At 40.6% G+C, this 72,089-nt stretch overlaps 3 protein-coding genes and 2 long non-coding RNA genes across 5 annotated transcripts; 2 read left to right on the top strand and 3 right to left on the bottom strand.

Moving 5' to 3' along the window:
• Positions 1–7,835: 7,835 nt before the first annotated feature.
• LOC145457478 (putative aminopeptidase NPEPL1) lies at positions 7,836–9,832 on the bottom strand. The gene has a single exon (XM_080335695.1). The coding sequence runs from the start codon at positions 9,803–9,805 to the stop codon at positions 8,144–8,146; it is 1,662 nt and encodes a 553-aa protein (XP_080191821.1). The 5' UTR covers positions 9,806–9,832; the 3' UTR covers positions 7,836–8,143.
• Positions 9,833–14,232: 4,400 nt separating this feature from the next.
• Positions 14,233–15,411, top strand: LOC145457551 (uncharacterized). The gene is made up of 3 exons (XM_080335770.1): positions 14,233–14,693; positions 14,967–15,139; positions 15,199–15,411. Exons 1-3 carry the CDS (start codon positions 14,363–14,365, stop codon positions 15,325–15,327), a joined length of 633 nt encoding a protein of 210 aa, XP_080191896.1. The 5' UTR covers positions 14,233–14,362; the 3' UTR covers positions 15,328–15,411.
• A 6,351-nt stretch (positions 15,412–21,762) lies between these two features.
• Positions 21,763–23,364, bottom strand: LOC145456783 (uncharacterized). The gene is made up of 2 exons (XR_013920705.1): positions 23,223–23,364; positions 21,763–22,053 (listed from the first exon to the last, which is right to left on the bottom strand). It is a non-coding gene; the product is annotated as an uncharacterized LOC145456783 (long non-coding RNA).
• A 6,952-nt stretch (positions 23,365–30,316) lies between these two features.
• On the bottom strand, positions 30,317–35,869 carry LOC145456782 (pyrroline-5-carboxylate reductase 1, mitochondrial-like). Its single transcript, XM_080334893.1, has 8 exons — positions 35,691–35,869; positions 35,552–35,622; positions 35,301–35,480; positions 33,408–33,492; positions 33,216–33,343; positions 32,653–32,745; positions 32,427–32,590; positions 30,317–31,058 (listed from the first exon to the last, which is right to left on the bottom strand). The coding sequence occupies exons 1-8, from the start codon at positions 35,791–35,793 to the stop codon at positions 30,941–30,943; spliced, it is 942 nt and encodes a 313-aa protein (XP_080191019.1). The 5' UTR covers positions 35,794–35,869; the 3' UTR covers positions 30,317–30,940.
• Positions 35,870–70,613: 34,744 nt separating this feature from the next.
• LOC145457282 (uncharacterized) lies at positions 70,614–71,441 on the top strand. Its single transcript, XR_013920829.1, has 2 exons — positions 70,614–71,043; positions 71,104–71,441. It is a non-coding gene; the product is annotated as an uncharacterized LOC145457282 (long non-coding RNA).
• Positions 71,442–72,089: the final 648 nt, after the last annotated feature.

Here is a 72,089-nt window from a genome sequence, read left to right on the forward strand (position 1 = left end):
CACGTTTTACAATGGTCTTATATAAATATTCCTATGTTAGCTTAGCATTTTATTATCCTTTATAAGATTCTTTTGCCCAATGCTACTGAGTGTTGATACGATGTATTCCACTAACAGGGGTATGTAATTGTACCTGCGGTACGCAGTGAAACATTTTTTCGGCCTGTGAGGTACAGCAGTGTTCATTTTGAAAGATGTAGCCTAATGTCCTCGAAATAGGTTTCGAATTATGTCTGGTCTGGCATATTTGAGCTAAATTCAGGAGGGATAACGGAAGGGCAAAACAGTTAAATCAATATAATATAATATATATATGCTGACCTTGAGCATAAATATTATTGACAGAATCTATCCAATATAGCTTTTAAAAAATCATTGAAGCGATACACGAACACGATTGTTGTGTAGGCCGATATCGAATTTTATTGAAAAGACTCGCCATCACCATGGTAAAACGAAGAACGATATTAGTAATTAATAACAATACTGTAGTGTAGTGAAATTACACTGAACAGAATAAATAAACTCTTGCTGTTCTAAAATGAAAGTTGAAAAACAATGAGAAATAAATGCAAAGCGGTTTTTATTTGATTTTTGATTGCCATGAATCGACTATTGCCGATTCGATTTTAATTTTCAGGTGACGGCAATATATATTGGCAGCATATTAGCGGCCCCTGTTTGGTATAAATCACTCACTACACAGTACACATAGTAGGCTTACGCCTATGATATCACTAGAGTCTGCATCGTTGCATGTTATCCCTGTTTTTGTACCCGGAGCCATCTTCTACTTCAGTAAGAACTGGCGAGTGAGCCGATGACGCAAAACGACGTTACGTAATTAAATATACATTCGGTGATATTGACACCTTATCGATTTGGATATACTTTTACTATGTTCCCTACAGACATTTTAATCATGCTACGCCGGAAAGATTTGATTTGATTTCGCATAAAGCAACGATCAAAAACCGCATCCACCGGAACCGTGGCGACCCAACATTGCGAAAATAAATTAGTATCGAAGCTTTCGCAACAATCTCACTCAATACGCGACGCGAAGCAGTACACAACTACACATATCTAGTTATCTACACCACTTTTATCGTCATTATTGTATACGTAAATACGTGCTCTGGCTAGGTGCTGTCAAGTGTAGCACAAGTTTTAATATCTTGGTTAGATGTCGTTAACGGCACATCTCATGTCGTGTTTTGATTGAAAACGCTTTTGATATTTCGTATTTTTACCAGCGGGGGCTGGGAATCCCTATCACGCATATTAGGTTGTTTGCAAAAGGCATCGAGGAATTCGAATCCGATGCTGCAATTGTCGCCTTTTCCTGCAGCATAACAACCTCCAAGGCAGCCAGACTATGTTGACGGTTGATAAATTGGGATAGAAACATATACCATCGGCATCATGGCCCCATTAAAATTGGCAACGATCGACAGACCACTAACAACGACAACCTCAACCAGATATGCCACCCCTGGGGTTTTCCACCCAGATCTGTTTTTTTTACCATCACCAGGGTTTCTGGGGTTTTGTCCTTTAAATCTGTTTTTTCTTTCAACATCATATTCGTCAGGTCAGCTTTACGTCCGAAAATTAATTATTAGGTCAGTAAGATCATAACATTGTAAAATGCACGGACTTTATTTCGTCATTGTCGACGCATTTCGCTACCGACATAGTCTGGAGAGACTGTTTCACTACTAAAATGAGAGGCCTCGGCGTAATGTGACGGAGTTTCAATGCATAGTAACTGGCGGGTCGCAGAAAGTCATGTTCATAGGGAAACTCAAACGTCGTCTTACAATTTAAAACGATTCATGACTTGAATGCTATGGTATCACTCCAACAAATTCGTCGTGTATCGATCAATAACATGTAACTTTATGATATGCACATGACATGGGTAGACCAGGCGATGATTGTCATCTGATTTTATTTAGTTCACACAGGGACACCCTAGAAGCTATTCAGTGGCTGCGTTGGTTATCAGCACATTCGAATAGGCCTACACCCCGCATTTCATGATTTGGCAGTTGTTTGTGGTATTCATGGTGTTTGTCGACTGCTATGGTCATTTACACCAGGCCGATATTTTTGATTTTTTATTCCGTAACTCCCGACTTATAGCACGGCCCACTTCTCGGCTTTTTGTAAGACACCGCTTACGCGGATGAGGTGGCGAGGAAGAGCCTAAAATGATTTGGCAGTTATTTTTTCGACTAAACATGGGTATGTGCCATTATCCTAGATAAAAGTGATTGACCCGGGATTAATCAATTGTAAGCTACTTTCAATCTGGCCAGGTCACTGAAAATATACGAAAATCACCCTCAGCAGTGGTGGCTTTTGGGTAGGGCGAGGTGAGCGGTGGCCCGCCCCCCCTGGTCGAAGGCACCCTCTCTTTGGTCAATCATCTAATATCTGCAGTTGTTAGAAAAGTCCCATATCCCAATAATCATCAAGTCTCTGCATGCGGTAGAGGTAGTTAGTTTTGATGTACTCTATCCTTGGAACCATGCGATAATAGATACGACCTAATCCAGCGCGCACCTGGCTCAAACCTTGACGTGGTGTGCTGGCTCATTACTAATGTCAGCCGATAGCTTTCCAGATTAGTGTGGGTCTATTTAGTCTGCAGCAGTTGTATCGCTGATCTATTATTTGACGCTACATGCCATACATCTTCAACATGAAGGCCTGGGCTATATAGTTAACTGGTTCACTTCTTTTATAATTTGACAATGCATGATGAAAGAAGGCTCAGGAGCTAGAGTAATTCAACCTCCCGACCTGCTTCAAAGCCGTGTTATAGTGTGATATACACATCACGTAATCCCGTTCCATATGGCGCACAAATATTAGGTTGGTAACAATAGATGCGAAAGGGGGGTCTGGAAGGCGGAGCCCCCCAGAAGCCGAGGGTATATTCTTATAGGGGGTCTGCGGAAGTCTCGCCCAGCACCCACCCCCCCCCATCCAATCGTAGGGCCACCACTGACCCTCAGAAATAGGCAATGGATGACATTCTTACGAACTTAGTGAGTGCAATGATATAAGTATTGAAGCCGCACACTAGTCGAGAGGAAAGCAGCTTATTTTTGTGGGATTTTCAGTGTTAACCGAGCAAAATGTACAGCATGAACTGTTGGAAATTCAATATCAAAGGCTCCTATGACTATGTATGACTGTCAGGTCCCAATTTCACGGCTATCTTATATAGATTTGAGTGAAATATAGGATCTGGGTTTTTATGGGTTTATTTGGGCTCCACATCTAGGTTTTTCCAAAATATCCCAGTGCCATCCCCAACCTCAACCTCTTGTCAAACGCTATAGGTATCTGTGCGTCTTAGTGTTAGCAATAGCATACTTCATCAGCAGACCTAGACCAAGGTGGGCGTCTGATTCCGTAGACTACCCCAAGTCGCTTCGACATCTTCCTATCTTTTCATTGTATCTTATTTTTGTGGTGTATTGAACTGATAAAAATTGCTAATAAACCAATGATGATGATGATGAGGTTAAGAAGCACATGGTCTATAAGGCGATGTAAAGAGGACGCATGCTGCACACTGAATGAAAAGTAAAAGAAGGTATAGTATAGAAAAAGCAAGCGACAAAAATGGGGTGGCATGTCATGGAAGGCGAGATCGATAGGTCTGGTCGTGGTACGGTAATCTTGAAGCCGGCCTAGTATTCATTTAGTAGAAACTGCTTGAATTTCGGCTTGTGGACATGCTCTTCGACTGTCGGATGGCCGGCGGGATACTGTTCCACTAGTCAGATCCAGCATATTTGATAGAGCGATGATCTTTTCGGTCGATCATATGATATTTGGACGACGTGGACGCGCGTGTGTTGTACTTGTGCGCTTTTGATTCCGAGGTAAAGAAGTCATCGAAATATTCGGGGCAATGACGCATATCTTCAATGTTTAGGACACCGAATCTCTTCAGCAGCGACTTGTTGGATGAACAACCAGGCATCGTTGGGGCCCTATAGCTATGATACAGAGTGGCTGGGTGTGTGTCTTATCCTCCAAGGAACCCCAGGGTATGAATTTGAATATTTCTTGACGCGACTAGGCAACACAAACATACTATCACACCATAGGGTAGAGTAGGGCAACGCGCCTACCCTATGCGGGAAACGTCATAATATCCACCAAACTAGTCAAAACGAATTGAATTTCGGAATTCGCACGCGATATATCGTCCCCACTCTACCACAATCGTCTGGCAAATCCAAGCATCAATTATCATATGTAAAATCATCATTCATCAATGTTCATTGTTCATCAATTTGACATTTTGCTACATGGGTGGGGTAAAACGCCTCCATTGGCGTTTCACCCCGTTATACCCTACTAAATACCGCATGGCACTCAGTAACCGATGAATATTTAATCCATGTACGGACCTATACAAGCTTCTCCGCCTCATCATTGTAGGGTTTTGGCTCATGGCGTACCGGTTCTTTTGAAAACAAATTCCATCCAGAAATACCAACCGATTATGATAAGTCAAAAAACAAAGTCGGAATTTCTTGAAATATCTTGTTTAGTCAGAGGGATAGGATAGCCTATATTCGCCAGCCGAATAGCATTTTCAATAGAAATGGCGTTCTCCGAGAAGGTATCCTTGAGGAACCCATAAACGGCAACTCAATCCATATTTACTGGACTTTGGGGGGTGGGGCGTTTTACCCCGGGGGGGGGGGGGGGGGGGGGGGTAGGCGTTTTAGCCTCGAGGTTGCCATTGTTTGCCGATCAGCTACCAGGTGGTTATTTTGTGAATTCGCCTCCCGACCGTGGCTTAAATCCAACTCCGCGCTGGTAAATCATAAATAGGACCGGAAAACTATCTGCAGCATCCGTTAAATATGAAATTTCACTTGGTTGTAAGATGCTCTCTTTTGGTAAGAATATGTGTAAAAGTCATAAATTCTCATAAAACGTTACAAATCTTCATTAGGGCGTGGAAATCAAAGTGCCAGTTTCGTCTGACCAGCACCGTAACTGCCGCACCCCAAACCCCCCAATTGGGGGGGGGCCGAGCTCGAAGGGGGCCCAAAATTATTTCGTGAATTAGCATAAATCATGCAGTATATTTTGAAAATTTATGCAATTATTTCAAAATTTTTCCGCGCTGCGCGCGAATTCAAGTGGTCATTTATCTTTATTATTGGCTATTGGGCCATTACCGCGCCACGGCCCACCAAGAAATACAATCAAGTTTTAGGCTATATAACATGCGACAGTGTTGGGATCAAGTCACTACCTTCGAGTCACGAGTCATCTCGAGTCATTGCAGATTTTGACTCGAGTTAAGTCAAGTCACTCCATTTTCTCGTGACTCGAGTCAAGTCAAGTCACCCGATTTTTGGAGGTGACTCGAGTCAAGTCGAGTCAAGTCAAGTCAAGTCACGAGTCAAGTCACTAGTCGAGTCAAGTTGAATTTTCAAAGTACGATATATGATTCAAGGTCATTGCATTTTGCTAACTGTTTTGAATACAGATGGAGTCCCCATTTATTCTGAATCAAGGAACGAATAAAGAGTTGATTTTACACGCAAGATGGCGCTCTATCGCTCATGCGTACGTAGATCTGCCAAACAGCGCAAGTACAGGGGTATAGCCTCAGTCTATAAAAAGGGCGAGAAGACTGCGACTCGCGAGCCGCATGCTGCTATTTGAGTCTTTGATTGCGGCTCTACAATGAGTGTGCAATGTGCATTTAGTGATAATGAACGTAAGCCACTGTGCGGTGCCCTTTCCGTCAAGATTCGCCCAATAATCACAAAGCTAGAATTGAAACGTCATTACGAAACCAAACACCAAAACCATAATAGTCAAGATTTACCCAAAGTATTATGATTACCGAGCTCCGCACTATCAGTCCGATTTCAAACACCTTGAATCCTAGATGGAGAGTGGAGACGCATCGTCTTATACCACACAATAATAAACTTCATTCGATACCCTACATTTCCTTATGACGAATTAAATTAGTATATATAAATTTTTGTGTTGATACTCGTTTAAGGCAACGATCTTTGATATGCGGCTGGTGCGTGAAGCAGCTCTGCCCAGTGCCCACCCCTGATCTATAATTATCAGCCGAAATATAGGATAGCATATTATGAAGTATCAGAAAATTCAATAAAACGATATGGAGCAATACCCTACCCACATTTATATTCATGATATACAATTACAAACGTATGAATGATATTCGTTCGATTTAAAGCACGCAAGAGGGCTGGTTGAGGTGAGCAAGTTTACGACAACGTAAGCTAGAAGCTCCAATATCTGCGTCAACGATCAATTCATTAGTGATGTAACAATGGAGACTAGGTAAACTCGCACAATCATTGAGTGATCGGTTAACAATCCGAACTTATACAAGATATGGCGATTTAGTCGACATCGATTACTTGATGACATGAAATTGACTCGTAAATTTTGCTTCGAGTCACGAGTCAATCTGCATTTTTGAAGCGTCGAGTCAAGTCAAGTCAAGTCATTTTTACAAAGTGTCTCGAGTCAAGTCAAGTCATACGAAAAAAGTGACTCGAGTCTGACTCGAGTCAAGTCATGACTCGAGTCATCCCAACACTGCTCCAAGAAGTGTGCCAGAACGATCGGCAGCGAGAAAACCTTGACCGAAAAGGTCTATGCCCTTATGCTGACCGAAGACTTCGTTATATATACAAAATACATATAGGTTTAATTGTCCATAGGCGCCTAAATGACTGGCGCCGAATGTTCCTGTCTTTGCAATCTGAACCTCACAAGACAAATACCATCCCGCTGGGAAAAATTTTATGCCAGTGAAGAAATACCAATCTGAAATCGCGTGCGTCTCTTAGTTTAGAAGCCTACGTTTGGGCGATTCTATATTTTTTGATATAGCAGACTGGAAGTCACGAAATAACATCATGTAACGAAGTCATATCAACGGGTCCGCCCGCCCGAATATGTTTAATTATTATTTACGGGCCCTCCCGTTTTCAAGACACTTCACTCAGCTCTACCGGTAAATCTAGTTACGTGAGTAGAGAGGACATTAAATTGATAGCATAATATATATGCAATCGCCGATCTGATTGACCAATTTTATCATAAATTATCGAAAATTTTCGCGCTTCGCGAGTACAGATGATTTCGTGACAAACGCGAACAACGTGATGGGGGGGGGGGTCGTTTTATCACCCTATGGGAGCCCACGTTTTTTGGGGCCTGACGAGGTACTGTTTCGTTCCTGCCAACGGGTATACGCCCGAAGATGTTTAATTATTATTGCGTGGTCGTACCTTTTCAAACACACCTCTACCGGCAAATCTGATAACGTGAGAAGATAAAAATTGATAACGATATATATGCAATTCCCGATCATACTGACCGATGCAATCATGAATTCCAGAAATTTTCCGCGCTTCGCGTGCTGCTATCCTGCTCAACAGCGCTACACTTACAGATATGCACTATTTCGATGGATGATGCAGAGTTGCATAGGATATGCATTGAATGAAACCTAGCAGATTGTAAAGATACATTTACGATGCATTTAATTTTACTTCCCGAAAATAGCAGTAATATTGCCCTTAGCTCTCAATTTCAAACTGCATGCGCTTCAAACAAAACTCAAATTGCTGAAAAAATCATACGATGTAGTTGGGATTCCAGTCATTATATTCCTTGCAAAGAACTCGCATGGTTCACCAACAGTGGCATTCTGACAACTAATCTACAGGACAAAATGTCTCCGATCCTGAACAATTCACAAACGCGGCCAACCAACATCAGCAGAAGTGTGAAATGAAATACAATTTTTATTAGGATCGTTGTGAATAACAAAGACTATATTGGAATGCACACCATACTGGTACAAATGGAAATTTCAAATCAAAGCTGGTGTTGGATACAGGTGAACAAACAAACATAGACATGAAAATCACTGAGTAGCAGCAAAATCTGTAATAAAGACTACAGCAGCAAGCCAAAAATGTGGATATGCATCACATTACCATGATTAGCGATTAACCTATGCATTGGGTCTAGATTTATCAGCATAAGTTCAGAGTAGCAATTCGAATCCTTTTGTGGATTTAATAAGCCTAACTCATATCAAACGTCTACGTTTAGAACTGTGCTCTTGCTCTGCAATGGAATCTTTGGCAGCATCACAATCTAGCCCTAGTGACGACACTTGCTGCAACATCACGTCGTTAGACGCTTGACCAAACAAACTCAACAGTAAGGCCACGCCATACCCTGTTGCTCTCTCACCGGCATGAACAGGTGATGCCATATCTATGTGGATCCATTGACCTTTGAACTGAAACCCATCCTGCAAATGACTGCCGATAAAAAGACCAGCACACGAACTTTGTGCATTTGATCTATCCGCTACAGAGTTCTTCATATCAGCCACGGAGGATGTGAATTCGGAGAAATGTAATTCAGGACAATATACTAACGGAAATGCCAAATCTCCACTATTGCGTCCTGCTTGAACAGTTGCTTTCTCCCATTCTTCACTATTTGATAACACAGCGGCATGATATTTACCAGTTGACACACCTTGAGCACCAGTTAGAGTTGCCATATCGAGAATTATGTCAGCTTTCAAGTCTTTCGAAGCGTAAGCCACGCCATCACCCAAAACAAGCCTGCCTTCTGCATCAGTATTATTGATTTCCACCGTGCGTCCGGAGTATAAAGTGTGGATATCGTCAGGACGTGTCGCAATTTGACCGACAGCGTTTTCAGCCAAACAAAATACAGCGTGCAGATTCTCTTTGAACCCACGCTTGACTGCAGCTTGGAATGCTCCTAAAATTGCCGCAGCACCTCCACAATCACGTTTCATGCCAGGCATCGTAGTCTTACCTTTAATACTCAAACCGCCAGTATCATATACGATTCCTTTACCACACCAAGCAATGGTTTGTGTAGCACCTTCAGGAGTGTGGCTCAACACAGCTAGTGCTGGTAAATGTACAGCAGCTTTTCCTACACCGTATATCCCACCGAATCCCCGTTTGTCAAGTTCTTCCCCTTGTATTATCATGGGCGAAATATTCAACTGTTTTCCCACGTCTCTGATGAGGTCTAAAAATCCATCAGTATGCATTATATTGCACGGCGTATCAACAATCCGCGCAGCCAGACGGATGGCGTTAGCAGCATCATTCAGACAATCGGCCATCTTTTGCGACAAGGATTGGTTTTCCTGACCAGACCCGACGATGACAAATTCTATGTCAATATTACGTGAGGAAACAGAGCTTGTCCCTGTGCGCATGCTGAAGGTAGGGAACAATCTGGCGACTGCACACCCACAGGCAAACACATCGCTTTCTTCACATACAATAGAGATCACTTCATTTTCGAACTTTCCATTTAGAGTACTTCTTACAAGTTTGGGTATGTGGAAAGTTCCAGACGGTGAATTGTGGCGGCTTACCAAATGGGAAAACGCACCGACGTACACATTGCTATTCCAAAGAGAGAACGTTTCCGTAGGATTTGGACGAGCGGCGGCCAATGCCGCATTCCATCCATTGGCAGTTACCCTTTGATCAATTCGCGGGGCGATAGAGGACCATTTCGCTTGTTTGAGATTCCTAAGCTGTCCAAGGATCAATACTGGAACTTTGCATGGATCGGAACGTCCACGTCCTGGCAAGTACCTGAGATTCGCAACTACCATTTCTGTTCCACTCGCGCAAAACCAAGAAATGTAACGAGCTCGCCCTCCGTAATATGATTTGTGTAGCATTGAACATGTTCGTGCCACAAGGGTGTCAACACATCGTGTGGTCGCAAACGTGTCATATATATCACCATAACATCAAGTATCTATGATTTTTTGTTGGTGTTTTTATCAGTTGAAAATACCAAAGGGCATCGACACCACGATAGGATAGCAAGTGACTGAAAAGTGACAGAGTTTTGGTCAACAAAAGGAGTTTGTGTATCACCTAAAAATAGTTCATTGAACGCTCTCTCATTCACGAAATTTCATGCTGGTGACGTCATATTTTGTGATACGATTGTTGATATACAACATGGAAAACTGAATTCAGTTTTCCATGTATACAATGTTCTTTCTACTAGTTGCTGTATAGATAACTAACCTACGGATAGATACGCAACACCCGTCGTCACGCTTGCTTGCCCGGAGGAAATCACTGCTGAGCAATCTGAACGCAACATGATTGCTAATCCCACAGGTGACGACTCGAGCGTTCAAATTAAATAAAGTTGATCTTATTTGAAAGCTACTGTCGCACTGATTTCAAAAATTTACATTAAAACCTGATCAGGCCAACGGAACCCCCTCGAAATACACCTCAAGGTCTGAAAATCGGCATTGTTCTGAACAATCACAAGCACGTAAGGGCCATCGTTATGTTCATTGTGCTGCGTCGCTGCAATTGTTTGAAACAATGCCGATTTTCAGATTTTGGAGGCTATTTCGGCGTGGTTCCATTGCCTTGATGAAATTTTAATGAATATTTTCAGAATGAGCGCGACAGTAGCTTTCAAATAAGATCAACTTTACATAATTTAAGCGCTCGGGTCGTCAGCTATGAGATTAGCAATTGCGTTGCGTTCAGATTGCTCAGCAGTGATTAACTCCGGACAGGACCGTAACTGCCGCACCCCAAACCTCCCAATTGGGGGGGGGGGGGGCGAGCTCGAAGGGGGCCAAAAATTATTTCGTGAATTAGTATAAATTATAGAGTATTTTTGAAAATTTATGCAACTTTTTCAAAAAAATTTCGCGCCGCGCGCGATTTCAAGTTGCCGAATATCTTGATTTGGTATACTCTTCCCCCAAGAACAAACACGCAAGATTTATAGAAATCGACATATCGGAGTTGGCCATTACGCATATATATAACGATTTAGGACATATTACATGCGACTCCAAGAAGTGTGCCAGAACGATCGGCAGCGCGAAAACCTTGGCCGAAAAGGACTGCCGTTACGCTGACCGAAAACTTTGTTATACACAAAATACATAGGTTTAATTGTCCATAGGCGCCTAAATGACTGGCGCCATATGTTTCTGTCTTGGCAATCAGAACCTCAGAAGACAAATAGGCTACAATCCCGCAAGAAAAAAATATATGCCAGTGAAGAAATACCAATTTGAAATCGTGTGCGTCTTTTAGTTTAGTACTTTCGGGCGATTCTATATTTTTGATATAGCAGACAGAAGGTCACGAAATAACATCATGTAACGAAGTCATACGAACGGTTCCGCCTGCCCGAAGATGTTTAATTATTATTTACGGACCCTACAGTTTCCGGTAAATCTGATAACGTGAGCAGAGAGGACAAGAGATTGATAGCAATATATATGCAATTCCCGATCTTCTTGACCGATTTTACCATGAATTATCGAAAATTTTCGCGCTGCGCGCTGGCTCACTGAACGTTGCAGCTAATTTCGTGGAAAAAGAGATAAGGGGGTCGGTTTATCACCCTATGGCAGCCCAAGACCCAAGTTTTTTTCGGGGTGGTGAGGGGGCTGACGAAGTGCTGTTTCGTTCCTGACGACGGGTAGGCTATACGCCCGAAGATGTTTAATTATTATTGGGTGTCCTGCGTTTTTAAACACACCTCACTCAGCTCTACCTGCAAATCTGATTACGTGAGCAGAGAGGAGATAAAAATTGATAGCAATAAATATGCACTTCCAGATCATATTGAACGATTCAATCATGAATTATTGAATTTTTTCGCGCTTCTCGCGTCTATGCGAGAATAGGTAACTCACTAAGCAATAAACATACACCCAATGCAGATGACAAACAGCGACAAAGAGCGGATATCCAAAGGGGGTCTGGGGTGCGAAGCCCCCCAGAAGTTAGGTTTATCACCCTATGGGGGGGCCAAGGCCAATGTTTTTTTTTTTTTTGGGGGGGGGGGCTGACGAAGTGCTGTTACGGCCCTGACTCCGGGCAAGCAAGCGTGACGACGGGTGTTGCGTATCTATCCGTAGGTTAGTTATCTATAATTGCTGACGATTACCCCTGACGAGTGTCAGCCGAAAATATTCGGGTTCATTTCAATAGGAATATACTATTCAATCGTATATTGAAGTTCTGTACCTCCAAAGAACCTCTTTAAGCACGAAATGTGAAAAAATCTACCATTTTTTCAGGATTTTACTCAACTATTCTAATTCTGAAAATTTTGAAAAAGTGTCCTCATTTCCCGATTCCAAAATATGGTAACCCTAGATAAACATGTTTCAAAGACGGATCTAACTATGTTCGAAACTACGTAGTGTATGGATTAGAGATGAACGGATCATGTTTATCTGGGATCCGGATCCAATCCTGTTCCTTAAAATCACTGAGCTATATAAACATGGAAAAATGGAGTCGATTTTCAATCCGGATCCTGTTTCCACCTTCAAATGTTAACATGAATGGTAACGATTAACGAACGACCGATTTTGTAGCTTCGTTCCTCTTCACTGAGGCTGGTTTCTGGATCTTATCGGGATCTGATTCTATCCGTCTGGTGATAATTTTTCATTTCGCTCCATCGAATATGCCGGACCTGATGTGTGGAACAGCATTCCGCCGGCCATCCGGCAGTCGACGAGCATGTCCACATTCAATCGAAATACAAGCTACTAAATCAATACAGTCCATCCTCAAGATTACCGGACCACAACTAACCTGTCGATCTTGCTTCCCATGACATGCCGCCCTATTTCTTGTCGCTTTCTTTTTCTATACTATCTTCTTTACTTTCATTCAGTGCGCATGCCTCTTCTTTACATCGCCTAGGCCAAGGTGGGTGTCTGATTCCATAGAATACTCCTAGTCGCTTCGACATCTTCCTGTCTTTTCATTGTATCGCATTTTTTGTGGTGTATTGAACTGATAAAATTTCTAATAAACCAATGATGATGATGTCAGCAAAAAAATCCGGCTATAATCCGAACGCCAATGCAAATTTAAAATTCGGATCCAGTCCGGCTATGTTGAAAATCCATGAAATCCTGCTCCGGCTCCTGAACCGGACTGTGGCCATCTCTGATCTAATCATCGCGTACTCAAATTTACTGAATCTGGTCCTAATCAAAATATACTGTCACGCTTATTCTGAAAATATCAATTAAAATATGTCCATGCAGTTAATTCTGCGCCCTGAAAGACAGCTTTTGGATTGCCAGAAATCCTAGTTGCTGCTGAATACAGACTCGGCGAAGCGGAACTAAGTTACGAAATCAGTCGTTGTCATTCCATGCCTACATTCGACAGTATTATTGCAACTATTGAAGTATAGTATATCGAAGTTCTGTACCTCCAAGAAGCTCTTTACATTCGATAGTGTACCCGTAGATGTGAAGTTATTGCAGCTGAAAGTTTTGGATTTGCAAAATAGCATAGACGGTGAAAATTCCCAGAACTATGAATGAAGAACGCAAATAACTTCGCTTCTACGGGTTTGGATTGCGCAAAATGTGTTTTGCATCGTTTTTGTGAACAGAGGACAGCAAACAATTTATGGGGTTGACAGTAAGACTTTTTCAACTTCTTTTATGATAAATTCGAAAATTTCAATTGGCTCTGCGTGTACTGGTTGGAATTAAGCCAAATTTGGTGAGCAACGTTTTTAGGCAACCTAACAATTTACTCAGTGAATCCTCCTGACCCGGATAAAAATTATTTTTGAACAACCCTAATACCAGTATGGAATCGGTGTCCTGTGCTCACACAATTCTCAAGTTTTTATTAAATTACTCGAACTTGCAAAACGTAATGAGATTCCAGGAGGGCCGTAATGTAAACACGAAAGAAAAGTTTCAGCATATGAATTTTGGGGTGAAACTTCTCACCTCCACCGTCAATATAAAAGGAGTGTGAATCTGTTGAAATGTTGTATTGAACATAAAATTTGCCATAAAAGCACTCTATTAATGCATATCGTTCATAAACAACAGCTCAAACTACTTATACGTTGATATCTTATTCGATGCTTGCAATAAAAACGAGTATTGGTTTTTGACCAAAGTCACCCTGTGTTACTGTACCATATTGACATATTTGTAATCACAAGGAACCCTGATTGGTGATTTGATGGTCATGTTTTTGTGGATAAGAACGTAGCCCTATTCTAAACCCCATATGAATATTGCATAATACAATTAGTTGAGCACCGGCGCTGCGAACGACAGTATAAAAGTATATCTTACCAGAAGAATTACAATGGATTGTGGTAATTTGGCTGCTGAAAGCTTTGCAAACTTATACTTGCAGGACAAGAAGTGCAGTAGGCTATTATAGCAATTGATTAGTGCACCATAATGGCAGTGTTTGCAAGTAGACGTCTAATAGGTACACTGTTTCGAGCTTTGCATCCCTGCTGCAATGCGCCTTTTCACGCTTTTCATCCCAGTAGGTTGCTCTCGAATGACACGAGATCATTTGACCCGTATAAGGTTCTGGAACTAGAACCGGGTGTTTCGTTGGAGGAGATCAGATCACAATATGTCAAGTTATCAAAGAAATACCATCCAGATTACAATCCAGGGGATGAAGTCTCAGAAGAAAAGTTTATATCTCTGACAAAAGCCTACCGCTCGCTCGTGGAAAAGGTCAGAAAAGAAAATCCAAGTAAAGGCGAAAGGAGTCAAGGTGTGAATTAAATGAAGATAAATGGACATAATAGCAAAAACAATGTTTTCTTTGTAATGCTAGTGTTATGCATTTTAATAGACATTATTTTTTCAAGTTTTCATTTTCATTCACCTCCATCTTAAGCCATATGGTAATCTTTGAAACTTGATCAACAGAAATTTTACAAAAAGTTGAATTTCTCGAAAATTAGCATAAACAACCATGATTCCACTTGGACAATATATAGGAATATCCACGCAACACTAATTTGACTGCTAAATTCTTTTGTAGGTGACAATTTGTCATATGAATTCACCGTTGAACCATTGGGCATTGAGACCGAAGCTAAAGACCCAGTATCAATAACCAGATTTCTAGCGAAGGTGTTTCTTTTATCAATCGGACTCTTCTTTCTTGCGGGCGTGTTCACGAATGCTGCCACAATAGCCATCGATGATCTACGGGTTAGTGAAATCAATCAAATTATGGCCGTCCTGGATACGTTGTAGCTCTTTATGTTCAGGAATGGTCTTATAACAAAAATGTCAGAGATCAAGAGAAGCGAGTCGTTGAAGAAACGCGGCAAGCCATCATTGATTACCACAGACAACAAAAGAAAATGAAGGAGTTATATGAAAAAGCGTCTAAATGACGCTTGAATTTTCATTCACTTTTGTACTTTTACTTGATACACTGTGCCTAAAATGAATTGGAACACAAATCCTTCAAACTCTGAGAGGCGTCACATGATTTATTCACCACTAATGCAGCAACAAACCGAGAATAATAGTAGAAGCACATTCCACATGATTCACAGTTACGGATTGGAAATAGACAAGTCAGCACCTAAGGCAGAGTACAGCCGGCGAGTGTATGGATCTCCATCACAGAGAGACTGTGACGGTACAGTAGTTACAGAGCGTAATGCTAAAAACCCCGGATCGTAAACACGCATATTGAAAACTCTTGATATACAATGTTGTTTTCCAATTCACTACTAGTTGCTGACGATGACAAGTGTCAGTCTAATATACCCGTGACTACAATCTTCAATTGTATATTGAAGTTCTTCAAATATACGAGTAAGAACAAGCAAATCAAATAACTATATATGGATTGGGGTCTCCGTATAAGTGTCAGTTAGTCCAGTTGACCCCATCAACTTGACATATTCCCTAGTCCAGTAGTTCTCAACCGGGGATTCGCGAAGAATTTTTAGGAATTTGTTAGTGGTTGATAATGATAACCTAATTTGCATTTTGTTTTAAATTAGGCCAATCACGACGCATTTCCGCTTCATAACTGCTAAAACTTCAGGACTCACATAAACAAAATGGCCGAACTCATTAATTGCCAAACTGCCAACAACCTACTGCTACAAACATATCAATGTTTGAAGAATTTCCAGGTGAGCTGCTAGATTTACTAACTAGTAGGCTGGACGTTAGATTGGTGCCATATCTGTAGCGAACATACCCAAAGGCATCGTCGGAAGCGTTGCGTGTATTCACCACCACCTACGTTTCTGCAAATGGATTTTCGGCATTCTGTCATATCAAATCGAGTGTGCGGATTTTCAAGATGCGGCTACAGAATTAGATTTTTATTGAAGGGCAATTCCCTGCACAGACAACCGATGTTCCCACCACTACCTCTTCAAATCTCTTGAAATTTGGTACACGCACAGATGAGCTAATTCCAAACAGGATGAACTTTATTTCATGAAAAATGGACTTTGGGGTCAAAAGTTATGTCACTTTGAAAATTGACAATTTTCTGCTCATTTCGGGTCTGCACTTTCAGGTTTTATCAATGCAATATTCAAGAAGGTGTAGCTAGATGTTAGACGACAGTTGAGATACGGCACTTGGATTTATTTGAAGCTTGTCTGATCGTCTATATTTCCAAGTGAAATTCAATGCCCTGTAGGTTAGGGTCAAAGGTTAAATTGAGGATGAATTTGGTCAATGGTCTAAAATCAGTCAGGCGTTACACGATTTAGACTGCGGATTGCTCAAAAACATATTAAAATATTTTGGAAAATAGGATCTTAAATGAAAGTTTGCTTCAAGGTGACTTCATTCATAGCTGTTTGATTTTGGTTTTTAGACCGTAAAGTGATGAAATTGCAGTTGCAAGAGCACACTTCATTTTCACATGGAAATGCAGTAGTAGTAGGGTGTTTTCGGACATCTATTCTGGGGTGCGTGTGGACATCATGTCTGGGGTGTGTTCCGACATAATGTCTTGAGTCTGTTAGGACTGTGTTGCCATTCGAACATCGTGTCTTGGGTGAGTTCGGACTGTTTAGTCCCTCGGACATCGTGTATGAGGGGGGTGTTCAGACACCATGCCTGGCGTGTTTTAGGACTGTGTTGTCACTCTGACATAGTATATGGGATATGTTTGTGTTGCGCCAGGCATGACTCAGACCTGATATCTGTGCACTAATTTTATCCGGACATGCTCCGGAGCTGATACCTGCCCACTAAATACCCCCAGTCATGGTCCGAACCGGATATATGCGCGCCTAATGGACACACATATGCGTCAGACGTGATACCCGCGTCCTAAACGACGCGTTTTTGCTGATATCTGCGATAGCTGGGTATATCCACAGTAGTGGTAGCTGAGTATATCCAAAGCTATCACTACTGTGGTTATACTCAGCTATCACTGCTGTAGATGTACCCAGCTATCGCAGATATCAGCAAAAACCGCAAATATAGAGGTCACATATAGACCAAATGTCGTTTAGGACGTGGGTATCACGTCTGACGCATGTATGTGTCCATTAAGACCGCAGATATCAGGTCCGGACTATGCCTGGGGGTATTTGGTGCGCAGGTATCAGCTACGACACATGTCCAGATTAAAATAGTTAGCAGGTATCAGGTCTGAGGCATGTTTGGCGTATCACAAACATATCCCAGACACGATGTCCGAGTAGCAAACACAGTCCGGACACACCCCAGGCAAGATGTCCGAGCACCTTCCAGACACGATGTCCGAATGACAACACAGTCCGAGCTCACCCCAGATACGATGTCCGCGTTGCAAAACAGTCAGAACACACCCGAGACATAATATCTGGGGTGAGCTCGGACTGTGTTGTCATTCGGACATCGTGTCTGGAAGGTGTTCGGACATCATGCTTGGGGTGTGTCCGGACTGTGTTTGCTACTCGGACATCGTGTCTGGGATATGTTTGTGATACGCCAAACATGCCTCAGACCTGATATCTGCCCACTATTTTAATCTCGACATGTGTCGTAGCTGATACCTGCGCACCAAATACCCCCAGGCATAGTCCGGACCTGATATCTGCGATCTTAATGGACACATACATGCGTCAGACGTGATACCCACGTCCTAAACGACATTTGGCCTATATATGACCTCTATATTTGCGGTTTTTGCTGATATCTGCGATAGCTGGGTATATCTACAGCAGTGATAGCTGAGTATAACCACAGTAGTGATAGCTTTGGATGTACTCAGCTATCTCTACTGTGAATGTGGATATATACTCAGCTACCACTACTGTGGATATACCCAGCTATCGCAGATATCAGCAAAACGCGTCGTTTAGGACGCGGGTATCACGTCTGACGCATATCTGTGTCCATTGAGCGCGCATATATCCGGTTCGGAACATGCCTAGGGGTATTTAGTGGGCAGGTATCAGCTTCGGAGCATGTCCGGATAAAATTAGTGCACAGATATCAGGTCTGAGTCATGTCTGGCGCAACTCAAACATATCCCAGATACTATGTCAGAGTGACAAGACAGTCATAACACACGCCATGCATGGTGTCTGAACACCCCCCTCATACACGATGTCCGAGGGACAAAACAGTCCGAACTCACCCCAGACACGATGTTCGAATGGCAACACAGTCCCAACAGACCCAAGACATGATGTCGGAACACACCCCAGACATGATGTCCACGCGCACCCCAGAATAGATGTCCGAAAACACCCTACTACTACTGCATTTCCATGTGAAAATGAAGTGTGCTCTTGAAACTGCAATTTCATCACTTTACGGTCTGAAAACCAAAATCAAACAGCTATGAATGAAGTCTCCTTGAAGCAAACTTTCATTTAAGATCCTATTTTCCAAAATATTTTAATATGTTTTTGAGCAATCCGCAGTCTAAATCGTGTAACGCCTGACTGATTTTAGACCATTGACCAAATTCCCCCTCAATTTAACCTTTGACCCTAACCTACAGGGCATTGAATTTCACTTGGAAATATAGACGATCAGACAAGCTTCAAATAAATCCAAGTGCCGTATCTCAACTGTCGTCTATCATCTAGCTACACCTTCTTGGATATTGCATTGATAAAACCTGAAAGTGCAGACCCGAAATGAGCATAAAATTGTCAATTTTCAAAGTGACGTAACTTTTGACCCCAAAGTCCAATTTTCATCAAATAAAGTTCATCCTGTTTGAAATTAGCTCATCTGTGCGTGTACCAAATTTCAGGAGATTTGAAGAGGTAGTGGTGGGAACATCGGTTGTCTGTGCAGGGAATTGCCCTGAAGTGTTTCACAAGCCTACAGTTAATATTTGCACAAGACAGTGGTTGGTACTCGAACTCTAGCCGTGATGACTCGACTCGAGACACTGTGTATTTACCAGACTTATACTAGGGTAACTGTCAATGGGTCAAGTCCAGTGACTAAAGAAATTCGATACGACTTTGTTCAACTTTTTATATATTTTGATAGCCTTTTTCGGGTGTAGGGTCTTCTCCTAACCTTTTTTGAATTAAGATGTTAACAGTGGGAAAATGAGTATATTATGCGAGTATAGAAAGTGACTATGGAACGGAAACTCCCGTTTTCCCATTGTTAGGTCACGCCTGACTGAATCTAGCGGATTTGGACAACCGAACAATCGTAACGAATGTAGGAGATGTGATGTTCTCCAGTTTCGAGACAATTTCGGTTAGATGAGAGCGGTAGCCGCGGCATTTAGGCGCAGAAAGCCAACTGCAACACATCGAGTCGTTGTTAATTCATGCCTTGTGAATAGGGTCAGTGGTTTTGCAACCAATACTTATGGACAGAGGACAGTATTCGTCGGAAATCTGGAGTTTCTAAACGATGAAGAGAGGCAGTTTGTGTTATTGTGTGATAAAATCTGGCCACAATGTGCAATCTATTTGCAATTGGCAATTTACATGTACCATTTACTGGATTTTTTCGCAGGAACAGCGATATAGTATCATTCGTTTAGCCTGTAAAGTCTTACTTGTTATAGAAATCACTGTGTGGCCGCCCGGGTTGGAATCCCGGTACGTTTAGCGTAATATCTTTGGTGTGCCAAGACGGTTCTCAGCGTCACACCTGTGTGTAGTCAGTTGAATCTTTGGTGTGCACGAGACACCGATTCCATATTGGGTGGCCGCAAGAACTGCAATACGAAGTATCGTACCAGTACTCCATATCACCATCACAAGACCCGTCGTCGCTCGCTCCCAAAGAAAAGAATGTTGGTCACCATGTATATGCCACATTTCGGTCTTCTGGAAGGTTCAAAATGACTCGTTTAAACGATTCGCAAGCAATATTCACCTGGGATTGATGTCATATCACGACGGCAACTCTGATCTCACACACCTAAATGCAGAGGAAAAACCAATATCCTAATCAGGCCTGTGAAGAGTGGCAGCTGACTAGTGATATCAGACTTTAAATTCGCCCACCTTACGCTAATGCTGTTATATTACTTGATTTGATCATTCAATTTTCAAATCACATCGTCTTGACTTTGCTCTTCTAAGTAACATTATTATCATTTTGTATTTCAAAGATTAGATTTTGCAAACATGGCTCCATCAAATTGTTGTGTTCCTGAGTGCAACTTTCGAAAGCCATCTAAAAATCGAATTGGTCTTTTTACTGTGCTTCGCCCTGAATTTGCAGCCAGTGAGGAAGAAAAACACCACAGAGAAATGCTGCACAAGTTTGTGTACTCAGTTAGGGGTGAGACAAAGAAAATCATTGCAGACAAGCTTTGTAGAGAAATGTGAGTCTGATAGCATGGTTACCAGAAGGGGTTATTGTTCAGTAGTTGTTTTCCTTCATGTAGGATGGCAATCTGCGAGCAACATTTCAGTCAAAGTGACATTATAATCAAAAAGTCCAGGAAAATGCTCAGGATCGGAGCGCTGCCAACTGAAAATCTCCCGAAAAATTTGACTAGTGTGTTCAGGAGTCCACATCGCAACCCCCCTAGCAAGAGGAAACAATTACCTCCAAAACAGGTTTACAGAACCTTTGAAAAACTTCACAAGGCAGCAATGAAGATACAAGTACAGTCAGGTGGTGTCCGTAGGATATACATATAATGTGCAAGTGAATGGCTAACATTTGATCATTTAGAATATTGGGTGTTTTACCAAAAAAAGGGCAGGTTGATTGGACAGTATGAAGATGATGAAGACTCTGGTCTGGCACCAAGATTGAGGTGAATTTGTTAGTCATTGGTGTAATAGTCCGTCAGGTAGCGAAAAAATTAATAAGTGTCCGTGTAAGTAGCCTGAAATAGATTGAAAAATTACTGCAATTATGAAGTATTATTTGTTCAGGATAAGCATTGACCTGCAATCAGGGAACAACCAACTTCACTGCTTTGGCTGGGCAGTGGATTTGAAACAATTTTTTGAGATGGATATATGTTACATAGAACTACATGATGTCATCAGTAGGTTGCGAAAATTCACTGAAGTAACTGAGATAACGATGTTGAAATACGACATATTTAGAGCAATTGGAGAAACTAAATGTATGTTCTGGAGTCGGATCAGAATTTCAGGACACCAAATCTCACCCTGTAGTCGGAAGAATGGGTAGTCACGAACTAAAAGTGTCTGTGATTCATCGCTGCGCGACATGCCGTATTTTAGGTACAAATCTGCGTTGGACAGGTCAGTGTAACTGAGCTCTGTGACCTTGATTACCCACATTCTAGTTGATTCGCTGGAGATTTGTGATGGTTGCTCAGCATACATCAAGGCGAATAACCAAAATAGCTTGGACGAAACGGTAGAGGTGGATGAGCAGGTACATTTGACGGTTCAGGTATTTATTGCAGACCACACACATAACTGGCAGCAACATGCAACTAATAAGGTTAATTTATAGGCGATGGTTGATACTGAAAAAGGCAACATGAATGAGTTCTTGCATCAATTATTTCTTGATGACATGATCAATTCCCAGAGGTCAGGTAATGGTCGCCGCTATCATCCTGACATTCTGAGATGGTGCATTGAGTTGTACTCGAGATCCCCAGCAGCCTATGCACACATTAGAAGCAGCAATGTTCTCCAATTGCCGAGCAACCGCACCATTCGCTCCTACAGGTAGATAAAAAAGCAGATCATCATATTATATAGAGAATTGCATACTTCTATTGTTCACAGAAACTGTATCCCACCTAGTCCAGGCATAAATAAATTAGCACTGGAGCAAATTGCAGTCAGAAAAGAAGAGGGGGAAAACATGACCGGCTTTATATGTTTGGACGAGATGAAAAGTAAAGCTTAGTAACTGTATTAATTGGCTAAGAATTGTAGATATATTAATAATATATGACAAATATTCAATGAACAGTTAAAGAGAATCTTGTCTTGCGAGAAGGCAAACTGGTGGGGCTCGTTGATCCTATGTCAGTGACAGAAGAAAATAAAAGGAATGAGCTAGCCAGTAACATTTTAGGTAAGGATTTATGGCTTGTATAGCATTAATAAAAACATGGGGGCCAATATAAATATATATTTTATTTGAAAGTATTTTACGGAAGGACCGTAACCAGAAAGGTTTCTGTGCCAATAGCATGGTACGCCACACGGTCTATGACAGCAGGACGACTTGCCTCATTGGTTTGGAAGAACATCATTGCATGTGAAAAGGCCGGGCTACAAGTTCATGCTTTGATATGTGATGGACATCCAACGAACAGAAAGATGTTTCGCATCATTAGTCAAGGTCACAAAATCACTATGCGAAGCAATCTTATGGCACATAATCCGCTAGCTGTTCATCGACCGATTGCCTTGCTGTCAGACCCCCCTCATTTGCTGAAGGTAATTTAGGTAAAATTTACTCTACACATAGTGTTTAATTGTTGCTTTTCATGGTTAAGACTGCTCGTAATTCCTTATATAATTCACGAAAGAATGGTTCAAAGGAAATGATAGATGTTCAAGGTCGTCCGATTGTCTGGACGGATATTTCAGATCTGTACAAGCGCGAATCTCATTCAATGCTGAGTGAAAGCTTGCTGAAAAAAGCACACGTTGAACTGACGCCATATAGCAAGGTAACTGTGACATTATCGATCAGTGTCAGTAAATTATCATTTCTGCTTGTCAAACAGATGAATGTTGGTTTGGCTCGTGCTGTTTTAAATGAGCGGGTTGGTAAAGTGTTGAGTAAGGTACCAAGAGCAGAGGGCACGGCGGATTACATACTTAATTTCGCCAAGTATGTCCTATAAACTTATGACATATGATATGTAGTATACCTGATATTTCATCTTTGTAGATGGTTTTCAATTGTAGACTGCTCTTCAAAAAATCCAATCAAAAATCTGGATGATGAACGCATCTCTTGGCTTGAGACATTTGCTGACAGCCTTGCGCAGTGGCATGTAAGTGGGATGCAACAGATTGCATGAAAGTTCACTTATATAATTGTATGTTCAGGATAGTCTTTCAGGAGACTGCAAGAAACTGGTAGCAATGCCAACCCTTGAAGGGCTTTGCTTCACGTCACGTAATTTTGCGTGCCTTTGTAGGCGTTTGCTTGATGGAAAGTATTTAAATTATGTCGGACTTCATTCATTCTCACAGGATGTATTGGAGGCCTTTTTCGGAAATGTGGTGAGAATATATTGTAAGCTCCGTTCTCTCCTATCTTTTAGAATTCTTATATCCAATAAACAGCGACAACATGGGGCGCGTTGTTCCAATCCAGACATCAATCAAGCTGCCTATGCCATCCAACATCTAACTGTAAGAAAAGGAATCAAGAAATTGAAAGGCGGCAACACAACATTTGGTGATAAAAATGCATGGACGGAATTGAATGAGGAACCCCTGCAAAAACGCATGAAAAATTGATTGGAATTGCATCAAATAAATACACAGATTGCATTTCTGCTACTCTACTCTCACCTAGTCAGAGTTCACGCATCAAGTATCTAATTATGTCACTTAACTATGACCTCTTAATGAATTGGTTTATTTTTTCAAATCAGTTCTGAGACTACGAGAGCCGCTGCCTGCTGTGGTACTAGATTTGAATTTTCTCAGCTTATCAATCAATTTCCTTGAGAAACTATATGCCAGTGTCTTTATGTAGAGCAGAGTCATTACAAATACTACCTCTTTCACGCTTTCAGAGGGAAACGGGCCGGAGTCAGCAAGGTAATCGACAAAATTGTAAAAAAATCTAGATGAAGAAATATGCTTTTTCAAGTGCTCTACATTGATTTCCGCAGCAGGCTTGGAAAACTCCCTACTAGCCTCTACAAATATGTTTTGAAAAAAAGATTGTACTTCCATAGACGGATAAATGAGTTTGATATTCTCCAGCAGTGGTATCAAAGTGAACTGTGGAGAGTCTGATTCCAAGTTCGATATAATGTCATGAAGTTGAGGTGATCTGAGAAAACGGGTTTTCACACGCCGCAAAACAAAACCTCCAATAAACTCGATGATATCTGCCTCTCTTGCTGAAATGCTGGCATGTGCGACATGGTCAACAGGCCTCGATGCAACAATAATATCAATTATTTCTAGCAAATGTAATGCAGCATCTGCAATTTCGGGAACCGGCTCAGAAAAACACTTGAAAATTCTGCTACCCTCCATCAAATCAGAATACTGCTCCATAATGGCCTCTAAATTTCCAGTTGTTTTAAATCTTTCCTGCCAGTCTGTAATCAAAGTAGCTCCATAGTGTGATAAAAGTGACAAATCAATACTGTGAGAATCGGGTTCCGATGCTGCCAATGATAAATCCCTGAACTTCTGATATTCTTCAGCGGAATAATCTATATCCAAACTATCAGTCTCAATTTCAACTAAAATTGTCTCAGGCACACTCAACATCGCATCCGTTGTTGACATCCTTTTGTAGTCAAGATTACACTTTCTGCTATCAGATAAAAGCTTTGACTTACCCTGGCTGTTATAGTGATATGAATTTTTAAATAAAATAATATACGAAAATATCAAGTACATTAATAATGTCGATCGGAAACTCCAGAGTTGCAATAAACACTGTCCTCTGTCGATAAGTATTGGTTACAAAAACACTGATCCCATTCACAGGACATATATGAACCACGACTCCTTGGCTGTCTCCATCTCATTACCGTCCGTACCCTTTACACCTGCCCGAAATTACCTCGGAACTGGAATAACTCACGCCTCCAACGTTCGTTGCGATTGCTCGGTTGTCCGAATCCGCTAGATTCAGTCATGCGTGACCTAACAATGGGAAAACGGGAGTTTCCGTTCCATAGTCACTTTCTATAATGCGAGGCATTTGATATCACCCTGGAGTGGTAAGAAAGCGAGTTGCACATGACTTGGACTCTAGTCTCAATACTGTGAATCGGACTTGACTCGCTGGTAATTGGAAATACCTCGCGACTTCGTTAAAACCATGACTAGGCATTCTAGAACTAGTTGAAAAAGAAAATAGCTTTGACCAGATGTCACAACATATTCACAAAAATGGACCGAATCTATGCAAATTCCATTAAACAAAATCCACAACATTAAAAGGTAAGCAGCTTGACTTCAAAGACAGTTGCAAAACTGGAAGTAATATAATTAGAACCAAATTAGTAGCGAAAGTAGACAAAACCCCTCAAGCACTTTGAAAAAAGCAGTACTTCATTTCTGACCATAACCACTCCTGTGGCACACCACCATTTTTGTGTGGCACTAATTGTAGTGGTAGCTCTATGGCGCCACTAGGGGGTGACGACATCGCAGGTGCTTCGGTGCTTGGTCGTCACTGAATACATGGCTGCTTGAGAACTCACGTCTCGTATATTAGACAGACCGTCAGTCACGTTACTACATGGTGGCAACAGTATAAAAGCAGCTGATAGCAATTACTTAGCTACTCAGAATTATGGCTAGTGGATATACTGCCTTGCAAGGACTGCACCCGAAGCCATTATCACTGGCTGGAACCAACCCACCTCAAGCGTGGGTTGATTGGAAGGAAGACTTTGAAACGTATCTCTGTGCTGCAGAATTATCACAAAAGGATGACTGCGTCAAGGTAGGACACCTCCTGAGTCTTATTGGTCCGGAGGGAAAATCAATTTACAAGAATCTCACGTGGCTTCCTGCTCGACGAGAAAATGATCAAGACATTCCTGCTGAGGATAAAAATGACTACAAACTAGTCATTGAGAAATTTGATGCGTGCTTTGAGCTTCGTGATGATCGCTTCAGAATGCGAAGGAAGTTTTGGCTCTTCTTGAAACGGGAGGAGGACGAGTCTTTTTTGCAATGGTCACTCCGTGTTCGCGAAGCTGCAGCCAAGTGCTGCTATCATCCGCAGAGGTGTCTTGAGGAAGTTATTATGGATAAACTCCTTCTGTGTTGTACGGACACCGGTACCTTGTCAGAACTCTTTGCCGAGGATCCGAAAACCTTGACACTGAGCAAAGTTGAATCGATCATCGATAAACGCGAATACGTCAAACAGGGTGTCGCGTCCTATAAATCTGCTACGATTGATGCAGTCACAAAGAAACCTCCACTAAAAACAGGATCTGCTGCTCGACAGAAGGATGGAAAGGATGCCAAGACGTCGCTGATAAAATGCAAATACTGTGGTAAGAAGCACCAGTTTGGTAGATTTTTCTGTCCTGCTGCCGATTACAATTGCTCGGTGTGTGAGAAAACAGGACATTTCGAAACTGTCTGCCGTGCTTCTGCTCGGACAAATATACGCTCCGTGGAATCCGATACTGTTGGTGAAGACGATGTGGACGGACGCTCAAGTCCCATCGCACCAGTCTTTGTGGGATCCGTGATTGCTGCTGTAGATTTGGATAGTGCTCCCAATACCGATACAGTTAACATGGAGCCTGAAATCCCACACCAGGGGCTGACCATTAGCACGGTGGAACCAGCGGAAGATATTGGCTGGTTTGTCAAGCTCAAGGTTGCCCTTGACCTGCTTACATGGTGCGTTGATACTGGCGCACAAGTATCAGTCATGCCCTTGCACATATACAAGCGTCAATATGGATCCATCAGACCCTCCGACAAACGTTTGATGACTGCAGGGAATAAGGAACTTTCCACCCTTGGCTATGTCGCTATGACGCTCGGGTTTGAGGATAACTCCGTTGTGGAAAAGGTCTACGTTGTCCGGGATACGCCTAAACTACTCTTGGGTATCCCAGGGGCATTCAAAATCGGACTCCTGCAAGATGTGCCGGGTACAGTTAGCATCCGTGCAGTAGACTGTGCAGTAACTCCCTCGCTTCGGTCTAAGGAAGAGGTCATGAAAGCTTACCCTGAACTCTTTCAAGGAGTTGGAAAAATGAAAGGACAGTACTCTATCAAACTGAAGGCGAATGCTAAACCGTTTAGCCTGAAAGTACCTCGCAGAGTTCCCATTCCTTTGCTTGGTAGTTTGACTGCTGAGCTAAATAAATTGCAAAAGGCGGACATAATTGAGCCTGTCAACGAGCCAACAGACTGGTGCGCACCGATCGTTGTGGTACCAAAGAAAAACTCTGAAATACGCCTGTGTGTGGATCTAACGAAACTAAATGATTCTGTTGATAGGGAACTCTACCCTATGCCGACAGTTGAGAGCACCCTGGGGAAGATTGCCGAAGGAACTGTTTACACCAAACTGGATGCAAATAGTGGATTTTATCAAATAGAACTTGAACCGGAGTGTCGTAAGTTAACTACATTCATCACCCCTGATGGGAGGTTCAGATTCAAGAGGCTTCCATACGGTATCGCCAGCGCACCCGAAGTCTACCAACGGAAAATGAATCAGGTGCTTGCTGGCATCCCCAATGTGTTATGTCACATGGATGACATCATAATTGCTAGCTCACCACAGGATTACAATACCACCCTCGGACTTGTACTGGATAGACTCCGAGATGAGGGAATTACATTGAATAAAGACAAATGTGTCTTTTCAGCGACTAAACTGGAATACCTTGGACATGTTGTTGGTAAAGATGGCATCGGCAAGGATCCTAAAAAGGTTGAGGCGATTGCCAAGTTCTCCGCTCCCTCAGACGTCCCGGAACTGAGAAGGTTTCTGGGAATGACCAATCAACTCATGAAATTCTCACCCAACCTGGCTGAGCTTACAAAGCCTCTGAGGGATCTACTGAAGAAAAACACTTCGTGGCTCTGGGGTGCTGAACAACAGCTGGCCTTCGACCAGGTTAAGGCAGAGCTGTACTCGGATGTGACTCTTGCTATGTACAGCCCGGATAAGGAAACTGTTATCTCTGCCGACTCCAGCAGTTATGGACTTGGAGCTGTGCTGATGCAACGTCAGGTAGACAACTCTCTACGCCCTGTCGCTTATGCTAGCAGATCGCTGACTGAGACAGAGAGACGATACGCTCAAATCGAGAAGGAGGCCCTTGCTATAACGTGGTCTATGGAGAGATGGAAGGAACTCCTGATCGGCTTGCATCAACTTCGCGTGGAGACTGATCACCAACCATTAGTTCCACTTTTGTCAACAAAGACTCTTGATGAGCTTCCGCTCAGAGTGCAACGATTTCGAATGCGGCTGATGAAGTTCAACTTCACCATATCTCATGTTCCGAGGAAACTGCTATATACCGCTGACGCATTGTCTCGTTGTCCGCTGCCAACTTTCGAGGATATTGATGGCCTTCATAATGAGACAGAAGCCTATGTCAATGCCGTCACATCCAGCCTTCCTGCGTCTTGTAAACGGTTGGATGAAATTCGCTCAGAGCTCCAGAAAGATGACGTATTGCGCACAGTGATGCAATATGTATCCTCAGGGTGGCTGAAATGCAAAGAGACGCTGCATGGCCCACTTAGACCATACTGGAATGATAGAGCCTGTTTATCTACTTATGAAGGACTCCTGCTTAAAGGGAATCGCTTGGTGATCCCCTGTACGCTGAGACAAGACGTTTTAAGATACCTTCATGATGCTCACCAAGGGGTGACAAAATCCCGACTCAATGCATCACAGTCATGCTGGTGGCCTGGAATTTCTAAGGACATTGAAGAAACCGTCAGAAATTGCGAGAAGTGCACGGAGCATCAGCGAGAAAAGGTTGAACCGATGCTGTCAGCATCCTTCCCAGAGAGACCCTGGTCCCGTGTTGGTGCCGACTTCTTTCAATATCAGAATTCCATGTACCTGCTTGCCGTTGACTACTACTCCAGGGACATTGAGATTTGCATAGTCTCCAAAACAGTTAACGCAGCAGAGACGATTCTGAAATTCAAGAAGATTTTCAGTAGGCATGGCATCTGCGAGACTTTGGTCACCGATGGAGCACCTATGTTCTCTTCCCGCGACTTTGCGTCATTTTGCGAAAGCTGGAAAATTGAACATATCATGTCCTCACCTAGATATCCACAGGGAAACTCGGAGGCTGAGCGTGCCGTTCAGACCATCAAAAACCTTCTGCGAAAATGTGACGATGAATATCTGGCGCTACTCACATACCGCAACACGCCATTGGCTATCGGCTACTCGCCAGCAGAATTGAGCATGGGCCGCAAACTAAGAACAAGAGTACCGTGTCATCCAGACGATCTTCTGCCCAAGTCTGTCGACCGAACCGCCGTGAAGAAAGCTGAAGCAGATTACCGACGCAGAGTTACTCGTGATTACAACAAAAGACACAGAGTAGTACCTGGAGATGAGTTCAAGGTGGGAGATCGCGTCTGGATTCCGGACTGCAAATCGCAAGGTGTTGTGGAAAAACTTGACACTGACACTCAACCCAGATCGTTGGTTATCAGAACTGGGCGTGGCACCTTCAGAAGAAATCGCCGAATGGTGCGGAGATACCAGACGGAGAATGCCCCGCAAGAAGGCGTCGACATTACCGCCAGTGAGGCAGCTGAATTCTTCAAATTTCCCGATCAGGGAGGAGATAGCAGTTCGAGCGCTACTAGTGTCGATCGTGATGACCATCATGAGGCGGCGATAGTCCGACGGTCGGATCGGAACAGAACCGCACCTCGCAGATACATCGAGGAGTACTGATGTAGTTATAGGAGTAGTGTGTGTAAATATGTTGTGTTCTTCATTCACCTCTTGCCTGCCAATTGCTTCATACCTTTGTACCGCTAACTGCCTCAATTCGGATTGTTTATTGTCTTCATTCTGTGCTTGCATTGTATATGTTTGTGCTGCTTATAAGCATTTGTGCTTGTCCCCGAGGAGGGAGATGTAGTGGTAGCTCTATGGCGCCACTAGGGGGTGACGACATCGCAGGTGCTTCGGTGCTTGGTCGTCACTGAATACATGGCTGCTTGAGAACTCACGTCTCGTATATTAGACAGACCGTCAGTCACGTTACTACACTAATGCCCATGAAGGCAGTTCTTTTTTGGCACACACAAACTGTACTATTAATGATTACATAACATGATTGCACCATAAAATTCACATGGCAATGCAAATCATATTTCACCTTGGCAAGTATTATGTCTGTCACCGACACTCACCTTAACCAAGTGAAATGAAATGGATTATTATATGATAGCCGAGCAGTTGCAGTGTGTATCATCATTACATAGTTTCAGGAAGGCACATGATAGAGAATCTAAAACATCATAGCATATGCTAGCAACAAATTTCGAAAATGAAATCAAAGAATAAAATAGAAGTTCGAGCACCCTGGAATATACATATGTATATTGTATAATATATCTATCATGAACAGTTTTCGGTTAAAAAGGAAATGTAACAGGGACATAGTCATGAAACAAGTTGCAATCTTGATTCAACATTCCGCTTGAAATGAATCCAGCATACAATATCTGTTGGGAGTTAATAGGTTCTAGGAACACAATGTAATCTCTAAGCATCTAATTTCCATTGGTCCGGATCAACAAAACTCTTGGATAACAGCAGCTCTACTTATCGCATAATATACGCCCCAAACTCCGTGTTATTCTACAATACACCCTCTGGCCCTTCATCTTTCAAACTAAAGCTGAAACGTTACTTTCCGCGGTAAAAGCCGTTTTCAATAATATCACGCAAGTGCATTCCTTCACGGATTCTTTTTTTTATGTCTTCATCATCCGTCTGTTCCTCGTTACCATCGACCTCCAACTCTCTGTGACAAACAAACATGCGGGTGTGCTACCAGATTGATGACACACGGATACTGCTTTGCCTATGCGGATGTAACGGACAATATAGAGACGTAGAGACTTATGGTGTACATTGGGATAATCTAAGATATCAGCACGGCATGTTATGCAGTCAGAAGGTAGCAGAGGCTGACCCCATTTTGTGAAGAATCCTAAAATTCGAGAAAAACTTAAACGTCAGAAAATGCATCCAATTTCAAAAGACTGAGAATTAATGAGGCATCGAAGCACACACGAGTATTACCATGGGTGGTAAAAGAAGTCATTGTTGCTACTCAAGTACTAAAAAGAAGTAGTAATTTCGAAGGCTTATCAAAACTACTTTTTAGTAGAATTTGAAAATTGAGATCTCAAAAGTACGCAAACAATCGATTTGGTCGATGCGTCGCACACTTTTAGCATTTGATCGGATATATGACCATTGACCAATTACAAAAATGCAGCGTGCATCATCACGATTCACGACTCGTGCAAAATGAATAATTGCACAACAAATAGGTGCAATTTTCGAAAATGTATTCAGTTATAGCGACACATGGGATCTTTCGCCTAGTTGTCATGCCAATTTTTCACTCATAAAGGTGATGGAAGTATATCCCGAAACCGCTTCATACATTATGAAATCAAATGTAACAATTAAATTACTAATCAAAAGTATAAAAACAAGTGGTTTTGCCAAAAAAGAAACTAGAGTAGAAGAAATTTGAAAACATGACTTTTAGTACGTGGTTACTGACCAGTGATCACCTCTCAGTATTATCACACCATCATTTGTTGATTAGAGACAACAGTGCCGTTCACCAGCATGATATTTAAAGTTTCAAATAGGGCTGGGCAAAATCGAGCACCTGAGTGATTCGATTCTGAATCACGTAATATGCTTCGAGTCAAGTAATCGAGCATCACTCATTATTATTACACTTATTACATCAGAATGTAATAAGTCAAAGTTCAAATATGTACCGTTTATGCCACCACAAATATCCATCTCATAAAAGATACTTTGGTATTTTTCGATCATACCAATTTCACTCCACTTGGTGACAATGTTGTGGGCTAATCATGACTCGAAAATGTGCTACGTCCAGTAACCTTCGTAGCTTTGTACGGTATGTTTCATAGGCTACGATACCCAAAGGTTTCAAGGCTTCGGCAGTATCGTAACTAAGAATCTTGTTGATAAATGTTCTTTCAGTGGTGAGAAGCGAGTAATTCCAGTACTCGCAAAATCGTCTTTTACGACTCGACTCCAATCATCAACATTGATGCTCGATTCAGATTCGAGTACTCCAATCATTGTGCCCAGCCTTAGTTTTAAACCACCAACTCACTTGGTCCGTTGACAAGACGCCTCTACCGCATCCATGAGCAAACTCCTGAAACCGCCTTTCTCCAACAAATGCAACGCATAGATCGTCGCCCCCTCGGGTGAACAGATAGCATCCTTCAGTTCACCAGGATGCTTGCCTGTTTCCAAAAGCATCCTTCCCGCACCCTGTATTATCAGAAAAGGATTTCACAGCAATGCTTCGGGGTTTTATTTGTAAGTTAACTCACAATTAGAGTCTGTGCGCCGAGTCGCATAGCCAGGCCTCTGGGCAATCCCATTTTCACAGAACCATCGGCTAATGCCTCAATGGCTTCATAGGCCTGTAAAAAGCATATCGTTGCCAAACTTGAACAGGTTTTTACAGCTAAAAACAACAATGTCATGTAAAAAAAAAAGTGGATACATTTTTATTGTCACATAAATGTGGCTGCAAATAAACATTTAATGATTAGATAGATATTACACGGAATTGGTCAGCGATAGAGCATATCGTTGCCAAACTTGAACTGGTTTTTACAGCTAAAAACAATAATGTCATGTAAAAAAATACAGTGAATACATTTTTATTGTCAGATATATGTGGCTTCAAATAAACATTTAATGATTAGATAGATATTACACGGAATTGGTCAGCGATAGAGCATATCATTCGTGAAACATCAACTGAAATTTCAAATCTGGATACCACATTTCGCAGTTCCACCTTAGGACGATGAGACTCTCTTAGCCTGTATTGAATTTTATTTCGGCCCAACAAAAACTTTATTTAGGATAATGACCCGTCACTTACGTAGGCCGGGCCGGATCCTCCCAAACCAGTGACAGCATTCACATGCGCTTCCTCCACTTCCTCGATTATCCCGACACGCCGGAATAGATCCTCCATTCTGTCGGAATCCTCCTCGGTAACATTTGATCCTAGAAAAAAGTAGCAATGGAATGGTAGCTTAGCTATTATCGATTGTTGAAACGGCCTTCTTACCAGCAGCATAAACTGTCGCAGCCTCTTTCACTGCAGCACACGTGTTTGTCATCCCGCGCATGACTTTGGCGTATTCCGGTAGTTTCTAAGAGATGAAAAACATAGAAGTGGGTTATACATCGGCCTACTTATGTATTCATTACACATATTAATTTTTGGGGTACAGAAAATGAAGACACATTTTAATATGATATTGTATATTAGATTTAAATAATATATCGTCCATGATATGCGGATTTTCAAGGCTGCGATTTGGTCAGTCGGTCAATGTCGCAAATATTGTTGGATTGTGCCGCAATGCTCAATGATTATACTTATAACGATGTCACTGAAAATTCTACTTTATAATATACCTATAATATTTAACCGTAAGGGAACTTGAATTTTTGCAGCAACTTTAAAACTCAAAAGCATTTCAAACAGAAGTTAAAGTAGTTTGAAATGAAAGCACTTAGTCCGTGTCAAGTAAATTGTGAAGGTAGATCAAACATACTCAAACACAATCTAATACTTTTAAACATTTAAATACTCATTAGGGTTGTTCAAAAATTACTTTTTTTTCTTTAATTGTATGGGCTACTTGATAAAATTGTTGGGTTACCTAAAAAAACGCTGCACATCAATTTTGGTGTAATTCCAACCTATAAAGGAATTGCTAAAAGAGAAAAAAGTTTTGGATTTATGTAATAAAAATAAATATAAATTTATTCAAATTGTTAGGTTGTCCGAAAAATTATGCACAACAAATTTGTTGTGCACTGTTTTTTCTGACAATCCAACAATATCATGGGGTAGCCATTAAAATTTGAAAAAATACTATATTTATTTTTATTAAATAAATCCAACCAAAATTGGTGTGAATCGTATTTTTAGGTAACCGAACAGTTATATCAAGTAGTAAGAAAAATTTAAAAAAAGGTTATTTTTGAACAGCTTTAATACTCATATTACGGACCTGTTCTAGAGCTTATTTGAGAGCTTTTCTGTGATTAGTTCTGCTTGAATACCGTACATGTGAAATCAGCTCTACTTTCAAGGTAGGCTTACTGTATGTATGAGCAATAGGGCTCTTCAAAAATGACATTTTTTCTCAAATCGTACTGACTACTTGATAAAATTGTTAGGTTACCTAATTTAAGCCTACACACAAAATTTGGTTCAATTCCAGCCAGTAACTGCTTTGCTACAGGAGAAGAAAGTTTCTATTTATTATATAAAAATAAATAATAAAAAATTTGAAAATTTTCTTTTCACCCCATGAAAGTGTTACGGTGTCTATAGAAACGATGCTCACCAAATTTGGTTCGATTCCAACCATTGGAAGCGGAGTTATTGCTGTCGAAAAATTTGGATTTGAATAAAATAATATTTACGGTGACCGATTCTTTGTTTATTTATTATAGTTGTGCTCACCGTAAATACTATTTTATTCAAATCGAAATTTTTCGACGGCAATAACTCCGCTTCCACTGGTTGGAATTGAACCAAATTTGGTGAGCATCGTTTCTATAGACAGCCTAACACTTTCATGGGGTAAACAGAAAATTTTCAAATTTTTTATTATTTATTTTTATAATATTAGAAACTTTCTTCTCCTGTAGCAAAGCGGTTACTGGCTGGAATTGAAACACATTTTGTGTGACGGCTTAAATTAGGTAACCTGACAATTTTATCAAGTAGCCAGTACGAATTGAGAAAAAAAGCCATTTTTGAAGAGCCCTAATGAGCAACCTGACAGTATTGACTTTAGGTCTTGGTACAAATCATCAGCTACACCCAAAATCGATCAACCATGAGGAAAAGTGGGACATCATAAACCGAACCATGAATGTAAGAACATACTGTAAGTGGTAGGCCAACTTCAGATCTAGCAACTAGTTATCAAATACCAACCCTTTCTATTGAAGCAATCGTGACTCCAGCCGCGAATGAAAAGATAATTTGATCTTCCTTCATATGTGTGGCAACCTCTTCCAAGACATGAGGAATTAGCTTTGGCTTCACTGCGAGCATTATTACATCACTGTTTTGTATTGTTACTTTGTTGTCCGGAGTGAACTTGGCGCCGCATTCCTGAACGTAAAGATGAACATATAATGTTGAACAACCAGGTCAAAGGATTAAGAATAATTGCATCAACACACTTTTATTTCTTTCACAGTTGCCTTCTTCGTTTCAGGGGAGCTGGTAATGATTTGACTGGCTTTCACAGATCCTGTGCAATGTTGTAATAGTTGTAACAGGAAAATCACATAACATGTAAAATCAGCATCAATCTCTTACCCGATTTAACAAATCCTTTGACCATGTTAACAGCCAGGTTACCAGCTCCAATAAATCCCACTTTCATATTCATAGTTTTGAGGAGTAAGTTGTTTCCCGCCATTGTTTTTTACTGGATTAGTAGTTTCTGGCGAGTTACAATGGATAAAATAAAACGATCTCTGCTCTGTATCTGTTTGGGGTCAAGTGTAGAATACGGCCAGTGATCCCCATGACCATCACCGATCAGTGTTTCACATTACACCAACAAATGCTTCCCATGAACATGTCAAAATAAATTGTTTTTTTGCCTGTGGCGTGACGGATATTAGGGTTGGCGGGTTAGGGTTAGCGAGGGGGGATATTAGGGTTGTGGGAGTAGGGATACATTAGGGTTGTGGGAGGGGGATATTAGGGTTGTGGGAGTAGGGATATTAGGGTTAGGGATACATTAGGGTTAGGGGTACATTAGGGTTGTGGGAGGGGGGATATTAGGGTTGCCGGAGGGGAGATATTAGGGTTGTGAGAAGGGGATATTAGGGTTAGGGGTACATTAGGGTTGTGGGAGGGGGGATATTAGGGTTGTGGGAGGGGGGATAGTAGGGTTGCCGGAGGGGGATATTAGGGTTGTGGGAGTAGGGATATTAGGGTTAGGGATACATTAGGGTTGTGGGAAGGGGATATTATGGTTGTGGGAGGGGAGATATTAGGGTTGCCGGAGGGGGATATTAGGGTTGTGGGAGGGGGGATATTAGGGTTGTGGGAGTAGGGATACATTAGGGTTGTGGGAGTAAGGATATTAGGGTTGTGGGAGGGGTAGGTTACCGGAGGGGGGTATTAGGGCTTGGGTGATGGATATATATCTTCCAACCCTAATATCCCCTCACCCCCAACCCTAATATCGCCACCCCCAATATACCCTCCCACAACCCTAATGTCCCCCTCCGCCAACCCTAATATCCACCCTCCCCCGACCCTAATGTACCCCTAATATCCCCTTCCCACAACCCTAATGTATCCCTAACCCTAATATCCCCCGACCCTAATATACCCCTAACCCTAATATCCCCTTCCCACAACCCTAATGTATCCCTAACCCTAATATCCCCCAACCCTAACATCCCCCCTCCCCCAACCCTAATATCCCCCTCCGCCAACCCTAATATCCCCCTCCCCCGACCCTAATGTACCCCTAACCGTAATATCCCCTTCCCACAACCCTAATGTATCCCTGACCCTAATATCCCCTTCCCACAACCCTAATATCCCCCTTCCCTCCGACCCTAATGTACCCCTAACCCTAATATCCCCTTCCCACAACCCTAATGTATCCCTAACCCTAATATCCCCCAACCCTAACATCCCCCCTCCCCCAACCCTAATATTCCCCTGCGCCAACCCTAATATCCCCATCCCCCGACCCTAATGTACCCCTAACCGTAATATCCCCTTCCCACAACCCTAATGTATCCCTAACCATAATATCCCCCTCCCCAACCCTAACATCCCCCCTCCCCCAACCCTAATATCCCCCCTCCCCCAACCCTAATATCCGTCTCTCCACAAGCAAAAAAAATCACAATTTCTGATCGTGTTCATGTGAAGCACTATGAGTTTGACATGTTCATGTGCAACATTGATCGATGATGGTCATGGGGATCACTTTCTCGAGGTGGCCGTATTCTACACTTGACCCTCTGTTTGATGGTGATGGCAGGGGTTAAGAGCAGGTTCCTGGTATGTACCGTAACTTGAATAGAGAAATGACTGGAGGAAATTATTTATAATTGCAAACCGGTAATCACAGCAAAAACCTGATTTACGTACAACCACAACCACCATAACCAGTCATTATTACTAATTACACCACTGTGATTCTATTAGAATTTTTGGCGAAAATCGGTGATCGGGTGAATCATGGAAATATACTCGGGTGTCATTACGTTTTGTGCTTTGGAAATTACATCGGCATATTCGGGAACCTCTTGCCATACTATTTCTTGTTGATATATTCAACGACAAATGCATGTAAACGACTGTTTTCCGGTGTATTTCCGGCTAATATGACGAAAAAACAATTTTAAGAAGACGAATAGATACCTACTACGCAGCCGTTTGATTGAATATTTTGCAGAGAAATCGCCAGAAATGTGTCGATGATAACGCTCAGCAGACCATGTCTTTCGACAATCCTTGGCTATAAATTATTTCGAAGAGTGCGGGAATGGCTTGACACCGGCGGCAGCTACAAAGAATCATCATTTTCCCGAATATATGATCACGACGAATAGTAGAAAACTTTTTTAAAAGATTTAGGATCCGGACTCTACATATATCTCATTAGAATCGAATTGAAATTGGACATTTTCGAAATTTCGATAATCCGGACACAATTATGGCCCCAGATCGACCCTTGGGACGTCGACTTGAATAATAATTTTGGTCTTGATAAAATTGGCAAGACTAGTAGAACCCATTTCAAAACGAATTAGGCTTCGGACTCTACATATATCTCATTAGAATCGAATTAAATTGGACATTTTCGAAATTTCGGTAATCCGGACAAAATTATGGCCCCAGATCGACCCTTGGGACGTCGACTTGAATAATAATTTTGGTCTTGATAGCATCGGTCAGAGTAGTAGAATCCATTTCAAAATGAATTAGGCTTCGGACTCTACATATATCTCATTAGAATCGAATTGAAATTGGACATTTTCGAAATTTCGGTAATCCGAACAAAATTATGGCCCCAGATCGACCCTTGGGACGTCGACTTGAATAATAATTTTGGTCTTGATAAAATTGGCAAGACTAGTAGAACCCATTTCAAAACGAATTAGGCTTCGGACTCTACATATATCTCATTAGAATCGAATTGAAATTGGACATTTTCGAAATTTCGGTAATCCGGACACAATTATGGCCCCAGTTCGACCCTTGGGACGTCGACTTGAATAATAATTTTGGTCTTGATAGAATCGGTCAGTCTAGTAGCACCCATTTCAAAACGAATTAGGCTTCGGACTCTACATATATCTCATTAGAATCGAATTGAAATTGGACATTTTCGAAATTTCGGTAATCCGGACAAAATTATGGCCCCAGATCGACCCTTGGGACGTCGACTTGAATAATAATTTTGGTATTGATCGAATCGGCTAGACTAGTAGAACCCATTTCAAAACGAATTAGGCTTCGGACTTTACATATATCTCATTAGAATCGAATTGAAATTGGACATTTTCGAAATTTCGGTAATCCGGACAAAATTATGGCCCCAGTTCGACCCTTGGGACGTCGACTTGAATAATAATTTTGGTATTGATCGAATTGGCTAGACTAGTAGAATCCATTTCAAAACAAATTAGGCTTCGGACTTTACATATATCTCATTAGAATCGAATTGAAATTGGACATTTTCGAAATTTCGGTAATCCGGACAAAATTATGGCCCCAGATCGACCCTTGGGACGTCGACTTGAATAATAATTTTGGTATTGATGGAATCGGCTAGACTAGTAGAATCCATTTCAAAACGAATCGAACTTCGGACTCTACGTATATCTCATTAGAATCGAATTGAAATTGGACATTTTCGAAATTTCGGTACCCGAAACACACGCAGGGCCCCCATTTGACCCCTGGGTTCGGAATGTGTAAGTTTTGGCCCTGATCTGTCCTCTTATCCTGTCATATTTTATATATATATATGTAAGTGCACAGCTGCTAAGACTGAAAGAATTAAAAATGCTTTCAACAATGATACGGACGGACCAATAAAACTAGACTATAGCAAATCCGATTTTATCATTTTTTCGAAATGTAGGAATGTACAATGTACAAAATGATGATAACAAGTACGAGATGGCACATTCAAAATTCTGGCTTTTCTATTCATTAATCTATTATCATTACGGCGTTTTTTTTTGACATGTCAATATTTGTCTAAATTTTGACAAAATTGTAGCGTTAGGTCAAAATTTGTCAAAATTTTTCATAAAGTCAAAAAATTTTTGACGTCTTCATTTTGTTTGAAGTATAGATTTTGCACTGTCGGTGAACTTATAATTTGATATTTTACCGCTTTTAGCCTATTTTATAGGCCTACCGTTGTAAACGGCTAATAGTCTGCCTATTGTGAATCATAAACGGTCAAATAAAACAAATAATTGGTAGACATGGTGTTATGGTCAACGTACCGCAATATCCTAAATGAAGAAAGACTTCTTGTGCATCGCATCATTCTTACATTAAGAAGCGCATGATGAAAAATTGTGATGTAGATTGTAGACAACATTGTCAGAATGAAGCAACACGGTGTGCCACCAGCAACAGCAGTGTACGCACAACTTGAGTGTTGTCAGCCAACAACTCCTGCTGTTGAACGTCCTTGGCAAGCTTCTTAGTAAGGACGTGCACTTTCTACCCAAGAATGTAGGAAAGTATCTCTCGTTGTACTACAAAATATTTTAATTATTTCTACCATAATACATATTGTAACCACTGGAATTTTTCATAGGGCCAGATTTCGTTAAAATGTTTTTTTTTTCATGTAAAAAGTTGCCTGTTTCTAAGCCAAAAACGTTATTTCAGGCCAAACTACTTCGTTAGGACAGTCAGTTCCAACCAGAAATGAAGATAAGTGGTACAATTTTAACATTATGTGGGAAAACACCTAATTTGCATACGTTAGATCAAAATTTTGATTTTTTAGGTCAAAATTTTATTTTTTTTAGGTAAAAAAAAACCGCCCTAATTATCATCGTTGATTAACATCCTAGCGAGTTCTTCAGCGTCTTTGCAAGTTCTTCAGCGTCTTTGCATAGTTGTGTTTATTTCTACCATGGTTTGTTTGATTATTATTTCAATCAAAATTACAAGTCAAAAATATGAATGGACTTTGGAATCTGGTTTCCAAAATTTCATCACATCACAATTTTCTGCAATAAAGCCAGGGTTGATTACCTCGAATGTTAATTCCCGTGATCGTGGATATATTCTGCCGGTTGCATTTGATTTATTCGCAAACGTCTTCAGAAAGCAAAGTCTCGACTTGACGTAGGCTACTTACCAGAGGTGGTCAGTAACGAAGTACTTCTACTTTTTCGAAGCACTCAAGTAGTTTTCCTCTACTTCTGTTACTTACTCAAGTAGATCTGATTTTTGCTACTTCTACTTCGTAATATTTTGAGATCTACTTACTTACTTTTCGCCATTTTCAGTTTGTCAAGTAGAAGTAGTTCAATCTTCCAATCAGGAAGATAGCCTGAGGAATTTCGGGGCAGTTTTCACGGAATATCTACATTTAATTTTCATAAGAGTTGAGTAAAGCCCAGAATTATCGTCGCGCTTTGCGCGCAGTGGATACGGAGTCATCAGTATGATTTCACGAAAGTATCGAAGAACGTAACTTAGCTAGCGGGTTGGCGTGGTTCCGTTCACACAGGGATATCTCGAACTAGATATCTAGATATCCCTTTGTTCACACCACATTGTCGCCCTTCGCCCATATGAAATAATTCATCACAGTATATATTGCTCATCATAACGTTTGAAACCGCTATTTTGCAATCTAGCATTTACTTGTCGTATCGTAATCTAGCATGTCCATGGCGCGTCCTAACCTGGAAAAGGGGACTCTGACTTTTTTGTTAGTTTTAGAGCTGTTTTAGCGTACCACCTTTGAAACTTTCTGGACTAAAGGCGTGAAAAACGTGTTCCGCTTTTAGAAGTAGTAATTTTGTTTCACTTTCAATTCCCAGTATCATATAATTTGAGTTATAATTATTATCAGTTCTTTTGTCTGGATAACATAAACATGTTGTATAAAAGCAAGTGTAGTAATGCCTTTAATTTCCGGAAATAAAGCTACACAATATGGCATTTTTACGGTCCACCATATTTTTTATTAACGTTTACTAATCCTATACAACTTCTCCGTATTGCTCTTCGACTAAACTACGGGCCTTCTAAGATGGGGGATGGCGCCATACCATGCTGTTCGAGAAAACAGAGGATTCGCATCGCATTTCCATATCAATACTATCATTTTCTTCCAATGATGTGGACGAATGCTTAGGCCATCGAAAATTGGATACCTCCTGGTATGCCTCAATATGAATCAAGCTCGTAACCTTTCGCATAGCTCAATTTTCACCTTTTTACAATCCATGTGAACGAATTAGGATCGTTTTCACAACTACTTACTTACTTGAGTACTTTTAAAGTCAGTCAATTCTACTTCAAGTAGTTTTGGATGTCTTATGGAAGAAGTACTTCTACTCGTACTTGAGTAGCTTTTTCGTCGCTACTTCTACTTCTACTTGAGTAGCTTTCTTGACTACTTTGAGCACCTCTGCTACTTACACACCGATAATACGTCATTGGATTCCCATATCTGATTTGTATAGCAATGCATTTTCAACCTATCATGATTTTTGATAGCAAAAAGCCCGTGGTGACGAACGTGTTGCTTCTCCTGATTTGAGTTGGTTAGCGAGCTTACGCAAATGCTATCGTGCTCAAAAATTTCCTTGCTTTGTTCCTCCGATAAAATTTCGGGGATCGGTACTTCAAATGTCGTGAAAATCGGAACTCTCTCGTAGATAACCGTTGATGAAATGAAATTTCCGGCATTTTGCAGCGCTTTCCCATGGTTTTGAATATCTTCCATTTCAGCATGCCCAATTGCCCATAGTCAAATATCTGAGCAAGAGACCTGATGTGGCACCGATCCGACAAATGTAACATGCAACATTTTGACGGCGAAATCGGAAGAATAATATTCATTTTTTTTGCGTAGGCATGATTTGATCCTTCCTCAAAAATTTCAGAAGTTTTCAAATTGTCCATTATGATTTTGCTTCGGACAAAAAAAAGGGATTGTGCCCCCTGGTTTTTATCTTACTTCGCAATGTTCGTAAAAAATTTCGTCCTTTAGGATTACTTCATTTTCATCAATAACCGAACAATCCAAACGTTGAAGACCCGAAGTTGCAGAAGCGTTTTTCAGAATTCCGAAACTTTTTGCAACTTTGGGGGAGTTGCTTTCAAACAGAAGAAGCACCAATATGTGGTAAAATCATCCTTCTAGCCAACGTCCCATTTAAAAAATGTCCAATTTCAATTCGATTCTAATGAAATATATGTAGAGTCCGAAGCCTAATTCGTTTTGAAATGGATTCTACTAGTCTGACCGATTCTATCAAGATCAAAATTATTATTCAAGTCGACGTCCCAAGGGTCGATCTGGGGCCATAATTGTGTCCGGATTATCGAAATTTCGAAAATGTCCAATTTCAATTCGATTCTAATGAGATATATGTAGAGTCCGAAGCCTAATTCGTTTTGAAATGGATTCTACTAGTCTGGCCACTTCTATCGAGACCAAAATTATTATTCAAGTCGACGTCCCAAGGGTCCAACTGGGGCCATAATTGTGTCCGGATTATCAAAATTTCGAAAATGTCCGATTTCAATTCGATTCTAATGAGATATATGTAGAGTCCGAAGCCTAATTCTTTTTGAAATTGATTCTACTAGTTTGGCCGCTTCTATCGAGACCAAAATTATTATTCAAGTCGACGTCCCAAGGGTTCAACTGGGGCCATAATTGTGTCCGGATTATCGAAATTTCGAAAATGTCCGATTTCAATTCGATTCTAATGAGATATATGTAGAGTCCGAAGCCTAATTCGTTTGGAAATGGATTCTACTAGTCTGGCCGCTTCTATCGAGACCAAAATTATTATTCAAGTCGACGTCCCAAGGGTTCAACTGGGGCCATAATTGTGTCCGGATTATCGAAATTTCGAATATGTCCAATTTCAATTCGATTCTAATGAGATATATGTAGAGTCCGAAGCCTAATTCATTTTGAAATGGATTCTACTAGTCTAGCCGATTCCATCAATACCAAAATTATTATTCAAGTCGACGTCCCAAGGGTCGATCTGGGGCCGTAATTGTGTCCGGATTATCAAAATTTTGAAAATGTCCGATTTCAATTCGATTCTAATGAGATATATGTAGAGTCCGAAGCCTAATTCTTTTTGAAATGGACTCTACTAGTCTAGCCGATTCCATCAATACCAAAATTATTATTCAAGTCGACGTCCCAAGGGTCGATCTGGGGCCATAATTGTGTCCGGATTATCAAAATTTCGAAAATGTCCGATTTCAATTCGATTCTAATGAGATATATGTAAAGTCCGAAGCCTAATTCTTTTTGAAATGGATTCTACTAGTCTAGCCGATTCCATCAATACCAAAATTATTATTCAAGTCGACGTCCCAAGGGTCGATCTGGGGCCATAATTGTGTCCGGATTATCGAAATTTCGAATATGTCCAATTTCAATTCGATTCTAATGAGATATATGTAGAGTCCGAAGCCTAATTCTTTTTGAAATGGATTCTACTAGTCTAGCCGATTCCATCAATACCAAAATTATTATTCAAGTCGACGTCCCAAGGGTCGATCTGGGGCCATAATTGTGTCCGGATTATCAAAATTTCGAAAATGTCCGATTTAAATTCGATTCTAATGAGATATATGTAAAGTCCGAAGCCTAATTCTTTTTGAAATGGATTCTACTAGTCTCGCTGATTCCATCAATACCAAAATTATTATTCAAGTCGACGTCCCAAGGGTCGATCTGGGGCCATAATTGTGTCCGGATTACCGAAATTTTGAAAATGTCCGATTTCAATTCGATTCTAATGAGATATATGTAGAGTCCGGAGCCTAAATCTTTTAAAAAAGTGTTCTACTATTCGTCGTGATCATATATTCGGGAAAATGATGATTCTTTGTAGCTGCCGCCGGTGTCAAACCATTCTCGCACTCTTCGAAATATATTTATACCCCAAGGATTGTCGATAGACATGGTCTGCTGAGCGTTATCATCGACACATTTCTGGCGATTTCTCTGCAAAATATTCAGTCAAACGGCTGCGTAGTAGGTATCCATTCGTCTTCTTAAAATTGTTCTTTCGTCATTATACCCGGAAATACACCCGAAAACCGTCGTTTACATGCATTTGTCGTTGAATACATCACCAAGAAATAGTCTGGCAAGAGGTTCCCGAATATGCCGATGTAATTTCCAAAGCATAAAACGTAATGACACCCGAGTGTATTTCCATGATTCACCCGATCCCCGATTTCGGCCAAAAATTCTAATAGAATCACAGTGGTCTAATTACTATCACCAGAAGCGTACCGGACGTACACCGGCTTACAGCGTTGATGTTCACGCCAGAATGCACAATGCACATCAGTACATTGCACAATGCCAGAGGTGAGCGGATTTGAAATTTCTATGTCCTAATCCCATCCAAATCTGAACCTTTCAATCCAAATCCTAATCCATAACTTTTTCATATTGAAGTCCATGTCCAATCCTAATCCGATTCCAACTGGAAATTCAGAAAAAATACTAATTTATGCAATGGAAGGATTCGAAAATTTTCTTTCACAACCAACGGTTCACTTGATTCAAGATAACTTAGTAACCATAAGTACATTATTAACTGATCAGAATAAAGTTTGTCGCCATTCGCCACACGACATTTCAATCTCCCAGAAAATAGATAAATCCAATCCAAATCCTAATCCGTTCTGAAAAAAATGTCTAATCCAAATCCAATCCAAATCCGACAAAATTTCACAAATCCTGTTTTTTCAAAACCTAATCCTAATCCGTGCTCATCTCTGCACAATGCATGTGCAAATCCTGTTCCGGACTTCATATTCATATTCAAATCCAAGTCCAAATCCGGAATTAGTTTCGTATCATCAATAATATCAATAATCGTTGAGTTATATTTTCATCTGAACAAGACACACACAACGTACAATGCGATGTAATGAACAAAGAGGAGGAGGCCGAACGACGCGCAGCTGCGGTCTTTCAGTGTTTTGTAAATGACTTTGGACCGACATCCACCTCGGCCTAAGGTGCCCGCCGTCCCAGCATAGTGTCCTATATGGTGTCGAGTGTCGACACAGGCAATTCTCACGCATCAGTGAAATTGTATCACGTCACAATTTCCATTTGACTACAGGATATTTGACGGTTATTTTTGACCGGCTTGCCGAGCATTAAATTTGGTAAAACGGGTATCAATCGAAAGCTGACTCTCCACTGATTACGAAAATATAAATTTTATTCCGCTCGTGGCCCTGGAACTCCCACAATCAGCCTCGAGTTTTTCATTGTTATGGAGATTGGCATTGGGACGCAACAATGCTGTCTGGCTCTTTTTCTCTTGAGCTACTCTCTCGTTTCGCCAGACAGCATTGTTGCGTCCCAATGCCAATCTCCATAACAATGAAAAACTCGAGGCTGATTGTGGGAGTTCCAGGGCCACGAGCGGAATAAAATTTATATTTTCGTAATCAGTGCAGAGTCAGCTTTCTATTAATACCCGTTTTACCAAATTTAATGCTCGGCAAGCCGGTCAAAAATGACCGTAAAATTGCCTGTAGCCAAATGGAAATTGTGACGTGATACAATTTCACTGAGGCGTGAGATTTGCCTGTGTCGACACCAGTAGTTATGTAGATCGGTCGTGAGGTGGCAGGGGTTCTTATGGCGGGGTGGTGACTCGTATTGAAAACCGGGGGTGGTGACTCGTACTTTCAGACCCCCCTTGTGGTGGTGACTCGTAATGGGTTCTTAGGGGTGCGGCCGTGATTCGTACTTTCGGGTATAGGCTGCGGCGGTGACTCGTATTGAAAACTCGGGGTCGTGATTCGTACTTTTGGGTATAGGCTGCGGCGGTGACTCGTATTGAAAACTCGGGGTCGTGATTCGTACTTTTGGGTATAGGCATCTCTCGCGCTGTGTTGAATATGTATTAGGTATAGTAAATAGTCACGTGATTGACTCTTAGTTAATGTGTATACCTCAAATTATTAAATATGACCGATTCGAGTTAATCCCAACGTTTGCGGTGAATGGGACTTCGATATATCGTTATTCTTATGGACGCGGCGATGATTCGTACTTTCGTTGATAGAATGCTAGCGGCATGTCGTACTTTCACCAAAAAGCGTGTGAAATAGTTTTCTAAATCTAGGAATCAGTCGCTTGGTAATTAGTTTACCACGGAGCCGGCGTAGACGGCAATTCCAATACCAACAATAGCCGCGTTCACATATTAACACTCCAAATAGGTGTGAAATAGTTTGCAAACCCTGCGATCGCTGACAAGATAATGTCTCAGACATACGCGACTTGATGTTACAGGCATATCGATCACTCACGCGGTGAAATTTTCGTAAGCAGTTTGGCACAGAGCTTGATTTCACTCGTACGATTTAATAAGTAACGAATAACAGACCGCCAGTGACGGTAACTTGAATAGCGACAAATTGTCACTTATTTCCGCTCCAACCCTAATCCTTTGTGAAGTGAACGCTTATTCAAAAAGGGTGTGATATCATTTTAAAATCCTACGACACTCACAGGGTAATGCTTCAGACAAAGCGATCCCTCATGCCCGCTCACAAGGTAATATTTCCGTAATTAGTTTGTCACAGAGTCGTCGCAGACGGTGATTCGTAAACCAACAATTTGACACTTTCTGGTATGGTCGCTATATGTTTTTGACACTTTGTCCGTGTTTGACTTTAGTTGTATGATAAGAATCATGCGAATATTCAAGCAATGTATCAATTGAATGAAATGAAACTTACTACACAGCTCAAGTTGATTCGTATTTGAATGTGTTGATCCGGTACAATTCTAATTAATTTGAGAAATCTTTTTAACGTGATCTTCTGATTCGACCGTAACCTGAATATTACTGACGCCGACTTTTAGTCACATTGAATTATTCACACATTCCACGCCGCTGTTTTAACAGTTATAGAATCAATACCAACTATCTCTAACCCGATAATATTCAATCATTTTGGTAATTTACCAACTTTAAATCCATTCGCGGATGTACTAAAGGTAAATCCAAATAATCCAAAATGAAATATTTGGACTTTGACATAGTCTGAATTGAAATAGATTGACAAACATGACTACCAACTTTCACGCAGTCCCATTTCGATATTATATGCTCATTGATTTGAAACAAGTAATGCAACATTGCAACTCTATTCGCGATCCCGCTTTCCGTTTGTCAAAGAGATATTTTAACATCTTACCATACTCAAAAGAATTCTTCACAACATTAACAATTGTTAAAAATCTAGTTTTCACTTACTTGATTATATCACTACAACTCACAAACTTGAATTAATTCATCCTGGCTGTATTCGTATGATCGGTCTTTTTTATTCGATTGTAAAGGTCGTTACTATTCTGAAGACAAAGTATTTACTAATCGGTGCATATACGATTTGACTTGGACATATTATATTTTGAGTATACGAGATTTGAATGTCCGAACAATAACTGAGAATTAATTTATCACAATTAAATCCGTGTATTACAGCGTAAAAGATATTGGGGTGTCAGCAACTCTGTACGGTCGTAGTTACAACCACATTAACTAATCTACCCAGGCAACTCGTCATGATCATTCCTGAAATCAACACAAACACGACCACTGACTTGAGTTAACCGCGAAACAGCATCAAGTTTTAAATCCACTTGTAGCTTACGGCTTATTTGAATGCGGGTTATGTTTTGTTGTAATTGAGTGTACGGAAATAGTATTACGTCTCGACATATCACCATCTTACCATATTCAAAGAGTCAACCACGAAAACATTGTCAAGTAAATCCGTTTGTAACTTACCCGACCAACTCAAGCAGTTAGCCAAGCATACACGAGTCCATACAAACACTAAAACCTAAAATCCAGAGCAAGTTCGGTTGTACTCATATCCCTACGACACCTCATTTTTATTCAACTTTAAAAGTCGTTACTATTCTGTAAGAAAGAGAAATTACTACGCGGTATATTCTGCAAGACAAAGTAATTATTACTCGATATATTTTGTAAGACAAAAGTAATTACTACCCGCTACAGGTGACTTGAGATTAACATAATATGTTTGAATATACGAGATTTGAAAGTCTGATCAACGTAGTTGCGACTTCATTTCTTACAATCGAACGCTGGTGTTATATTCAAAGTTATGATATCAGAAAATATTTTACAAATGTAATTGTTTCCAGTACCCAAGACTAAAGATGTAATAGTTCCAGTATTCATACATTGAACAACCGATGCAAAATGCTTTATTAACCCGATTCCCAACGGGTAATTGAAACGACTAAGTGTAGAGTCAGTATATCACAATATCGTTACTATTGAATCCAGCAATTGATACGATTTATTGTCGGAATTTGTGACAGAGAATTGAAACATATGCACTTTACAGAGTGTGAAAATATCACTTTGAGTATCGAGTACCGTTCGAAGCTGGCGATCAATTCTTAATCATTTCAGTAACTCCCCATTGTGCGTGCTAAATGTGAAATATCGCGAGGTTATACACTCTAAGACTTTGATCATTACAAAAGTAAATTGTGATATGTTTGTTAGATGCATCCAATTCAACTAGAAGTGTCTAGTGCCCAACACTCGTAATATCAAAAAAGTACTTGCTACACTGTAATTCACTAAACGTGTTTTGTATTGTTGTTCATTTGTAGTATTGATTGAAATTGTTTTTGAACCCTCAAATAATAATTCCCGACATGAAACCAAACCGCTGAAAGTCGTTACCATCACAACGAAACAATGTGAACGATGTTTGCCAAATGTACCCTATGGTTAGGTGTACCAGAATTATTTGTCTAACACACACACATACACCGACAATGTAATCGAAAATTTTTCCGTTGTCACTCGCTAAAGTAAATGTCATCACAATACTCTGTCACTAAAGATCTTACTTGTATCTGATTGAATCACCGATAATTAACTCGCTAAATCAAACCATAAGGAAATTTCACTCACTCATCAGATATGAAACAGCATCGCTTAATCGGTGTAGATCGTTTTTCTAAATGCAAATCATACCTGACCAACAGAAAACAATTTTCACTCACCTTGTAATGAAACCAAGTGGTGGACCTTCGTTCAATATTTTGTTTGTGTCAAATACTTTGCAATAAACACAGTGGAGTGGTCGAGCTTTACATCAGCAGACTGTAATCTGTAAATCAAGCTTACATCCGACTTGTAACTGTATCGTTTACCTAACCGAGTTGTATGCACAGTTGATATTTTTTGTTATTTGGTAATTGCTGAATATACTACTTCGAAATACTCCCTTGAACGTAATTTCCATCATCGTAATAATCGAAGTACATTTGTGTCGAATTCGTAACAGCCGACTATGACATGATAAATTTTTGACAAGTTATGCTTGGAAGATTGGTTGTATATCACGAAAAATAATTACCGCTCATATTGATACTGTTATCCATTGTTCGGTATTTTCAAACGAGTAAAATTTATTACTTGAGTTACTCCGCTTAATGCAAATGTAAACACAACCGTCTTTCAACATCGCAAAGACATCGATACAAAGTATACATTATACAATCAAACGCAACAAGTTTTACTTTTGTAGGTTGTGTATGGTTATCCTACATAACTCATTTCTTACCAAAGCCATATGAAATATATTCATGTTACACGAAAATATTCACTCATGCTACAAACCTGTACAATGATTGGTGGTGCTTTCAAACTGTTTCGATACCTCAAGAACTTTATTGTCTGAATGGTTGTTCATGTATCGTAATAATCAAGTAGTTCAACACAGAACTAGTATTAACAGAAACACCAGAGTTGTTTACACAAAAGTTTGTATGTGTACAGTATACGAATACCATGTGTAAGTCCAGCACAATTGTGGTATCCATACGAGTTTAGTTAACACAATTTACGACACCGAGGTCGCGTCATCTTTCGTAAGACAACAAACCAAGGCTTCAGGATATGTCCATGTCATAGCAATGAATCGGCTACTCCAACAACAGAGTGCATATGTTTTCTAGTTACGGTGCTTACATCTTACACACAAATCAATCTACTTTGCTAACGAAAAGTGGTGAGTCATCATATGGTTATCCTCACTAGTAAAACATACTATCATACAAAATGGTCGTTATAGTTTGCACACCAACGGTACATCGTACAAGTAACAAGTCTCGAGAATCCAGTTATTCAAAAAACGTGAAAGTATTTCTACACCAAGTCGTTATGTTGACGAAAGCGTATATTGTAATATCATGATCGATTTGCATTCGTTGGTCACAAACTGTCACTACTCTAAATAATTCTTTTTCACTCAAACACAAACGCATACTTGTCACCATTCGTTTTCATCAAGTACGAGTTCAAGAAACTTACTACGACATGAATTTTTATTTTTATGTTGTGTAAATAGGTAATAATTAATTCAAGTAACACTATATCAACATCATCGAGTTGTGCTAATAGATTTACATGTGGTCTTGTGGTTTTCATCGGGACATACAGCACGAACTAACTGTAGACTCCTCTCTGTTGTACAGCTACTCGGTAATCGAAATGCATTAACATGTAAACAACGGTCTTGTTTCGTCACACCAAAAATATGTTCACTGTCGCGATACTCCACACAAGACGTGCATAGCCTTTTCACACTCGTAATAGTATACCAACGTCAAGCGATAACGTTTAACAAGACCAACGACACTGAACCCACGACGTTTACCTATGTAAAATTACCACTTTCACTTGCCAGTCCATCGTTTACCTGACTAAACATATTATTTTCCTTTGGAGATCTGATGTTTACCCAGAGTAAGAAACCTTTTTCACTTGGAAATCTATTTTTTCCTTGGCTAACAAACCTTTTTTCACTTGTAAATATATTTTTTCCTTGGCTAACAAACCTTTTTTCACTTGGAAATCTATTTTTTCTCTGGTTAACAAACCTTTTTCCCCGGGTAACAAACCTTTTTCCCTGAGCAACAAGCCATTTTCACTTGGTGGTCCGTCGTTTACCTGAGTAAAAATATCATTTTCCTTTGGGGATCTGGCGTTTACCCAGTGTAACAATACATTTTCGCTTGGAAAAATACTTTTACCTAGAGTAACTAATCATTTTCTCCTGGGTAACAATCCCTTTTCGTCTGGAAACTATCATTTAACTGAGTACCAATACCGTTTTCACTTGGAAATACATTTTTCCCTGGGTAACAATACCATTTTCGTTTTGAAAACTGACAACCACACCGGTCAATTTGATATTTTTGTATATTGTTACAACGAACAGTGACGGAAATATACACAGACTACCGGTTTCAGAGTACACCCCATCGGTCGTATCACGTCAATATCATCGGTTAACCACATACAATATACTCTTGTACACCGAAATGCACGCTTTGGAAAATTGGACAATAGGCTGCGATAGTTATGTGATGTCCGGGTTCGTGCTTTAGATTTTCCAGAGTCAAAATGTCTGAATAAAACACCTCCTCGACGACGGTTGGTATGTGGATAACGGTGTTCGGAAAACGGTTGGATTTATGTCACCCATCGCGATAACAATTCCAGGTCGAGTTTTCCTCCCGCGTGTTTACTATATTGTGTCTTTATTGGTCAATGTATGTCTCGACATTCAGTTTGAAATCGGAAATGATAAAGTATGTAACCGGATCCGGATATCAACTCTGAATCGATAAACCAATGAACAATATTCAAAGTAAACATGTTCCACCCTGTGTTTCCACGAAAAAATACCATCCAGACATACGTCGCGCTTGTTTGCCCACATCAGTATACGCCCAAATGGAGGTGTGTGACATTGCATGCAATGTGTTGGTATACAAACATCGATCCACAGACATTATCATAGCCGGTAGTTTTGATGTAGATCGAATGTCACCTGATAACAATGTCATACCAATAAGCCACATTGCAATGACTCTGAGTCAATCTGAAGCATGACATACGGACACACAAACATAGAAACCGTAACATGGGTATTCGCACGACGGTGAAAGTGAACTATACAGCATATACCAGTAGAGTGTTCACAGTCAAATATGCGAACCGTGCACAATCATAAACCCAGGTTTTTGCTGGATATGTACGAAACCAATAAATCGATACATTTCTTTTCTCTGGACATCAATATTACAATCGCCATTCAAATGCATCGCTCGAATGTGAGGTTCGTCGGGTGTAAAATCCATGTCAAATAACACCAAAGTGTGCCTTCCGTGTTTTATTATTTCCACCGACGCTTCTTGTCTGTGTCGTAACACTATGGTGCTGGGACTTGAAAAACGATGGATTGCGAAACGGTTTGACATGTTCTTCGATATGACCAGCAGAATTGATGTCAATACCCTTGTGATGATGTCGTTTCAAAATGTTACCGAAATGACGAGCGCAACCTCGATCTCTTGTGGCGATGACCGTTTCGAAATGTCACCGGATGAACTGGACCCTTACAAAAGTGTGTTTTATGATTGCGTGTGAAATCACGAGGTAGTGTTCTATTGTGGTGTACGATTGCAGATTCCACAGAAACACACCTTATTGGATCGCAGTATCAGTCCGGGATTTGCACGATATTTATCTGGAGTCGTTATGTGGGAGTAGCGACATCCATGCATCGTGACTGAAAGACTGATCGCAATCATTTCGAGCACCGTACTTCGATAGTTCACATCGGTCAAACGCTGTAGCCTCAGCAGAAAACTTCGGTCTCGACAACACGCTGGATATTGACCGATGTATCCAATTGGTCTGGGTGATCTGTCTGGAGATAGGGTCATGACTATCTTGTAATGTTACAACGCGACAAAACCATCGACTAAACCGGTGAACGGTGTCGAAATATCGATGTAATAGCGCAGACCCAGAGTCATTGCAATGTGGCTTATTGGTATGACATTGTTATCAGGTGACATTCGATCTACATCAAAACTACCGGCTATGATAATGTCTGTGGATCGATGTTTGTATACCAACACATTGCATGCAATGTCACACACCTCCATTTGGGCGTATACTGATGTGGGCAAACAAGCGCGACGTATGTCTGGATGGTATTTTTTCGTGGAAACACAGGGTGGAACATGTTTACTTTGAATATTGTTCATTGGTTTATCGATTCAGAGTTGATATCCGGATCCGGTTACATACTTTATCATTTCCGATTTCAAACTGAATGTCGAGACATACATTGACCAATAAAGACACAATATAGTAAACACGCGGGAGGAAAACTCGACCTGGAATTGTTATCGCGATGGGTGACATAAATCCAACCGTTTTCCGAACACCGTTATCCACATACCAACCGTCGTCGAGGAGGTGTTTTATTCAGACATTTTGACTCTGGAAAATCTAAAGCACGAACCCGGACATCACAGAACTATCGCAGCCTATTGTCCAATTTTCCAAAGCGTGCATTTCGGTGTACAAGAGTATATTGTATGTGGTTAACCGATGATATTGACGTGATACGACCGATGGGGTGTACTCTGAAACCGGTAGTCTGTGTATATTTCCGTCACTGTTCGTTGTAACAATATACAAAAATATCAAATTGACCGGTGTTTGTTTGTCAGTTTTCAAAACGAAAATGGTATTTTTACCAAGGGAAAAATGTATTTCCAAGTGAAAACGGTATTGGTACTCAGTTAAATGATAGTTTCCAGACGAAAAGGGATTGTTACAACAATATACAAAAATATCAAATTGACCGGTGTTTGTTTGTCAGTTTTCAAAACGAAAATGTATTGTTACACTGGGTAAACGCCAGATCCCCAAAGGAAAATGATATTTTTACTCAGGTAAACGACGGACCACCAAGTGAAAATGGCTTGTTGCTCAGGGAAAAAGGTTTGTTACCCGGGGAAAAAGGTTTGTTAACCAGAGAAAAAATAGATTTCCAAGTGAAAAAAGGTTTGTTAGCCAAGGAAAAAATATATTTACAAGTGAAAAAAGGTTTGTTAGCCAAGGAAAAAATAGATTTCCAAGTGAAAAAGGTTTCTTACTCTGGGTAAACATCAGATCTCCAAAGGAAAATAATATGTTTAGTCAGGTAAACGATGGACTGGCAAGTGAAAGTGGTAATTTTACATAGGTAAACGTCGTGGGTTCAGTGTCGTTGGTCTTGTTAAACGTTATCGCTTGACGTTGGTATACTATTACGAGTGTGAAAAGGCTATGCACGTCTTGTGTGGAGTATCGCGACAGTGAACATATTTTTGGTGTGACGAAACAAGACCGTTGTTTACATGTTAATGCATTTCGATTACCGAGTAGCTGTACAACAGAGAGGAGTCTACAGTTAGTTCGTGCTGTATGTCCCGATGAAAACCACAAGACCACATGTAAATCTATTAGCACAACTCGATGATGTTGATATAGTGTTACTTGAATTAATTATTACCTATTTACACAACATAAAAATAAAAATTCATGTCGTAGTAAGTTTCTTGAACTCGTACTTGATGAAAACGAATGGTGACAAGTATGCGTTTGTGTTTGAGTGAAAAAGAATTATTTAGAGTAGTGACAGTTTGTGACCAACGAATGCAAATCGATCATGATATTACAATATACGCTTTCGTCAACATAACGACTTGGTGTAGAAATACTTTCACGTTTTTTGAATAACTGGATTCTCGAGACTTGTTACTTGTACGATGTACCGTTGGTGTGCAAACTATAACGACCATTTTGTATGATAGTATGTTTTACTAGTGAGGATAACCATATGATGACTCACCACTTTTCGTTAGCAAAGTAGATTGATTTGTGTGTAAGATGTAAGCACCGTAACTAGAAAACATATGCACTCTGTTGTTGGAGTAGCCGATTCATTGCTATGACATGGACATATCCTGAAGCCTTGGTTTGTTGTCTTACGAAAGATGACGCGACCTCGGTGTCGTAAATTGTGTTAACTAAACTCGTATGGATACCACAATTGTGCTGGACTTACACATGGTATTCGTATACTGTACACATACAAACTTTTGTGTAAACAACTCTGGTGTTTCTGTTAATACTAGTTCTGTGTTGAACTACTTGATTATTACGATACATGAACAACCATTCAGACAATAAAGTTCTTGAGGTATCGAAACAGTTTGAAAGCACCACCAATCATTGTACAGGTTTGTAGCATGAGTGAATATTTTCGTGTAACATGAATATATTTCATATGGCTTTGGTAAGAAATGAGTTATGTAGGATAACCATACACAACCTACAAAAGTAAAACTTGTTGCGTTTGATTGTATAATGTATACTTTGTATCGATGTCTTTGCGATGTTGAAAGACGGTTGTGTTTACATTTGCATTAAGCGGAGTAACTCAAGTAATAAATTTTACTCGTTTGAAAATACCGAACAATGGATAACAGTATCAATATGAGCGGTAATTATTTTTCGTGATATACAACCAATCTTCCAAGCATAACTTGTCAAAAATTTATCATGTCATAGTCGGCTGTTACGAATTCGACACAAATGTACTTCGATTATTACGATGATGGAAATTACGTTCAAGGGAGTATTTCGAAGTAGTATATTCAGCAATTACCAAATAACAAAAAATATCAACTGTGCATACAACTCGGTTAGGTAAACGATACAGTTACAAGTCGGATGTAAGCTTGATTTACAGATTACAGTCTGCTGATGTAAAGCTCGACCACTCCACTGTGTTTATTGCAAAGTATTTGACACAAACAAAATATTGAACGAAGGTCCACCACTTGGTTTCATTACAAGGTGAGTGAAAATTGTTTTCTGTTGGTCAGGTATGATTTGCATTTAGAAAAACGATCTACACCGATTAAGCGATGCTGTTTCATATCTGATGAGTGAGTGAAATTTCCTTATGGTTTGATTTAGCGAGTTAATTATCGGTGATTCAATCAGATACAAGTAAGATCTTTAGTGACAGAGTATTGTGATGACATTTACTTTAGCGAGTGACAACGGAAAAATTTTCGATTACATTGTCGGTGTATGTGTGTGTGTTAGACAAATAATTCTGGTACACCTAACCATAGGGTACATTTGGCAAACATCGTTCACATTGTTTCGTTGTGATGGTAACGACTTTCAGCGGTTTGGTTTCATGTCGGGAATTATTATTTGAGGGTTCAAAAACAATTTCAATCAATACTACAAATGAACAACAATACAAAACACGTTTAGTGAATTACAGTGTAGCAAGTACTTTTTTGATATTACGAGTGTTGGGCACTAGACACTTCTAGTTGAATTGGATGCATCTAACAAACATATCACAATTTACTTTTGTAATGATCAAAGTCTTAGAGTGTATAACCTCGCGATATTTCACATTTAGCACGCACAATGGGAAGTTACTGAAATGATTAAGAATTGATCGCCAGCTTCGAACGGTACTCGATACTCAAAGTGATATTTTCACACTCTGTAAAGTGCATATGTTTCAATTCTCTGTCACAAATTCCGACAATAAATCGTATCAATTGCTGGATTCAATAGTAACGATATTGTGATATACTGACTCTACACTTAGTCGTTTCAATTACCCGTTGGGAATCGGGTTAATAAAGCATTTTGCATCGGTTGTTCAATGTATGAATACTGGAACTATTACATCTTTAGTCTTGGGTACTGGAAACAATTACATTTGTAAAATATTTTCTGATATCATAACTTTGAATATAACACCAGCGTTCGATTGTAAGAAATGAAGTCGCAACTACGTTGATCAGACTTTCAAATCTCGTATATTCAAACATATTATGTTAATCTCAAGTCACCTGTAGCGGGTAGTAATTACTTTTGTCTTACAAAATATATCGAGTAATAATTACTTTGTCTTGCAGAATATACCGCGTAGTAATTTCTCTTTCTTACAGAATAGTAACGACTTTTAAAGTTGAATAAAAATGAGGTGTCGTAGGGATATGAGTACAACCGAACTTGCTCTGGATTTTAGGTTTTAGTGTTTGTATGGACTCGTGTATGCTTGGCTAACTGCTTGAGTTGGTCGGGTAAGTTACAAACGGATTTACTTGACAATGTTTTCGTGGTTGACTCTTTGAATATGGTAAGATGGTGATATGTCGAGACGTAATACTATTTCCGTACACTCAATTACAACAAAACATAACCCGCATTCAAATAAGCCGTAAGCTACAAGTGGATTTAAAACTTGATGCTGTTTCGCGGTTAACTCAAGTCAGTGGTCGTGTTTGTGTTGATTTCAGGAATGATCATGACGAGTTGCCTGGGTAGATTAGTTAATGTGGTTGTAACTACGACCGTACAGAGTTGCTGACACCCCAATATCTTTTACGCTGTAATACACGGATTTAATTGTGATAAATTAATTCTCAGTTATTGTTCGGACATTCAAATCTCGTATACTCAAAATATAATATGTCCAAGTCAAATCGTATATGCACCGATTAGTAAATACTTTGTCTTCAGAATAGTAACGACCTTTACAATCGAATAAAAAAGACCGATCATACGAATACAGCCAGGATGAATTAATTCAAGTTTGTGAGTTGTAGTGATATAATCAAGTAAGTGAAAACTAGATTTTTAACAATTGTTAATGTTGTGAAGAATTCTTTTGAGTATGGTAAGATGTTAAAATATCTCTTTGACAAACGGAAAGCGGGATCGCGAATAGAGTTGCAATGTTGCATTACTTGTTTCAAATCAATGAGCATATAATATCGAAATGGGACTGCGTGAAAGTTGGTAGTCATGTTTGTCAATCTATTTCAATTCAGACTATGTCAAAGTCCAAATATTTCATTTTGGATTATTTGGATTTACCTTTAGTACATCCGCGAATGGATTTAAAGTTGGTAAATTACCAAAATGATTGAATATTATCGGGTTAGAGATAGTTGGTATTGATTCTATAACTGTTAAAACAGCGGCGTGGAATGTGTGAATGATTCAATGTGACTGAAAGTCGGCGTCAGTAATATTCAGGTTACGGTCGAATCAGAAGATCACGTTAAAAAGATTTCTCAAATTAATTAGAATTGTACCGGATCAACACATTCAAATACGAATCAACTTGAGCTGTGTAGTAAGTTTCATTTCATTCAATTGATACATTGCTTGAATATTCGCATGATTCTTATCATACAACTAAAGTCAAACACGGACAAAGTGTCAAAAACATATAGCGACCATACCAGAAAGTGTCAAATTGTTGGTTTACGAATCACCGTCTGCGACGACTCTGTGACAAACTAATTACGGAAATATTACCTTGTGAGCGGGCATGAGGGATCGCTTTGTCTGAAGCATTACCCTGTGAGTGTCGTAGGATTTTAAAATGATATCACACCCTTTTTGAATAAGCGTTCACTTCACAAAGGATTAGGGTTGGAGCGGAAATAAGTGACAATTTGTCGCTATTCAAGTTACCGTCACTGGCGGTCTGTTATTCGTTACTTATTAAATCGTACGAGTGAAATCAAGCTCTGTGCCAAACTGCTTACGAAAATTTCACCGCGTGAGTGATCGATATGCCTGTAACATCAAGTCGCGTATGTCTGAGACATTATCTTGTCAGCGATCGCAGGGTTTGCAAACTATTTCACACCTATTTGGAGTGTTAATATGTGAACGCGGCTATTGTTGGTATTGGAATTGCCGTCTACGTCGGCTCCGTGGTAAACTAATTACCAAGCGACTGATTCCTAGATTTAGAAAACTATTTCACACGCTTTTTGGTGAAAGTACGACATGCCGCTAGCATTCTATCAACGAAAGTACGAATCATCGCCGCGTCCATAAGAATAACGATATATCGAAGTCCCATTCACCGCAAACGTTGGGATTAACTCGAATCGGTCATATTTAATAATTTGAGGTATACACATTAACTAAGAGTCAATCACGTGACTATTTACTATACCTAATACATATTCAACACAGCGCGAGAGATGCCTATACCCAAAAGTACGAATCACGACCCCGAGTTTTCAATACGAGTCACCGCCGCAGCCTATACCCAAAAGTACGAATCACGACCCCGAGTTTTCAATACGAGTCACCGCCGCAGCCTATACCCGAAAGTACGAATCACGGCCGCACCCATAAGAACCCATTACGAGTCACCACCACAAGGGGGGTCTGAAAGTACGAGTCACCACCCCCGGTTTTCAATACGAGTCACCACCCCGCCATAAGAACCCCTGCCACCTCACGACCGATCTACATAACTACTGACACCATATAGGATACTATGGTCCCAGTTATTTTCGATGTTGATATTTTTGAAGCGACGGCCCTTTCTAGTTCTGTGTTGTCTTTCTTCGGGTCTTTTTTTTGTCGCCGTAAGATCAGCGACGGCGGGGGAAGAGGAGCCAGATAAACCTCCGACCGGAATCGAAACGGGGCCGCCCGATAAGTGGGCTCTCATCGTCACCAATACGCTGTCTCCCCCATCCGTCCGTCCAATGATATATTATATGATTGGTCCGTCCAAATACGTCCGTTCGTCCATTGTCCAAATACGAGTCCTATTCACTGAGCGGTGATAGCTGTTTGTTCAGAAGTCGCAGAAAAAGTTGAAGGAATTTTATATCCAACTTAGGCTACTTTTATATTTTATTGCCTTTTATGTACAGTGCCCTAGTGTAATAATGATATATTGTTATATTCGGCGCTCTATAAATTATTATATTCTTTATTCACAGTTGAACTGGTAAATACACACATAATCCGGGAAGCAACCTGCCCCCAAAGGAAAATGGCGAGATTGGAGTAAATTTTTAAAATTTTAGTAATACAGTCAAATTGTTATTCCTATGCAATACATGGAGAAGTCAGATTACAGCATTGCAGTAGATGAAGAATTGGCAACGGTTACAGAGCAGAGGTAGAGATGATTGAAAATGAAGAATCGAAATTACATAAATTATGCTGTGATTCACAAGTGTAATTTTAGTCCAGTGGTGCATTCCAGGCGTTCCGAAGAATATGGACAGTGCCCAATAACGTGATCTTTTGGATCATGTCTATTATTATAATTCAAATCCAGCTTCAAACTAAAATTCGTAATTCCACATCGCATCGAAATCACGCCTGCTCAGTGATCCAATCCCACATCTCTCGCGTACAACGGCACATGCCGAGCATCAAATTTGATAAAACGGGTATCAATCGAAAGCGGCCGCTGTACTGATTACGAAAATATAAATTTTATACCGCTCATGGCCCTGCGACCCCCACAACCAGTCTCGAATTCTTCATGGTTAAAGAGATTGGCAATGTGACGCAAATGGAGCAAATGAGCGTCTGCGCGGTCATGCCAGTTGTTATAGGTGGACGTCAACTAACTAGATTGCTAGTTTTGTACAGGTAAATATATCCCTGGCTTTGTACAAGAGTGGAATGGACAGTCGACAGGGACATGGACAGGACATGCTTGAAAACCGTCGAATTGTGGCGATATAACTTTTCAGCCGACTCTGATGAGACGCTGTGACACGTATGGAGTCATAATGTAGGCCTAGAATCGAAAATGGGACGGGCCACGGGGTCTTTTGTCCATGGCTGCGCCGGGGGCGCGGGCAACATCCAGCCCACGAAGGGATTTGATGCGGCCTGAAGAGAGTATCCGATCTCACATGATAATGTGGCCGAAGGTCGGAAAAAAGTGGACATAAACTACTTGTTCTGTTCGGGTCTACGTGCATTTGCGAGCAAACATTTTCGACCATGAAATTGACAGAGGTGGTCAGTAACGAAGTACTTCTACTTTTTCGAAGTACTCAAGTAGTTTCCCTCGACTTCTGGTACTTACTCAAGTAGATAGAATCTTCGCTACTTCTACTTCGTAATATTTAGTGATCTACTTACTTAGTTTTCGCTATTTTCAGTTTATCAAGTAGAAGTAGTGTAACCCTCCAATTGGAAAGAGAAACTGGGGAATTGTCGGGCTGTTTTCACGGAGTTCTAACTTTCAATTTTAAGAAAATTCAAGTCAAACCCAGAATTTCCGTCGTCAAGTATATATAGAGTTACAAATATGCTTTCACGAAAGTGAATATTATTTAGGTTGCACGTTGCATTGCACCACATTGTCGCCCATATGACATATTTCATCGCAGTAAATATGGCCCATCATAACGTTTGAAACTAACGTTTCAAAATCTAGCATTAACCCATCATATCGTAATCGTAACCCATGGCGTGTCCTATTCTGGAAATGTGGGCTCTGACTTTTTGAGCGTTAAATGTGTTTTAGCAGACCAACGTTAAAACTACCGTGACAAAAGACATAAAATACATTTTCCGCTTTTCTGTTGTAGTAGAGTTCTAATTGGTTTCAGTTCTTTTTTTCTGGGGAACATAGCATACATGTTTAAGTTTTAAAGCAAGTATGTAGCATCGACGTCTATTTTCCTAAAATACAATTACACTATATGGCATTTTTGCGATATGCCATATTTTGTTATCATCGTATACGAATCGCGCAAAGTGTTAACATCGTATCCATACAACTTCTCCGTTTTGCTCTTATACTAAACTTAAGGCCGTAATATGCGTGAGGGAACATGCCATGACATTTTCTAAATCGCGGGATGTTCGAGTAAACAAAAGATTACTATCTCATTACCATAGCAAAACTATTTTTGCATCTCGTGATTCGGTCGAATATTCATGCTGTCGGAAATTTATACCTCCTGGGCTGCATCAATATGCGTTGTACATGAAGCTCTTTTCACCTTCCGCATATTTCAATTTGCAGCTTTTGAGAGTTCATGCGAACGTATTATGACCGTTTTAAAACTACTTACTTACTTGAGTAGATTTAAAGCCAGCAAATTCTACTTCTACTTCAAGTAGTTTTAGGTTGCTTATGGAAAAAGTACTTCTACTCGTACTTGAGTAGATTTTTGCGTCGCTACTACTACTTCTACTTGAGTAGCTTTCTTGACTACTTTGACCACCTCTGGAAATTGAACAGACAAAGCTGCGTTCCAATGCAACTGATGCTCACGTGCAGTCTCTACCAAGGGTTTCTACGCCAGAGCGGCATGCAGCCTGAGTTCAAATTACTTGTCGATAACTTTGATCGACCACAAATCTCATTGACTTCAACAGCTATTGAAGTAGGCTATATTTCGTTATAGAAGGCGCGTGTCGTCTGATAACCTGCTAGAGTTGTAACCTGAGTCTCACATAATGTGTGGCTAGGTAGATAATACTTATAGCTCGGGGTGGTAGACGCACGTTCCTTGCGTTAGTTCTTGATCTGACAACTTCAACGTGAATGCAACGACAGTATTGCCTCAGATTGATACATTGGTCGAATATGCATGGAATATACAGTAGGATGTCGCAAAAGAGCCAGGCTTATACCTCAAATGTACGGGCTGATAAATAGTCAGTCACGTGGTGCGGTTACGTAACATACAGATATGAGAGAGCCAGCGGCTCCACAACGCTAATAAATTCATTAAATACTGTTTTTGGCATCTATGCTTTCAACTTAAATTTCACATTATATACGATTTATTCCTCGCATAGGTGGATAAATAGGTCTACGCCAGTGGTTCTTAACCTTGTCTTCGGCGCCCCCTGGAGCGATTGGGATTTTGAAGGGGGCGGAAACGCTCAGGGGGCGATGGGCTCAGGGGGGTGGTATGGGGGCGCTGAAAAAAGTGGCCTAGTGGTAGATGGCGTAGTAAGGACATATGATTATACAGTAGAACAATAGTTCCATATATCCCTAAGTTCCCATTGCAAACTAGCATTCGACAAAATCTGTCAAATCACAACGTTTTTCGTCGCGCACGGTGCGAAATATACACCTACGATGTTTGCATGAATGCAGTGGTTTATTTTAATTCACTTAAAATGAATTGGGCGTACTTTTGGATTGCCAATTCCCCGTTAAAACACTCCCGCAATACTAGCTCGGGTTGTTTTCCACAAAATGTTTCGAACTATAGGCATTGTATCCAGCAGCGCACATCGTGTCGAAATCGAAAAGGCACTTTGCCACTTTTGAGAGTGATGCCATTTGTGCATTAAAGATGCTTTGAAGCTTTTCGGCCAAAATCATTAAATAATGTGCTTCTATTTGATAGCTACAAAATTAAATCATTAGAATATTTCTTCACCGTGTCATAAAGGATGATACTGATTAGTGTTGTGACCCACATTCCTGTCTAAGTTAAGAGCTTAGTGCAGTACTAAATTTATTGTGAGCAAAGATCTCTACCACATTCTCAGTTGATTTAGTAATCACACAAAGCATTAAAACAAAACCCTATACAATTAACTTCCCCGGATTGCCAATCGCAGAGGTGAAATCGGGATAAGTACAGTACATCGAGCTTGAACCAAATGGTATGAGCCACTAGGCCTCACCAGATGGTTGGTATAACAACTGTAGTGGTCGCTGCAACGACTTGTTGCAAGACACGCTGGTATAGTGCTTGATTGGAGTCGACGCTACAGCTACAGTTCCCGTTGTACGAACTAGTCGACTGACCAATGACCGCTCTGAGTATACTCTTGCAATCCTGATCACACACGCAGACCAAAGGAGCTTTCTTTAATAGCACAGAACAGCCAAATAGTAGTAAATAGTGGTCATAAACTTGTAGATTTACCAGGATCAAATCATACTGCAATATATTAACGAAAATAGAAAGAACACAGTTAGATGTATCTAATTGCTTGTATACGACTCTGTGACTTAAGCGCGAGCACGCCCGCTACGGCGCTACACTGGCGATCTCTCAAAGCACGTGCTTCGCAGACTAGGCCCTACTTTATCGATATAAGATTAAGGTCGTGGGAAATGAGGTTAGGAGCAGGTTTGCGCGGGAAAATTACTGGCACCCTGCTGGGACAGATCTTACAACAACCTTGATTTGATCCAGAAAATAGCACATACAATTATTTTATCGTAAATTAGTCGAGTGGTCCTCGGTCGCAATTCAAGCATTATTATTATTGTTATTATTATGGAAAAAAGTGGCGCTTTCAACCGATGATGGTTATTTGCGCCTCGCTCAGTATACATTCAATGAAACGATCGGATGAAAGCAATAAATAGATCTAGAGAAATAATTCGCATGAGAGAATAAATTCTATAACTGGTATAGTTAGGCAATGGAGGGTCAATAGATTTTGTACAGAGAAAGCAACGTTTTCGTTGGCAATATGAGCAATCAAAAAGCGACGATGAAATTCAAATTTACGACATCTCATTAGCAAATTCGAAACAGTGTCCGGGACGCAGCATAAGGAACACAAGGGGGAGTCGGCACACCCAATCTTGAATAAATTCAAGCATGAAATATTTCTAATAGTGAAGTCTCAACCCGACACCGGACTTCGACCACTTACCCATTGCTTTTTACTACAGTCCTTAAAATAGGGGGGCGCCAGACCCGGGAAAATTTATGAAGGGACGCTGGAGAAAAAAGGTTAAGAACCACTGGTCTACGCGATTACTATATTGATTTAGGAATCCAATCCCACCAATAGGCCTATTTCATTTTCCTATATCCGGCACGCCGACAGGAAAATTTGCCCGCCCGTGCTGGGTTGCGCCTATGATGACAACCTAAGGCTAGCGGCAACGAAAATAATTTTGACTATATAATGTCTGGAACATGATGCTTGAAGTAGACTAATCAAGTGTTTCTGCACGTTCATATGTCGTATGCTGTTCAAAAAGAGGTAAATTAAATAGACTGAAGTGTATTTGATGTCGATTTATGACAGTTCGGTACATGTTCTAATGTAATAATGTAACTTATACAGATCTATAATTGCAATTTATTGTCAATTATCAACTTCCGGTGGAAGCACACGGCACCACCGCAACGAATCGTTCTGGATTGAGGATTCAGCGGGGCGCATTAATCGTTGGTGTCGGTCTAAAAATGTCCGACCTTGAAATTAGTGTAGAGGCCCTGCTGTAAGTGTCCGATGAATTGATTGTATTGCCTAGCTATCCCATTCACTGAAATCACATTAAAAGTTGTTTGCTTCTGGCCCGGAATCATTTCCCTATCACAGTTATATTAATTCCCAACCACAGTGGAACTAAAACCCCAATCGCGCGTTGATGCAGGGATTATATCATTATTGTTCGTGACGGCCATAATGTACACAAGAGTTTTATACGAACTACCAGGGCCACAAATGCCACACCCCAAACCACTCAATTCGAGGGGGAGCTCGAAGGGGGCACAAAATTTTTGCGCCATTCCCTAAGTTGGATTTTCCTCCATAATTTCATGTCGCTAGTGGTCTAGATTTTAACATGCATAGTAAAAAAAATTATGCGCATATTTTAGAGAAATGGGCATATATCGGCGCCGCGATTAGCCTACCACGTATTAGGCAGGAATATGACTCTAGGCTAAGAGGTGGGACACAGCACATTTTCAAACCGGAACTGGGCCAGTGCCAAAAAAGGCTGAAAAACTCTGACCTAGGCCAAGGTGGGTGTCTGAATTAAAGACTACTCCAAGTCGTTTCGGTACCTTCCTATCTCTTCATTGCATCGCATTCTTGTTGAGTATTCATTGGATGAAAAGTTAATGATAAACTGAAGCCACATACTTGGATTAAATTCTGGTTTGTTCATTTGATTGCAAATCCCAATATATATCGATAGTCTCACCGGTTTTTAGTTAATATGGGTTTATGTATGGATCACGTCTTGTCGTGACCATGCATCGTTGTGTAAATCTGCCAACAATACTGCAAATATTGACTTCACGTGTGTGATACGTGCTACAAGATGGTCTAATGAAGCTGGGTAATTCTACCACACTTTGACAGTCGCTAAAAATAACATTCGGGGAAAGATGCGAGTTTAGACTAACTAGACTTGAGTCGTTAGTACTATAGAAATTATCGACGGAAAACTCAAATAACTCCGCTTCTACTGGTTGGAATTGAGTCAAATTTGTTTTGCATCCTCTTTGAAGACAACTCAACAATTTCTATGGGCTGACAGAAAAATTTTAATTTTTTTAATTTTCTCTAATAAATCAAAAAAATTAATTGGCTTTGCGACGGCCCTATACTTGTCAGAATTGAACCAAATTTGGTGTGCAGCGTTTTTTAAAGTAACCTGACAATTCAATCAGTGAATGGCTGGAATCCGACAAAAAGTTATTTTTGAACAGCGCTACCCTGCAGTCGAAAATAAAACCAAACTCTCTCTCTCTCTCATTCTAAAGTCAAGGCCTCTACCGACCGCCGTTAAGCCCACAGACAGCACGAGTGTAAAGTTACGCTGAAATCCTAAATCGAATTGGGCGATGAGATCCATAGAAGTGTCAGTAATTTACTTTACTTAATGTACATTCAATTCGGAACATCATTAACGTGATTAACGATAAGCAATCTACGACGGAACGGGCGTCATTTAGTGTATTGCAGACCGTTTCGGCACGTGGAGAATGATGGATGAACTCAGAATGGATGGGTCAAATAATTTGGTACGATGACTGCATCTGCGTGCGTATTCCTGCTTCCTACTGAGTGACCCGTTGCTTCTGCGTGATAGTCTGAATTTTATACTGTCGATTTAAGCACAGAAACCTGTCTAATGGATGATCCACAGACTGTAATACAGGGGTCGCCAACTCAAAATAGGTCGCGGGCCACTTTTCCAAATTCCTGGAGGCCGCGGGCCGCATGACATCAATATCGATATAAAAGTAGGCAACGCAGTTCAACAACCACGTCTGATAACTCTACGTTATTACAACGCCGTGCTTTCTAACATAGGCGACGGTTATAGTCACCACAAAAGAACTAATATTTTATTGAACAAACACAAATACAACAAAAAGTATCATGATCACCAATGTCATTATATTTTGGACTATGATCTGTACACGATACCTGACAATGACAACACTCTTTAGCCGCTAAAACAGGGGTGGCCAACATTTTTGTAATTCACGGCCGCATTTCGCGTACTCATGTAGCCTGCGGCCGCATACCGGTGGTTAGTCGTGATAAACTAGCTGGGTCCAAATACCCACGTTATCATGTCCATGTCCATTGCCGGTACACTCCGAACTAATCTATATGCACATATCGGCTTACTATGCGCACCAAATCGTTAGTAGTTATGTTGTAAAAAGCCACAGAGAACCAATCTGTAGTCGCGCGAAGCGCGAAAAATTTTTCATGTTCATGAGTGAATTTCGTCAATAAATATTAGTATAGTTTCACATATTACTATAATATATTTATCCTTTCTCGGCCAATGTGATCAGATTCCCAGATACATCTGATGCAGGGGGTATCTGCGAAAACTTAGGGTTGTTATTACAAGTGTCGACAGCCGCATAATTTTCCTTCTACTGCTGCAGATTGGCCACCCATGGATTGAAGAATCAATATTGGGGTTAGCTATACACGGTAGGCCTACTTGCTAGACAACTATCTCCTCGTAAAGCATAGTCTTTTGGAGCGCCCGAAGTCGTTTTGCAGGCGTCTCGGTCTTGGCAGTGGTGGGCCATTGCACGTCAAGGCAATATGCCCATTCGTACCAGCAAATTATTCATCCATGGAATGATATTACCATGCCGAAGCCGTATCAACTAGTGAGTAATAGTGATAGTGGGCACATAGAATGGCTCACCTTGAAAAACAACAACATTATGTTTCAACTGAAATCAATTTTAGCGTTTCAACATGATTTACTAAGCGTTTTTCTGAATTTTTTCAAATCAGGTCGCGGGCCGCAAAAAAGGACCTCGCGGGCCGCGTGTTGGAGACCCCTGCTGTAATAGATGTAATTCGAACGCTTCTCCGACTACAGTTTAATAAAATGGCCAAGTTTCAAATCAGAGATACGATCAAAATATCTGACCGTGACAACGACGTCCGTGACTGCAACATAGAACTAGTGCGAAGCATGGACCGGAGCCGGATTGGATATCCAGCCGGGTTTTTTCAATTTTGGCCGGAGACTGATCGGACCGGATCAGTACTTTTTTGATAAGGCCAGAATCATTATGGATAAGCATGAGGTTCGTAACTAAATAACTACCAACCAACCAACCAACCGCACGCAAGTAACCGCCAAGCCAGTGCGAAAATAAATGAGCCACATTTACAAGTTCGGAACCACCGCACCGTGTAGGGCCGGATTTCCGTCCGGACTTTTTCATTTTGGACCGGATCGGAGCCGGACCAGTACTTTCTCCTGTTACGACCGGAGCCAGACCAGAGAATTGAAAGACCGGATCGGAGTCGGACCAGAGAATTTGTCGATCCACTCCGCACTACATAGAACCAATTGAACGTAACAAACGTATATGGAGCCATAGTGTCCTATATCAGGGCTCTTCAACCGGGTGTGTGGTTCACCCTGGGGTGTACCAAAATTGTTAAAGGATGTACCACTCAGATGGGGTGTGTTGGGGTGTACCAGATCCGCATGAGAATCTGGGCTGTAGAGTCGGTGAATTTTACCACCGACTCCAACTCCGACTCCGACTCCACACATTTTCAACGCCCCGACTCTGACTCCGACTATACTCCTGAGTCTTCAAACTTACCGACTCCGACTCCAACAGTACTACCAATTTATTTCGAAAATTATATGCCACAGTGACGGTTAAATGACTATCATATTACCAGTGCTAAGATATGCATAACGATGGCATGCAAAATTGTTTCATTGTGGCACAGCTCGAATTGTTCACTATGCATGAATGATTGCCTTTCTAAATATCCTTCCTTTTTCATATTTTATCAGGTTTTATAACATGGACTCTCTAATAATCCAATATGTATGAATCATTCAAACACGACATATATCCCATCCTGTATAATTACAATCGAAGTGTTGCTCTTGTGTATGAGTCAGCAACTAATACGGAGATGCATCTTACGAATTTTCTCATCACACACTGTACAGATTACAAGCACACACATAGACATTGGTCATAAATAGAGGTGGTCAGTAACGAAGTACTCAAGTAGTTTTCCTCTACTTCTGGTACTCACTAAAGTAGATTTTTTTCGCTACTTCTACTTCTACTTCGCAATATTTTGTGAACTACTTACTTACTTTTCGCTATTTTCAGTTTGTAAAGTAGAAGCAGTTTAATCCCTAATACAGCGGTTCTCAACCTTTTGGACATGCGCCCCCCTTGGCGATTATCAAACAAATTGCGCCCCCTTGACCCCTTCTGCACTTATCGTCAAGTCAAAATGAACACATCATCTAATACAGATGTAGGCAACCTTTTTGCTAATCACGGCCGCATTTCGATTACTTATGTAGCCTAAGGCCGCATTCCGGGGCATAGCCGTAATGAACTAACTGGACGCAAAATACCATTCCTGGTGACCTCTGGACTATTCTACTTTTCATTCTATATTGTACGCACCGAAATCGCGAGTGGCAATGTTTTGAATAGTTGCTGGGACTGCATATTGTTGCGCCGAGCGCGAAAACTTTTCAGCTTCACGAATGAATTCCGTAATTAATAGTAGCAGTATCACATATTACCATCAAATATTTATCCTTTCCCAGCCCATGTGATCAGATTCACCGGTAGGGTTCACGGAGGGAGTGCTTTCGAAAATTTGGGGCAAGTTATAGATGATAATGCATCTTCGGGTGGGCCAATTGTTATTAGTCACTTTGTTGCATGCCGTTATTTCTTGACCCACCATCAAGATTGTCGATTGTACCGGTAGTGGAAATAGTGGAAATATATTGAAATCGCCCAAATGTACCACAAACAAATTTCTTTTGCGAGGAGCACACGATTCCGATTCCGGCTCAGATTAAAAAGGGTGCTACTATATTAAAATTGAAAATGAAGTTATGTTGAATTGCGGGGAGCACGAAGAAAATTTCAGGATAATTAAAATCTCTCGCGACTGGAAAGAGAACCCAAATAGCCTTTTCTGACATTTATACTCGCGATTTTTAATGCATAGATAATAAGAGAGAGAGAGAGAGTCTTTATTTTCATCGAACCAAAATACATAACAAACGGCAGTGATGGTGGTACAGAAAATATGCGTGCACAGTATTCGGTATTAGATAGGAATGATCGATAAGACCGTGAAGGTCATCTAGTCTGATCACACCAGCATCAAACAGGTACACTTGACTCAGAACAGTCTGGCTGTGAAAAAATGTTTAGTTAGGAAAGGAAAATATAAAAAAAAATTAAACAATGGTAGCAAATGATCAATGAAGCAATGTCTGGGCGAGGTAGGGCAACAGTGTTAGTGTAACGACAAGAGGCGATCAAGTAGGGCTTTTTTGAATCTATTATAAGGCAATTCACGGATATGTGATGGTAATGCATTCCAGATGATAGGTCCCGAGTAGTCGATAGATCTCTTAGTTAGGTTGCTATTGGGTTGGGGTAAGTAGACGTTTCCTTTAGACGAAGATCTCGTGTAATGGGAATGGACATGTTTAGCAGGTATGAAAAAGTCATCAAACACAGGAGGGAGACTATTGGAAAAATATTTGTGAACAACTTTTGATACTTCGAAGCGATACAGTTCATCAACTCGCAAAATTCGATGCTTACGGTAGTAAGGCGATAAATTGGTACGTAAAGGTACAGATGAGATCAGCCGTATCGCACGGTTTTGCAGGGTTCGAATTCTGCACAAAAATGTTGTACATGCATTTCCCCATACTACGATTCCATATTGCAGATGCGAGTGGAAAAGAGAGAAGTAGATGGTTCGTAGTACTGATCTGGAAACCAAAGATTGGAGACGGGTCATTATTCCCACACACCGAGCTAGTTTTGATATTGTGCATTCAATATGCTGCTTCCAAGACTGCGGGGGAGTTCTGCTACTACGATTGAGAACTTTTATACACAAGGTAGATCTCGAAAAATCAGTGATGGCACAGAACACCACAAGTCCCGCCGCGGTGCGAAGTTCCCCTGTAGCCAATTTAACTTGAGCAAGAGCATATATGACGTCCAGATTGGCCATGACGAGTCTCCGCCGGAATGCGGCCGTATGCTATTAATGGAATCAAAGCACGGCTGTGATTAACAAGGAGGTTGAACACCCCCGGATTAGGCTTAGGCCTATACTATACGCAACCAGTGAGGTATCTGGTCAGGGGGGTGTACGAGTTTAGGGTAAACATTAACAGGGTGCACCAGGACGAAAAAGGTTGAAGAGCACTGGGTTAGACAACGGAACCTATCGAGCATCTCATACTCTACTAATTCAACGAAGATTATAAATGCAACTTTTTACTGAAACTTTTGTCAAAATTAAGTACAACTTTGTCGCGATTTTATTGCAACAAAAACTTGCCCTAGTTATTATATATCTATAGCACTTGAATATCACGGTATGTGACCTGTGAAAGCAAGTACAGTAGTGTAGAGTCAAATGATCATGCAAACATTGGCTATCGATTCGTAAAACAATAACT

This window comes from Botryllus schlosseri, chromosome 15 (assembly GCF_051294905.1).
Source record: "Botryllus schlosseri isolate E-star chromosome 15, Bs_hap1, whole genome shotgun sequence".
Taxonomy (NCBI): domain Eukaryota; kingdom Metazoa; phylum Chordata; class Ascidiacea; order Stolidobranchia; family Styelidae; genus Botryllus; species Botryllus schlosseri.

What these genes read in the sequence shown, in the direction of transcription:
- LOC145457478 (XM_080335695.1), bottom strand. Translation starts at nt 9,805, where the DNA reads ATGCTACACAAATCATATTACGGAGGGCGAGCTCGTTACATTTCTTGG.
- LOC145457551 (XM_080335770.1), top strand. Translation starts at nt 14,363, where the DNA reads ATGGCAGTGTTTGCAAGTAGACGTCTAATAGGTACACTGTTTCGAGCT. An exon ending in TAAAGGCGAAAGGAGTCAAG is followed by an intron (nt 14,694 to 14,966) that starts GTGTGAATTAAA and finishes ATTCTTTTGTAG; the next exon opens with GTGACAATTTGTCATATGAA. An exon ending in TAGCCATCGATGATCTACGG is followed by an intron (nt 15,140 to 15,198) that starts GTTAGTGAAATC and finishes CTTTATGTTCAG; the next exon opens with GAATGGTCTTATAACAAAAA.
- LOC145456782 (XM_080334893.1), bottom strand. Translation starts at nt 35,793, where the DNA reads ATGGCGGGAAACAACTTACTCCTCAAAACTATGAATATGAAAGTGGGA. An exon ending in CAAAGGATTTGTTAAATCGG is followed by an intron (nt 35,623 to 35,690) that starts GTAAGAGATTGA and finishes AACATTGCACAG; the next exon opens with GATCTGTGAAAGCCAGTCAA. An exon ending in GCGTCTTGTCAACGGACCAA is followed by an intron (nt 31,059 to 32,426) that starts GTGAGTTGGTGG and finishes TGTTTGTCACAG; the next exon opens with AGAGTTGGAGGTCGATGGTA.